The 70,014-nt window shown below is 47.5% G+C and overlaps 2 protein-coding genes and 4 long non-coding RNA genes across 18 annotated transcripts; 1 reads left to right on the top strand and 5 right to left on the bottom strand.

The window, feature by feature from the left end:
• Positions 1 to 1,113: 1,113 nt before the first annotated feature.
• LOC138103096 (uncharacterized) lies at positions 1,114 to 9,520 on the bottom strand. The gene is made up of 3 exons (XR_011147658.1): positions 9,453 to 9,520; positions 2,795 to 2,857; positions 1,114 to 1,148 (listed from the first exon to the last, which is right to left on the bottom strand). It is a non-coding gene; the product is annotated as an uncharacterized lncRNA (long non-coding RNA).
• A 6,699-nt stretch (positions 9,521 to 16,219) lies between these two features.
• Positions 16,220 to 26,132, bottom strand: LOC138103491 (uncharacterized). Its single transcript, XM_069001802.1, has 2 exons — positions 25,643 to 26,132; positions 16,220 to 18,708 (listed from the first exon to the last, which is right to left on the bottom strand). Exon 2 carries the CDS (start codon positions 18,703 to 18,705, stop codon positions 16,372 to 16,374), a length of 2,334 nt encoding a protein of 777 aa, XP_068857903.1. The 5' UTR covers positions 18,706 to 18,708; positions 25,643 to 26,132; the 3' UTR covers positions 16,220 to 16,371.
• A 7,270-nt stretch (positions 26,133 to 33,402) lies between these two features.
• On the bottom strand, positions 33,403 to 41,507 carry LOC138103532 (uncharacterized). Its single transcript, XR_011147747.1, has 2 exons — positions 39,785 to 41,507; positions 33,403 to 36,754 (listed from the first exon to the last, which is right to left on the bottom strand). It is a non-coding gene; the product is annotated as an uncharacterized lncRNA (long non-coding RNA).
• A 642-nt stretch (positions 41,508 to 42,149) lies between these two features.
• LOC138103300 (uncharacterized) lies at positions 42,150 to 43,477 on the bottom strand. The gene is made up of 3 exons (XR_011147696.1): positions 43,409 to 43,477; positions 42,295 to 43,328; positions 42,150 to 42,194 (listed from the first exon to the last, which is right to left on the bottom strand). It is a non-coding gene; the product is annotated as an uncharacterized lncRNA (long non-coding RNA).
• A 38-nt stretch (positions 43,478 to 43,515) lies between these two features.
• On the bottom strand, positions 43,516 to 44,133 carry LOC138103299 (uncharacterized). Its single transcript, XR_011147695.1, has 3 exons — positions 44,016 to 44,133; positions 43,851 to 43,892; positions 43,516 to 43,750 (listed from the first exon to the last, which is right to left on the bottom strand). It is a non-coding gene; the product is annotated as an uncharacterized lncRNA (long non-coding RNA).
• A 1,976-nt stretch (positions 44,134 to 46,109) lies between these two features.
• Positions 46,110 to 62,634, top strand: LOC138103500 (thyroid hormone receptor alpha-like). Of its 13 annotated transcripts, none has more exons than XM_069001817.1 (7): positions 46,110 to 46,213; positions 48,037 to 48,216; positions 49,555 to 49,616; positions 51,326 to 51,625; positions 52,006 to 52,182; positions 53,798 to 53,925; positions 54,186 to 55,227. In XM_069001817.1, exons 2-7 carry the CDS (start codon positions 48,164 to 48,166, stop codon positions 54,675 to 54,677), a joined length of 1,212 nt encoding a protein of 403 aa, XP_068857918.1. In that variant the 5' UTR covers positions 46,110 to 46,213; positions 48,037 to 48,163; the 3' UTR covers positions 54,678 to 55,227. The 13 variants fall into 13 exon arrangements, 12 of the variants coding, with proteins under 12 accessions (XP_068857918.1, XP_068857922.1, XP_068857917.1 ...); XM_069001821.1 differs by lacking the exons at positions 46,110 to 46,213; positions 54,186 to 55,227 and adding exons at positions 55,407 to 55,509; positions 56,389 to 59,010 and having other exon boundaries at positions 47,673 to 48,216; XM_069001816.1 differs by lacking the exon at positions 46,110 to 46,213 and adding an exon at positions 47,673 to 47,850.
• The last annotated feature ends 7,380 nt before the right edge of the window (positions 62,635 to 70,014 follow it).

Here is a 70,014-nt window from a genome sequence, read left to right as displayed (position 1 = left end):
GGCTTTGAGTAACCTGGTCTAGTGGAAGGCATCCCTGTCCATGGTAGGGAGGTTGAAACGAGATAATTTTTAAGGGCCCTTTCAACCCAAACCATTCTATAATTCTATTATTCTGTTTCAGGTTATTGCATTTATTAACTTTAAACCTCATTTCCTATATTCCTATAGAATTTCACCAAGCCCTGAAGAAAAGAGAAAGCTATTTCTATAGCAGCATAGGAAGCCTGCACCACAGGCAAGCAGAGGGACAGGTCACACACATCTCAACACTGTCTGAGAACAGTATCAGTGGGATAAATACAGCCAAGGTGTGATACATATAGGAGTTAAAAAGAGACTTGTGTACTAAGTGGCTGCTTGACACAACACTAAAATTCTTCTGTTGTGGGGGTTAGGTCTCAAACATTTACCACTTAGGATAGTGATTTCTTTGTCACCAGTAAATGAAGACCAGTCAGCTGCTAACTTCAGCTCAGGAATATGCCACTAGTGATGGAGGACATCCAAGACCTGCTTGGTGACCAGACTGCAACACACTGCAAAGTCCTGAGATGCTGTCTCTGGACTCAGGCTTAGAGAACCTTTTCAAAGTGTTTATTACTCTCACGCACAAGGCACAGGAAACCCTCTGCGGTATATGTACATTAAAGACAGAACCACAAGTTTCATCTTGAACTCTGAATGTGTGTGCGCAAGGAAAGTATGTGCAGAAATGACTTACTAGAAAGGAAGACATCTGGGTCAGATGTTCTCTTCACTTAGTTAATCACATGGAAGTGTCATTCTGAAGAACTTTGTGTATTAAGCCTGAGGAAAAGTGCTTTGTTCAAAAGCGATATGCACATAGCAAATGTGAGAACAAGAGTTCCCGTCTGACCCACAGAATCCACCACTTACCCTGTTATTTATGCAAGCTGCTGTCAGGTCATTTTTTACACACTCACATAGTATTTTCCAATCTATGATGAATGCTACACAAGATGAGGGCTATTCCTTGACATGTCAGACTAGTGAGAAAGTTAAATTACCTCTTTGTGAGTTCCAAGCTCAATGTATCCACAGAGAGGGTGAAACGCTCCTGTGCCACAGACATAAACATGGGTCCAGTTGTATGGCTGAAGAACTCGGATAAAATTGGCACACTCTGTCTGTTGGGAAAAGAAAGATAAAGGTTACTTTTCATGTTTATTCTTCTCTTTCACATTATACATAGAATATAAGTTACAGCCATATAAGCTTATATAAGTTACAGCCATAGCATTGGTGTATTTAAACTCAGAACTACTGTAGCAGAAACTGTTTACAAGTAGTTCAAACCTGTTAGGACTATAACTTGACAGTGGCTATCTACCAGGCAGTTCATCAATCAGACTTGCAAACCTAATTCTGCTGTATGCTTACAGCCACGAGAAACTGTCTGCTCACACCACGGTTTGGAGGGAATCTGTTCAGCCAGTGTTGTAGCAAACACCACCCGTCAACAATTGGGCAGAGGTCGCAGAGCCACTGGGTTTGTCTGGCTACCAGTCTTCCTGCCTTTGCTCCCAGCTCAGGGTACTGCACATGCTTTAATACCAAAGATCACATGATTAAAGCGACTGCGGTGGGCTGAAAGGCTTCAACACACTTCCAAGGGCATGCTTTGTCTCTGCACCAACCACATCTTACTGGTGACTTTTATTTGGTCATTTCTGAGTCCAGTGGGACATCCTGGCTCTAGCTGGGCTTGCTCCATGTTGTTGTTGTTGGTAAGTAGCACAGGCATGCTTGCAAGGATGATACATGGGGCTGGGGGAAAAGCCTTGATTTAGCCTTGCCCAGAACGAAATGAACACAAAAACACATAACAGATACTTCAGAGGGAACACACAGGATTTGTTCATATGTTCAAGCCATCACCCTGCATCTAAGTGAGAGTCCGAAACAACTATTTCCCTCTCAGGACCTTCTCCTTTTTCTCTTAGTGTAGAAATAGACCAGCACAAATCTTCCACATGCACCAGTATCAGAATATTTCCAATGCTCAGCATTGTTTAGGTTCTGACTGCTGTAAAGGTAAGGGTAGTAACAAGTTAGAATAAAAAGCTAAACTCTTCAGGCAGAGAGCTGAGAGCATTTTGAGCTGGAAGATACCTTGGTAACCGACATGCTGGAGATTTTTTTTGGAGAGAAAAGGAAGAAATTTTATTTTACAGCCAGGAAATGTTTACATTTAGAGTGGGCTCTAGACACATGACGTAATCTGTGCTGCACAAAACATATAAAAGTTGTATTGTGTACACGTATGTACCTTAAATATACTTCCTAAAGAAGATTTGTGGTTTCTGGCAAAAGCCATTGAGTCTGAGATTTTTTTTTAAACCCCAACTGCAGCTGTCTGCAAATTAAGTTGATTTGTACACTGCTCTACTACTGTTTCTTTAATGAATTATAATGAAGTTACATTCAGGATACACCCAAGAAAAAAAGAAGCATTTTAATGTGAGAAAAGAGGATTCCAGGGAAATACTGCCTGGTATACATTTTTGAGGAAACGCCATTCATCTCTCAGCTGCATTTATTACACAAAAGAACAACATATCATGATTGATGCCTGCAAGATTGAATTTTTTTAAGTATTAATATTTAAAAACCAACAGAAATGTAACTTTGTTTTTCAATTAAGAAAAAACACTTAGGACATTAGTTCAGAAGAAGTGTAACAAGAGCTTACTAAAGCATTTTTTGCATTTAATAAAAAATACATAGATATGCATAATCCTCAGCCATAATAAAAAACATACATCATACTTACATGGGCATCTTTCCCAGCTAATTTGCATAATTCTACCTTTTCTTTTGCTGCAGGCCAGTAAATCTGTAATAGAGTTAAAACAAGACAAAGATGATGAAGATTATACACTGTCCTGTGACTGTAGATTATTCCAGGAATAAACAGTTAAAACAGATTTATGCATGTTGAAGGACCTTGCATGTAAATTGAAATGAACATGACTTCAAGTACAAGATCCCATTACAAAAAGTTAAGAGGCTTTAAATCAACCCCCCTGATTCTTGTTTATTTCTTCATTGGCTACATGTACTTTTAAAAAGCATTCAGTTAATCTGGCCGGGGCACCTTGTCACCATTATGTGTTTCTCTCAAAGTTATGATGAGCCAAATCATCTGGAAACTAAACTGATTGCAAAGCCAGGCAAATTACATTTGTAAGAATTTGGTCCAGTGGACTTGGCAGAACTGTTATAAAAAAAACACTTAGCTCTTTCTGCCAATTTTCAAATGAAAATAATTAGGTTCAAAAAACTAAGGACAGCTGGAGGGAAATTTGTAGAACAAAAAGTACATTTGGCAGGAATCAACAGTGCATGGTTTAAAAACATCAACATTAACTGAGTTTACTGAGAAAATGACACAGAAGTTTAGAGAAGAACTGTGGACCTTAGATAATTGCCAGTATATATTGATACTGTTTCTCTTTCTTTTTTAATCTGCCCTGCAGAATTCTACAAAATAGGTTTTGATGTAGATAAATCCAGATGACAACATACTATCAGTTACTGTAATCCAAATTGTGATGGTGAAGAAATGTCAGTGAACAACAGTGCAGGTTCTGCCTCACTGATTTCAATTAAGCAGTCAAAACTGGATATGATTGAGTACATCTGATTCTATTAAATTTAAAATAGAAGCTAAATACAGATTCTTCTCGAATCACTGTGTTAAATATGGATATTTTGTACTTCTAATTTTGACAAGAAAAAGCAATTGTTATTTCTCATGACTAGTAATAAAAACACCACAAATCACACTACTTTTTAAGCAAATATTGATTAGTAAATTGCCTGAAGTCCCAGGCACCAGTCAGCAGGTCATTAGTAGTCACAAATGCTTTATAGTAGTCTCCAGTCATGCTTTACAAAATCTTAAATAGCAAATGTATAGGAATGAAGAATTATTATAATATGCACTAGAAATAAAAACAACATCAAGGAAGGACGCACAACTCAGTGGCATGCAAGAGGAGTTGACTGCTGTCATATTCCCCTTCACCCAGCTGTTGGCACCTTACTGGAAGTGGCTTGACATACCCAGGCTCAGTCCCACACAGGTAAGGAAAGCAAAAAGCAAGTGGCCTCCCTCAAGTACCTTTATCACTTTCCAAAACCTACAGTCACTGTTTCTCTCAATCTGGAAACAGTCTGGATTTTACTTCTTTCTCTTTCCTTCCCAGTGAAAATGGATGTATTGGATTTCTGCAAGGAAATTAATTTCCTCTCAAGTGAACTCCGTTACCTTCCTGATAAAAAACCTCTTAGCAGAGACAATGTAGTTTAAGTTACTTAAACCTTAACCCTCTGCAACAATATTTACATGGAGTCAGAGATAAGACAGTGTAACAGCATTGCAGCACTGGAGCACAAATTTGCTTTCCCAGAGCATTTTCTCGGAAAGATCTGGTCAAAGCACCCAGGTATGGAAATGCAATCAGCCATCCCAGGGATGTGTGGATGGCACAGAGCACAGTGCCAGGAAGCACAGAGGAAAGTACTGGAAACATCATGAAGGGCTGAAGGTAGGTCCAGTCTGGTCTCCACTGCAACACAGAGAAGTTTAAGAAGAAAAGCTGATGAAAAGCGACCCGTGAAGAAAAGCTGATGAAAAGGAACAGATAGAGGAACGTAAGATCATGGATCTCCAAATACATTTGGCCACGGAGATTTGTCTGAGATCTGATCCTCAGTTTTCTTGTACATAAACTTTATGCCCAAGATCCCTGAATCACTTACAGGAAAGCCTCGAGGTCTTCAAGGGGTTTGGGAGATTTTTGGCCAAAGTTTAGTTATCCAATGAGGTAGACAAGATGCCCCTTTGTAGGCTTTTGAAAATGCCTACCTGTCCTTGCCAACTACACAGAAGAACTGCAGGAGTTAAAAACAAGAGACATCTGCTTCAAGGCTTCAGAAGTGTTAATGGACTTGAGTTACCCTCAAATCTTCTACAGATTCGTTCATGGGAATCAGTGTTTGTCCTACAAGGCTGAAATACACACATCCCCCCTTCTATGATAATTGACCACAGACAATTATTATTTAAAAAATCAATTGTTTTACTCTCTAGTTACTCAACAGCCTCAGTATTTAGCATTATATAAGGCCACATTAGACAATGAAAAGTGAAGCTAAGTGATCTAACTTGAAAATCAATTTGCAATTATATATGCGGGAGTAAAAGTGATATTTATTAGCTTACCATATGAGAAATGAGAGATTCCCAGAAACTGTCAGTTCTAAATCGTAATAGATCAAGAAAATTGCATCATTTGATGAGTTGCATCATAAAAATTGCATAAAATAATGAGCTGATGTGCTGAGCAAAAAAGCATGAACTTCATTTTTTATTACAGGACATGCTGTGTAACAGTGCCACAAGCCTGGTTCCCTCAAACACTGGCACAAGCAACATTATACATGTGTACTGACTTTTCTGTAGGGGGTGAAATTAAATTGTACCATTATATTTTATTCCAATGTGTTACTTAGTTTCACAATATGCCAAAAAAGTAAGACTGGAGGCTCCTGTAGTTTCTTTCAGATTTAAAATCATTTAGCTTGTAAATGGTTTGAAGCTTTGAAGTTGGTCTTTTTTTTTTTTTTTTTTTCTATTTATATGCTTTATTCACAATGGTAACATCTTATTAACAAATTCTCTTTTATTCCCAAATTTCTCAATAAGTAAAAACCTCAAGGAATGGAAAAAAACCCCCAGATAGCCAGGCCTTATATATTAAAGGTGACAACAACATTGACTTGTAAAGTTACAATAATTTTGTGTTACAATCAGTACAAATTATATACTTAATATACTTTATAGTTGTATGTATCTGAAATGTCTGGAGAAATCTTAGAATAGCTAAGTGGAGTTACTGAATTTAAGGCAAGAATGCAACTAGTTGGAATATGTGAACTGTATACTTAAACAGGATTCTTTTCTTTTCTTAATCTTCGGTTTATTTTCCTTTTAAAATAACCATATCAAAATTCCAAAGGTCAGCTACTGTCATGATTTCTAGATTTTATCTTCTATTGCCCAATTAAAAGAAAAAAAACAACCTCACCATTACTTTTAAATCATTCTTCAAATATTTTCTTAAATTTAGGAATGGGAAAGAAATTAAATTCTCCTAATAAATGGAAGTTAATAAACTCTTTTCTATCAGAGAGAAAGAAAACCTCCCAGGAGTACAAAATTAAGCAGTACATAAGTGTAGGACAGATAAGGTATCACTTTAAAGGGTAGCTGGAAATTGATTTCTGATTAAAACAAAACATTTAAAACCACAGAGGTCTTTTCCAGATCAGGAGCAGTGAATTTCTAAAAGTAACATTTTCCCTTCCTCCAAATATGCATTTTACTATAAGAAAGGAATGAAAAAGGAAGTAATTTTTTTTAATACATTATTTATATATAAATAAATTGGTATGTGAATGCTATATATATATATATATATATATATATATATATATATGTATGTATGTATGTATATATAAAAATAATATCTGGATCCACCACTAAGAGCCAAATTTCAGCTGCCATCTGTCATGAATTAATAATACTGGTATTTTACTCATTTTCATGTATGCATCTTTCTCTATCAGATTTTGTTCCTAGCCTAACACTTAAGATTATAAATCTTCAGGAGAAGGGGTGCTCAAAGATAAAACAGTGAAATCTGATTACAAAAAAATGTGTGAAAGTACAGCTTTTTCAAGAATCACTTCTAATTAGGCTACTAAATCTAGGATGGTGCAGAACTTTACAAAATGAGTGGAAAATGCTATCTATTGTCACAATACAAAAGAGGAAGATCACAAGCTATCTAAACAATTTAGAAGCCCACTGGGTCTTTTTTCATCTGTTTTTAAGGTTTCAGAACAAGTTTTTAGTTAGGGAAGAAATAATACAAGTTTCCAATGAAAACGGAGTGTGGCAGAGAAGACAACAGAACTTGGTAAACAGCCACTATCCCACTCTAATATTGTACTTTTCTTAAATAACCTAGCTGAATTACATTAAGGTGGTAGAGCTGCTCTTCATCAGGGCTCCATTTAAGTATTCACTACATTGTCACACGGAAACTGATTAGCTCAGCTGCCAAAAACAGGCATTAGTACAAGAAAAAAAAATGGTCTGATAAGTAAAGAACTTGAGGTACAAAGTTACTCATGCAGTTCCCCAAGAAACAGTGTCAGAACTCATCCTATTTCATGCACCCTTCAGTAGCTTTGGTAAAAACCCAGAACTCTCCAACAACCCCTGCAGATGACACAAGGTTGGGAAGCATCACTAAAACAAAAGAAGTTAAATTATGCAGGAATAATCAAAGGGCTCTGAAGACCAGAATTATCAACAGCCAGAGGAAATGGGTATAAACTGCTAATAAATAAATATAAATAATAGATTGTAGATTTGAACAAAAATCAAATCTGAAACATCGGCGTAACAAGGATCTGTTCCACAGCAACAACATTCCTAAAGAAGTTGCATGAAGTATCCCAAAGGGCCGCTTACAACAGATGATGATTTGGGACCCTGAGCCAGTGCACGCTGGGACAGATGAAAACAACTTGTTCCAAAGCTGCTGCTGGGGATCTGACATGTTTATCTATTTGGCCCACATGGGGCTGTGTCTTCTAGCACCCACAGCTCCTGCAGGTTGGCAGCTTTTCAAAAGCTTGTCAGGCCTTGACAGCATTCCTATTCCTGCGGAGCTGGGCGGGTCGCGCTGCAGATCACACCGTGATGATCGCGCTGACGTGTAACCCCGCGGGCACTGTTAGCACAGCCACAGAAAGGGGCACCATTGCTTTGCAGCTATTTACCCACTGTTTACCCAGCTGACAACATTTTGTATTTCGTATTTATTTAGCGCAAGGAGTAAAATAGAAAAGGCTTTTGCAAACTCACAAGAAACTTCGATGTACTGACGTCATGTTTCCAGCAGGATCCCAGAGGTTGGTGCTCCTATAGAATTTCTTTGCCAGCTTTCCAGCCTCTCATGCTATTAAACATCTCTCCGTTTTACACTGCACTTCTGGTGGTAATGGCACAGAGGCCTTCAGTAGAACTACTTTCCTTTGCTGACCATCTTTATTTTACTCACAGGAAGAAATCACAATTTTTCCAGTTTGCAAATAGCTTGCAGAATTTGTCAGGGACACTTCATAATGCCATTCCTGCAACAGGAGCTAATGGCTTCTGTACAGGAAAACTTCAGAGAAAATACATCCCTGTTACAGAAAGAAGATTATCCATTGCTATATTTTATATATTTATTGACTATAATCACTTTCGCTTTCTGCATTCATCTGTCATTCTGGAGGACTTGCTCATTACACTGTGGTACTTGCTGTTGTTTTATAATGAGGTTTACAAGCACTGGAAACCAGACAGATTTTTTTTCAAGCTGCCAGCTAAGGAAATTTTCAACCTATTACACAATACATTTCATAAAAACTACAATGATTTAAGAAATTCTGACTCCAGCAGAACTACTGATTTATTTCATCAGGAAAAATACACCAGGAAATAAAGCTATAACTTAATATATGGAAGTCAAATTAACTAATTTAGGTAAATTAATAGGTTTTAAAAAGGAAGTTATTAAATTATATATATGTATACATTAGAGAAGGGAGCAGGATACAATGCTTTGGATCCTTCTTTGCCAGAAATGTCTTAATATAGAGCATTAGACTCTAAAATATAATCTTGCCAAGTAATTATATCTACACATGAGAATAAATTGTTGGGGATCCTGACTTAGCTTTTGGAGGTATCAGTAGCTCCTAACAAAACAAATATCTGAAATTGAGAGCTTTATCAAAGTAAGAAGTTCATGTTCAGCTTTGTTTTAAAGAACGGAAACCCCAAACTACGCACAATCTTGCACTGCAGTCTCAAAGCTGTTATACCTCTCTCGCCCCATCAGCGTGCTTTTAACACTCCTTCCACAAAGTCCACAAATGAACACATCATTTATCGGCAGAAACTTAATATTCTAATCAATTTCTACTCGTTTTAGTAGCTGTATGTAAGCAGATCATTTTTTCCAGATGACTCGTACTCCAGAGGAGTACAAAGGACACACTTCAGACCCTTGTAGTCCCAACATGTGTGGTTTCCCCACACTGGGAAGGCCTGGAAGTGAGCCGCCTGGCCCAGTGCCAACCCAGACCACGCTCAGTCTAAACACAGCACCGGCAAGTGCTACTTTCTGACACTTCACTGCTACTGTAGAGTATCCTTTAGCTTCCTCCTCAGGGGCTGAGATTTTATACACAGCTCCTCACGCAACTTCCTTCATCTCATCCCTTCCCTCCACTGCAAGATTCAACCAGCCAAGCACAGTGGAATTAAAGAGAAACACTCATGTGACATTGCCTTGTGTTACCTGGGCATTTAAGCAAGAAGATACATTTATAAAGTTGTTGAATGCCCATGGAGACCTGGGAAATCAGCACACCAGGACGTTCTGCAAGGCTTCTCAGTCAGTTCTACCCATTTAAATGTATTTTGCCTCAGTGCTTTTTTGTGAAAAGTTAAATATTATCTGAATAGTTAAACTATTATTTTACTACTAAAAGAAGTATTTGAACCTGCACACATATTTAGTCCAGATACGCAAGTGGTTAGGAATTTTATTCCCTCCTTTCTGGTTACCACAGATACGTAAGCATGCATTCTCTATTCATCTTAGGAAATCCAAATTTTCTTTCCAATACAAAGTAAGTCTTTTCTCTACCACATCTATACCAAATGGCACTGTCTGACTGCACATTAGTGCTCCTGGCTCCATCTGTGTTCTGCTCTTCTTGGAAAGCACAAGGTCCGTAATGAACAGCGCTGGTTTGGCCAAAGGGAAAATGTCACCAGCTTGGACTGAGGGGTGGCTCACACAGAGTGCTGCCACCTCCAGAAAGGTCTGGGCTCAGAAAGCCCCACTGAACATAATGGGAGGTGACAGCACTCAGCATCTCTCAGGAGGCAAGCAGAAGCCCACAGAAACAGAAGTCTGCTTTTCACACAAACAAAATCTGTCTTCTACAGAAAGCCTACACCAAAAATCAATTTGTGGTCTGAAAATTTGCAGTTGTGAGTAGTGCTGTTATTAATGCAATATCCTGGGAGGGGTAGTGGATTTTGAATCAATTACTGAGATGACAGAAGCAAGGTAAGTGCTTGATAAAGCATGCCAGGAAGAAATTTCCTGAAATACCCAGAATCTGAGTTTTACAGAAACTGCCATGTGCAGCATTGCTGAAGTCCAGATAAGGAACAAGATATTCAGACTGGTACTGTATCTCTTCTATACAATGACAGCAAGCGTTGCTCTCAAACGTGAGGGCAAAATAGTCTCTTGTTCCACCTGTTCAGCTCCTGCCTGCAATCACATTAATTCAGGGTCAGTTACCTCTTCAGAGCTGGCAGCAGTACGTAGTAATTTAAAACCACCCTCTGGTGCCTAAAGAAAATACCAAACACAGCTGAGAATTCAGATTTTCTTCCTATCTGGGACAAGCAGGAAACCAGTTTTCATGTGTTCCTGTTGCAAGCATCTGGTTTCCACTCATAGCAGTCAACTGTGCTTACAAAAGCTCCAGTTCACCATGTCTGCTAGAAATATTGAAGGCTAAATTGTCATCTTATTATCTCAAGTTAACACACTGTCACCGGGCACAGGCAAGGGACTACAGCAGATCCCAGTGGAAGCTTTTCCTAAAACTAGTCATTCTAGATATTAACCAAAATGTTAAAATTGCCACTTATATTTTACTATGATTTAAACCATCCAAATTGCCTCTGCTCTGTTCAGTATTAGAGTAAAGTAATCCCAGGGATGCCAGGAAGCAATGAAAGAGCTGTCTTCAGTTATTTCCTTCCAAATGCTTTGAAATGAGGAGGGTAACCATGACCAGAGGAATTGAGAAGTGAACACTCTGAGCTGCATTTTTCCTGTCTGCTGATATTTTGATGCTATTTTCATGCACTGCAGGGCTCTTCCACACAGCTGATCTCTTGCAGGTCATCAGTCACAAAGGACATCAATCAGCACAAGAAACTCAATTGATTAAAGATAATCTGTATAACTACGGCAGGTGAGATGATCAAATCTTGGTAAATTTCATTGCACAACGAATCTGCAGTTACCCAGAGAAGAAAGAAAGAAAGAAAAACACAAAACCAACCAAACAAAAAGAATTTAACAAAATTTAACTTAGGAGATAAACTCCGTGGAAAAGGCACTGACCTTTTTTACATTTTTGTTTACATCAACCAAGTTGAGCAGGAAGATGTGGTCCTTTGCCCCGACTAGTAGCCGGCCCCTCTCCTCATCCGGCAGCAAGGTTCGAAAATCAAGCCCCTCTGCTGAGCCCAGGAATGGGATGCAGCTGTTTGAAAGCAGCAAGTCTGTGGGAAAACGAAGAAAATCTTTATAATCAAAATGTTTATATATGACTCATCAGTGTCTTTTATAAATACATGCAACCAGCATGGAGTGTACCAGGGAAATGAGTGCAGTCTTGGAGCATGTCTTTCCAGAGTCATAATACAATTCCTGTTAACTTCGGGTTCTCTGGGGTTTTTCTTACTTCCAAATTGGGCAATATTTACTTGCACAAAATATTTTTCTACATAAAATTTTCTTAACAAATTATCTGTAAGGCATAAAGGAATGAGAAATTCAACAGAAATTAGAAACCAAGAAAGACATATCTTTGCAAGATGTGTGCTATATCTTTCCTTCATCCCAAGAAAACGAATTCTGTTTATATCACCATACTCATGGATACACATGATCAAGGATCAATACCTCACCGTATTTGGTGCTCCAGATATAAAGCAGCGAAGAAGGTCAATGCCAGCCAAGAATAATTAGGAGCAGGAAACAGTGGGTAGGAACATTTGAAGATCATCCAGTTCAACTCCCTCACTATGAGGAGGAACATCTTTCACTGGACCAGCTCGCTCAAAGTCCCACCTAACACAGCCTTGAACGCTTCCAGGGATGGGGCATCTGCAACTTCTCCGGGCAACCTGTACCAGTTTCTCACCATTCTCATCATAAAAAATGTCTTTCTTCTATCCAGTTTCTATCCACTCTCTTTTAGTTCAAAACTATTGCCCCTTGTCCTGTCCCTAAAGGCTTTGGTTAAAAAGTCCTTTTTTCCTTTTTTACATCTTTTTCACAAGCCCCTTTTATATATTGAAAAGTTGCAATAAGGTCTCCTCAGAGCTTTCTTTTCTCCAGGCTGAACAACCCCAAACCTCTCAGCCTGTCTTCATACGGAAGGTGTTACAGCCCTCTGATCATTTTCAGGGCTCTTCCTTCCAAGGTCCATGTCTTTCTTGAACTGGGTGCCCCAGAACTGCATGTAGGACTGTAGGTAATTAAGAAAAAAAAAAAAAGCTCTATGAAACTAATGAAAGAACCTATACTGTTGCAAAAAAGCTAAAAAAGCTGTAAAATAAAAATTCTGTAGCATTTTGCCTAATGAATACTCTGTGGACGTAATTCTGGACGAGGACACAAACAACATATAGAAAAGAGCACAAGAATATTTAAGTCTTGTTGGGTAGTCATTACTTTGGGGAAAAGAAAATAAACATGTGAATCAGTTCTTCCACAAGCAAACTCTCCAAGCTAAACTATTTGGAAATCTTCAGACAGAAAGGCAAATCCTGTATTTAACGGGAAGATAAAATTAAGGGTATTTCCACCTTCCTGGCACTGGATGGACAATGTAACATTCCTGCTAGAAAACCCAGACTTACCGCACAAGTTATTGGCATATCCTGATCATGATGAAAATTTGGGCCAGTGTTTTGGAGAAAAAAGTCCTGAATTAAATAAAGGGAAAAAAACCCCACCCAAACATTTTTCTCCAAGGTCTTACACAAACCAAGTGACAGGCAAGAAAAGATTAAGTTCTAGTCCTGGCTAATGAACAGAACCATGGGAGAAAAATATTTTATCATTATTAATCTGACTACCTGGTATATAATTATGACAATTATTTTTTGGCTCAGTCACTTCTACTTAAGTTTGTGTACTTTTGTCTGGCTCAGTGCAGGATGTTGTTATGGTACAATCTGAAAACAAATTGTCATGCATTGCAGCTCCTATTCCCCTAGGTGAGATTTATTTGGCAGTACTTTGGGAAAAAATCTTGCTTCACACTGAAAAATTTTATCTGATGCTGAGCATTACATTACTATACACCAGCACTGTCCTTTCCCACATACCTTTCGTGAAGGCAAAGATGTCAGGATTTGTTTTCTAAACCAGTAACACTTTAAAAGATGTTTATTAATTGCCAGCAAGACCACTTTGGAAGCAGCTTATGGTTAACATGGTACTATAAAAACCTCAGTCCTCACCTGCAGAACACAAGTAACTAGCATACAGAATATGAGGAAAAATTCCTTCTCCTCTGCAGTCACAGGAATTTGATCTAAGGATAAATTACATGCTTGTGCAAATGCTCTAAAGCACTTTCAGCACTTAAAGCCATGCAAAGCATGGGCCTCTGCAAGAGTGTCAATTGCAAAAATATGTGGATTTGATTCTTCTCCACATACATGAAGGACGATGACTGAGACTGCTGTCTACTTCCAGTTTCCTTATTTGAAAGGAATGATCTCTGAAGAGACCATCCCAAATGGACATTTGTCATCTGTTGTTTAACAGTTCTAGAATTTCTCAGTAAAAAAAAACCCACCTAGAACAGCTACAACAGTGAGGGAAAATGCTGCCTCATGACTGAAATGCCCAAGTGGGAATGAACCCTGCCTGATGCCTTGTACAATCATTTCTTTCACTGCTTCGTAAGGAAAACATCTGTAGAATATTCCAGATTGAAATGACAACACTGCACACTCCTTTCTTACTGGTGCAAATGACAACACAAGCTGCAAAGTGGTGAAGAATCACGTTTGGTACCTACTATTGAAAACAGCTTGGAAATAAGACTCTGAGCATGGCCACTGATAAGATTATAACTGTAATATGATCTAATAAAACTTTACCAGTAAATATTAACAGAGGGTTGATTAAATTTCAGCTAGATTAATAATTGTTCTCAGTCTATAAAACAACGCATTTTATTCTTACGCATTGAAATTTCCCTTCACAGCGAGACATATTTACTATCACCAAGGATATTGCACTGGAAAAATTTACTGTGAAAAGCACATTTCCCAATGATTCTCAAGCTTAGAGCAAGCTGTTGATTTGAATCACTGCATCTCTGCAGCCTGGCTAACACAGAACCAGCATTCTCACAAGGTACAGTAACAAAGTTACAGGGATGGTCTTTCATGAGTACGCGTTCAGCACTCAGTTTATGGTCTCTATTTGCTGTTTTCCTCAAAATTAAATACTTTTTTCCAGCCCGGTGATTAACTAAGTATCCAGCTAACTCCCCTTCTGGGTTAATATTTCACTGCTGACTGATAGAAGCTGGAATAGTGACTGGGTTTTATTCATTTCACACAGTATCTCGGTGGACTTGGCTCAAAACAGCATGATCATTGCTTACTTATAAAATCTCCAGCAGCAGAGCCACAGCAAAGAGACTTCAAAAGTAAAAATCTCATTCTGTTCTGATCATATGTATTTGCATTTATAAAACATATTTACACTTGTTAGCATCAAGTCACATGTGTGGTGACCATGTTGCCATTCCTCAACTCCAGCATGCTGTCACAATGCAGCAATGTAGAACCACTTGGTTCAGAATCAGAATGCCCTTTGTGACTAGGTACAGATTTTTTTTAGTGACAAGCCATGCCTAAATTAGCAGAAAGGGAACATCTCAGCCACTTTCAAAACAGTTACAGACAACTTTGAAGGACTCTGAAACTAAAGGCTGTATAACTTTCATATACAGGAAGGAACAAAGGTTGCATCACTTGCCTTTAGGGAGGAGCAAGTCCTTTCTCATGTTGGAGAATACACGTGAAGGTTTACATGGGCATTGTAGAAACTCAAGCAAATTTCTGGGATAAAGAAAAGTATTTCTCGCATGACTGCAGCAATTTATCCAATTCCTAAGGTATGCTGAGTTTAAAGTTGACCAGTTGACCCCAGATGTATTGGTAGGAAGGCAAAGAGAATAAATACTTCCGGACTACTACCAATCTCTACAATGTAGTGCAAGAAGTAAATTACATTTTGTTTAGCTGCATGTCACCATGGACAAAGCTGTGCATGTGAAGTGGCTCTCATTGATATACAATACTATTAGGCCTGGTGAAAAACGTAATATTCATAGAACAGTAGGGCCTCTCCAAAAGGATACAGACAACTGGGAATAGAGAAAACATGACTTTCTGTGTTCACAGTTTTGTGTTAAAACCTTGGTTATGAGAAGCCCAAAAAAGAGCTGTGTACTAAACCACATGTTTTGCAGTTAGGGACTTCTCTGTTCATCTTTCAGGACGGAATTGTTCCCCAGGAGGGTATTACAGTCATAAAAGTGACTGTGAAAAGAACACTTTTCCAAAGATTCCTAAAAAATTCAGGAGTACTCTGCTGTAGAATTTCAAGCATTTCAGGGCATTTTCACATCAACCTTCAAGCATCTCTATGGGTTTGCTCAAGAGAGAGCACACGCAACATATCCAACATCTCTGTTTGCAAAATGGCATTATTTCAGGCAGGTATATAGGAACGACGTTCTCTAAGATACAGAGGCTTAAATATAAAGAATGTCACGTTTCAGGCAATTTGAGACACTTCTCTCCTTTTATTAATTTTCCAAACATAGCTATCCAGATATTACTGAAAAGGAGACAATCTACTATAGTAGGGTAGCTCAATTTCCTAAACTAAGACCAACTTTGCAAAATAGTTGTACACTGATAATAATAAAGGACCTCTGGAAGCAATGCTAATAAAGAATTCCTATTATAAAAATTTGGACTACCTATTCTCCTATGGTAAAGTGAGCTACAGGTCACTGAACAACTACATCAAGTCCCTAACAGGCCAGTTTCATGTCTTTGAGGTGTGCCAAGCAACCTCTCTCAGTCCGTAGTCTTCTGTAAGGATGTGCAGGTGGAGCCAGTTTCTGCCTCGTAGACGTAGGAACATCACAACAGCACCGTGGTAAACTGGAAGGTGAAGGGCAGGGCAGTGCAGAGATGTGTGTCTGCACAGTGAATCCGTGTGCCGCAGCATCTTCCATCCACGGGAGCAGGAAAGCAGCTTCAGGATTGCCAGTGAAAAAAGGAAGAATTATGCAGTGCTCACGTGGCTGCCATCGGGTGTGAGCCCCCCCAGCACAGCTCTGTGCAGGGAATTCCTCTCAGTGGCCGGAGAGCAGCATCCAGAGGCGAAATCGCAGCTGACCGTAAGCTCGCATCGCCTCTGCGTGGGCGGCCGGATCTTGGGCCAGGTGCTCAAAGAGGTTGAGCGGCTCGACCGCTCGCATTGCCGGCGGCAAGCTGATCTCTGCAGGAAGCCTCTGGTTGCCTAGGACAAAGTGCTCCAGGCGTTTCAACTGCAGGCAGCGGCGCAGGTATGCCATGATGTCCCACAGCCGCCGTGCAAATTCCCTCCTGCGCCACTGGGACAGCGGTACGGTGGTCAGCACGTGCATGACCACAGTCTTCCAGGTCGAGCTGGAAAAACCTGTGCCCCTCAGGATGCAGGTGAAGAGCTGCAGGCATTTCAGGTGCAAGCTCTCACACGGCACCTGCCTGGCGACGTGCTGGAAGAATTTTGCCTCTGCCACAGCGTACGTCTCAGGCCACGCTGTGCTTGCGATGGAGTCGGCGGGCTGACTGCTCACAAAGATGCTGGAGCCGCCTGTCTGGGCCTCTGTGGGCTGGCTGACCGCAAAGATGTCGGAGTCCCCGTGGCGCACCCCAAACAACATCTCCACCACCAGGCTCTTCTTGCCTTTGCTCAGCCAGAATTGGCAGGACCGGCTGCGGGGCTGAAACACCAAGTGCCATGAGTACGACTGAGGCAAATGCAGCCATGAGCATCTCACCAGCTGGTAGAACCAGTGGGAGGTTTTCTCCACGTCCAGGTAGGAGCCGGTGCAGAGTGTCTCTAGGAGGCTGGGCTTCTGCTTCCGCCGCAGCTCCTCCTGCGAGTGGTGCAGGAAGCACAACAGCTTCTCGCCCAGCTGCTCCCTCTCGCACGTGCACACCAGCTCCACACGGACGCAGAAGGTCCTTGCTGCCATCTGCCCTGCACTGTTCAGCTCCAGGTGGAAGGCGTGTCCCGGTGGGGGATTCAGTGGGACCAGCACGCGGTACACCCCATCCTGCTCACGGGGACTCCAACCCTCAAAGGCACTGCCCACCCCGATGGCTTCTTGAGGCACCGGATAGAAACTATTGCTCACGCTGTCAATAAAGACACGCGTGAAGCTCTCCATCAGCTCAGCTGCCACTGAGCGACCTTTCTCCACGTCCTCGACGGGACACTGTATGCGATCCACTAATAGGATCCCTCGCTTATTCCCAGCGTCACGGGCGTCTTCTTCAATTCCACCACGGCTGCCTTTGCCCTTGCCAGCATAGCCTTCTTTTTCACTGGTAGCCACATGACCTTGTTCTCCTTCTTTTGCATCTTCATTCTTCTCTCCATTCGCATTTGCATCACCCTGTTTCTCATCTCTGTTTGCAACACTGGTCTCTTCATTTCCAAGGTGAGTGGTTTTTTCCTCAGTTGCAGCAAACCCACTGTGGTCTATTGCCTTCCCACCATCACTGGTGTCTTCCTGCCCAATCCAATCACTGCTTTGTTGTTCACTGGCATCACTGCTTTCCTGCACCTTCACATCTGCTTTTTCTTCCTTTCCATCTACCTCGTATACTCCTTTATTTACATCATCACTGTTGCCTGCCTTCATATACGCATCATCGGTTTTTTCTTCATTTCCATCTCCGTCTTCCTTTCCAGCATCCTTGTCTGGCTCCACCTTCACATCCTTGTTTTCTCCTTCATTTACTTCATCTAGGTCTTCCACACCTCCAGTAACATTGCCAGGTTCTTGTTCATTTCCTTCGGCAGTATTGTATCCTGGCATATTCCCATCACTCCAGCCTTCATCTTTCTTTGCATCATGGCCATCGTCACTTTTAACATCACTGTCTTTCTTCAACTTCACATCTTCATCTCGTTCATTGGCATCATCATCGTCTCCTTCATTTGCAGCCACAGGACTGCCTTCTCCTTCATTTCCACTGCCGCTGTCATCTGCCTCCACAGTCACATCTATGGTTTCTCCATCTCCCTTGGAATCCAAACTGTCTTCTTCCTTTTCTTTTTCCTTCTCCTCTCCCAAGGTCTTGCAGGAGCTCTGGTCCTTGCCGCTGCTGTTGGTTTCGCTGGCTTCAGGACTCCTCCTGCAGCTAAACCACAGGCCCAAGAGGAGCAGGAGTCCAGCAAGAGCCCAGAATGGCCACTGCTGCAGGGCACCAAAGAGCAGGGCTCCCCAGCCCTCGTCCTGCTGCTCCAGGGGCCCTTGCTCCAGCTCCTGCAGCAGCCGAGCCATCTCGCGGTCAAGCAGCTCCTCACGCTCCTGCATTCGCCGGTGCGTGGCCTCATCCAGCCCATCCCCAGCTGGCTGGGGGTACTGGATCAGGCTTTGCACGAGCACGAAGAGCAATGACAATAAAGCCATGGTCTGCAAGAGGACACACAGAAGGGGTTCAGTAGGGCCAGCATGGAGGCAGCCAGTGGGGGGCAGGAGCCACAGGGACGTGGCAGCAGGAAGGAGAGGGCCCCCGGCAGCTGGCAGGAGGCAAGGCCTGCACCGCTGCCCCAGCAAGCACCGAGCCTGAGCAAGGCACTCCCAACCAGGGGCTGGGCCCTGGATGCAGGGACAGAACACACGCCCCGGGTGCCGGCGCTTCTGCCCCAGCCCTCCCCCAGCCCTGCCTCCCCACCGCCTGTGTGCACTCACCGCTTGCCCAGGCTCTACTGGGGCAGCGGCAACCCATGGGGCCTTTAATAGCTGCCCCCATTGTGACACGGCCCCTGTGCTGTCACAGGCCCCAGAGCGCATCACAGGCCAGCCCCACCCACCATCCCCAGCCCGGGAACTCATCATGGCCCTGGGCACCCAAAGCCTCAAGAGACACAAAGTGCAGACCCATCAGTCGTGAACCTGGGAACCCCAGAGCTTCCCTGTACAAAGCAGGCACAAGTGCCCTCCCACACAAACCCTTGTCAAATATAAATATGGGTGACATGATCCATGGATGCTCTTGGTATATAGGTGTAAGCTTTTATTTAATCTTGGAGGGGGACATTTTTTATTAATAATATTTATATTGATTACTTTTGGGGCAGTATGTCATATAGGCTAATGTTTTGTTACAGATTTAGTGAGAAATCTTTCTGAAAGAAATCCAGGCTGCTTGAATGATGCACAGGAAGATCTAACACCCTCCTTTAAGAGGCTCAGTAAGTTAATTACAAAATTTTGGTGTCTTCAGCAACCTCTCAGCTCTTAAAACTCTATGGTTCAACACAGTGCAAAATTCTGGGATAGCCAGGATTTTGTTCAGAAAGTAGAATGTCTCCTTTTTCAAATTTGTAGCAAAGATGTACATCTGTCACTCCCACCATCTTCAAAATTGTCTGCCTTAAACAGAGTTAACCAATCTCTCTGACTTGTTTGATGTTGCGCTGGTTAAATAAAGGAAATTCTGACTCTTTCTGCTATCTCTGTGTATTTATCTCCAAAGGACTGTGAGTACGGAAGAGTCATCCCCTATATTCCTCAGCTCTTCTTTGGGGAACTCACCTAGAAATGGAACTGCAGAAATGGGGAGGGAGGAAAAAGAAACAGGATGTGAATCGAGCACCTGCATAGTGACCACAGATGTCCACTGCTAGACAGACACTGACGTCAGGCAGATCGTGCCCTCCAAATAGTGCTCAGAAAGAGAACAAGTTTGGGATTTCTGAAACTGCTCTGAATTGGATTTGCTTAAACAGATGTCATTAGTAAAAGTAATCAAAGAAAGAGTTTTGATCCCTCTTCCAAGCTGATGCCACTTATCATGTCTCTTCCCTGCATTCTTCTAGGGAAGCTGTTTTTGATGTTGTCCCGTCCTTCTTTTTATAAGAGAGCAAAAATCCTTTGTTAAGTATTACTCTTTCAGTTTTGTTTCCTCTCATCTTCTGAGATACAGTAAAGTGAACATTCAGCAGAATAGTTTTGTATTTTTTGAATACAATTCTTCTTTTATCCAATTGAGGCCCTTCTGTGATCATGAAAAAACAGCCTCCAGTCAGTGACATCAACAGTTTACACTCATAAGAGCTTGACATGGGTCAGTTCTCCAAGGTTATTCTTAGTTCAACTGCTATGTAAGCTGTTGATGTCACTGACTGGAGGCTGCTCTTCAGGACATGATATATATGATAATTATATGACAGAAAATGCAACATAGAGTTGAATCTGACCTTCAAGTTCACTAGCTTAAAAAAGGAAAAAAAATGTCTGCAAGAAATTTGCTGCTTTTCCCATTACTAAGATGTAATAAATGCCTTCAAGTTTATACTCGGTCGACGGCATATACACATGGACAGCAGCGCCCATCCATCTTCAAGCTAGGGTACATTTTAAGTCTCAATGATCACTGCCTCCAGAAAGCATTTTTGAGACAAAACAGGCAAAGTCTTTTGCATATCTAGACAATCATCCAATACTAGGATCTTCACTCTCACATAAACACTTCATGTTTTTCCATAGAGGAATCTGAGATAGATTTTTCTGACAAATAACAGACCACCAAAAATTAATTAAACGACAAACAAGGGAAAAGCACCACTTCCTCACTCAGCACATTTTCCTTGATTTTCATTAAGCATTCAGATTTACAGACGCTGATATTGCCACAAGAGCAGTTTTTTTCTGGTTTTACTTCCTCTTCTAGTAGAGCAAGCACAGCTGCAAAATGCAAGCTCATTTCTAGGCTCTCTTACACATCACCAGTTTACCACATTCCAACCAGTCATAGCTGTGCAACACCCCGTCAGGGTACTGGGATTACTGCAGTGTCACAGACAGCTTAAGTGAGCTGTACAGTTTTAACTACGTTTTATATGTATAATTAAATGATGCATGACATGGAAATAAGCCAGCTGTACTGAAACTGAACAAACTAACTGCTGTGATGCAACAGTTAAGCATCTCATCAGTTATAAAATGAAACAGGTTTAAAGCAAAAGCAATATAGAGAACAGAATGCTTGACACTGTTAAATAGCATGTTCAAAGGATAATTTTTGAACATTAAGGAAATGTACTCACCCAGTCAAATTTTCAAAAGAATTCCTGGCACCAAAATGTTCTCTGTTTGCTTTTTCACCATGTTTTAAGAATGGATCACTCTTAGGGGGAAGAAAATCCTGTGTGCAAAACACTGCGGGAAACTAAACAATCCTTAAACATGGCTAATTGCCACGTGGAGCTGATGGTTTAGCACGGTCATCCTTCAGCAGAGGAGAAAGAACTGCCTGTCTTTAGTTTACTTAGGTAAGATGAAAAAAGTGAGGAGTGTGAATTTGATCTCGCTTCAATTTACTTCAGTGGAAAAACTCTTGCCATGACTTCAGTGAGAGTGAGACTCCACCTTAATTCATTCTATATGGAGAAAAACAAACCAGCTGAGAATAATGCTTTTGTTTATTAGATTTAAATTACTACCATAGTCGTTTTGAACAGTGCTAAGTAAATCCTGCTTTAAAAGCCAAACCTTGCCTTCAGTCGTGCTTATTCCTCTGTACTGTGTCACAGTGCAGGATTCCTGGTCCTCTGACCAAGTCACGGCTGTCAAAGTAAGCATGGTTTGCTCTGGGGAATGGCCACATTCCCACACGGGAATGATACATGTTTGTGGATATCACTGGTGACAATGCCCAAATCTGGCCTGGTGCATGCCCCCCAGCCAAGAAACTAGGGTGCACGCTTTGGTAATATAAATGCATTCACTGAGAACACAGACTACACTTACTGAAATGTCCATGAAAAGCAGCCAAGTAAATCAAATCAATAGGGTTAAATTTGCAATTTCTCTCTTTCTGCAGGAAAATTTTAGGATAGCCACAAATTGAGAAAAATTTGATTTTTTTTCTTCTTTTTCTCAGAAGGCAATCAACATTCTGGGTCTGGCTATTCTTTACTTCTCCCTATGAAGTAAAATCTAAAAAGACACACACGATATTTATGGAAGGACCTCCCAATGAATTAGGAAAAATTATTACTCAGAAGATAAAACAGAAACAAGACTGTCTACACTGTATGAATTAAACATACGAGAATTAGGACACAGAGCCTTCCATTCTTTAGTAACAGAACTGATGCTGTCCTGAAAATGACATGAATGAATTAGACTGGTGTATGAAAACCTTCTGCATCTGCTCTAGAGGTTGGAATGAGGATGTTAAATGAGGCAGCAGACAACAAGGATGTGCTGCTTAGGGAAGCTGTGGTTGTGGAGTTCTGCAGTTTGGATGAAGGTCACAGGTTATCTCCATCTACATGAAAATGAGTGATAAATACACACTGTCGGTCTTAAGACTGAAAGAGTACTAGGCAAAGAGGGTTAAAATATGGAATATTACTCAAAATCATCCCCTGGTTTTCTAAAGATCCTAATCTTCTATTAGAAGACAGTTTGTTACCTTCTCCTAATATTAAAACTACAGTAATAAAAGCACCTCAATCTTGTAGAAGTATCTAAGATACACAGATTAAGTAAGGTATATGCACTGAGAGCACCCTAAAAACATCACAAGAGGAGTGACAATTTCTGGGATAGTAATGACATGAACAAGTATCTAACTTAAGTCTGAGTGAATAAGAGTATTTTTCAACTAATGGATATGGGAAAATGTGAAAAGATGAGATACGTGATTAAAGATCATAGTGGATTTGATTAACACAGGTGGAGAATATATGACTTTGATTCTGTACTACAACGTATTTTAATTGATTTGTGTGTAGTTTTAGTTTTATACATGCACAGTTTTTTAGAACACATCTTTAGACTGGGACAAACAATAAAGGAAATCCATTGTACGACTTTACATTGATCCCGACATCACTCACTGGAATATCTTAACATTTCCTGCACAGATTCCCATCCGTTAAGATGACGACCTTGAGAAGAAGGAAACCTATAGCTGCCATTCAGAGAAGGTCTAAAATTTTAATTGCTGTTTGAACACAAAGGAGCTTTGACATGCTGTGGTTTATTGAAGCACTCCTGCAGTTATAGACACATCTTTAACCACCCTACCCTCTCCCTCTTCCTCCATCCACCACTGATTGATGCAACTGGAAAATTCAGTAACTGCAAAGTCCTGCTTACTTCCAGCTCTCCTGCCCCAGCAAATGCTCAGCTCTTCTGGGAAGATGGAGCTATGCCATAAACTCATTGCACATGAAAGGAGACGAAACCTTCCCTTCAAAGACACGTGTGACCAGGTTTTTGGAACTGCCTGACGTGGCCAGTTCTCATCTGTTTTCCATAAAGAAGGAGAAGAGCCCTGTATTCTCCTCTTCATGATAGTTCAAGTATTAATTCCAAAGAACAGAGATGCCAGGACTTGTCAGTGACATGACTAACAATTTTATGACAACTGGCAAAACAGTTCATTTCTCCTACATCTTATTCTCAGAAACCTTGGAATTGTTTTGTCTGAAAGATTTGGGGGGAGGAAGGTAGACTTAATTCTCACAACTATATTAAATACTCAGTATATGTGATATCCTGTTGTCAACACACAAATATATAGTTTGATTATGATAAGCCATACTGGAATCATTTACAGTACATAAGTGTGAAAAAACAGCATTAAATTTTTTCTTGTTCCATGTGGAAAAATATACACCTTCCAACCCCCCAAGAAAGTAAGACAAAGCACAATAAATTCTGGTAATTCTCTTTCTTCCGACTTTTCAGTTCCATCACAGCTCTCAAAATTAAGATTTATGTGCTATTTTGCATCTGCATCTGTTGTTGATTTTCCCCCCCTACGGGGATATAGGTGAATAAGTTTGGACAGGAAACGGTATCCCTCAAGCCAAACTGAAAGGTTTATAAAGTTGCTAATAAAAGTTTGGGTCAGGGCCTAAATATCAATCATCTGCTCATCATCTTTTTAAACGAGCTCAGGCATTTCCCCAACTGTTCCCAGCAGGTCTCTGCCACTATTTTAAACTAAGATTTCAGCCATTTTTTTTCCCCTGTGTTGACCTCAATAATTTTTCTTTCTCCCCCTCTTTACCTGCCAAAGGCATCCATCAGGATTTTGCCAAAGGCTATCTGCTTTTGAAGTTGAGAGGAATTCACTAATCGTGAGTGTCAAATCCACAATAAATGCCGTCGCCATGTGGTACATGCTGCTTTTGGGAATTATCTCAAAAGGCCTGGCTGTGAGAAGGCCGGCTGTATGTTAGGAGGGTTTTACTGCTAACTTTCGTAACTCACGTCAGGTCTTTCAGTTTCTCTATTCATTGGCTTCAGTGAGTGCAACTGTTTCCCAAAGTAATAAAAATGTTGTCAAGATCCCTTGATCTTGCTTCCTCTGTCTCTCTCACACAAACACATCCAAACACATTTATATACACAGTGGAATAGCATGCCCAGTGGCACGCAAATCTAGCAAAAGAGAAGCTTGTAAATAAATAGCAAGTCATTCTGCTTACTCAATAAATTTCTCTGGGTGTTAAACTCATGATAAACATATCATAAGCCCCAATGAAGGCTTTACAGCCTGTCCCATCACACCATCCTGAGTGTAACTCTGCAATGCATAGGAAGACATAAGTTTGAAAAACAGAGCAGAAATAGCTCCCATAAGGGCAAGGTGCTGACACAGCTGAAACATAACTAATGGGAGAGCATTTGTTTTCACTAAAGAAGAAAGTATCAGTGACACACCTCTGTGCCTGTGCAGGTGTGCTGTACATTCAAAGCAAAAAGAAATCTACCTTCTTTAAAAACTTGTCCATTAATACATAAATATGTCTGTGTTGAAATCCCTCGGTACCATTCTTAACAAGAACTACACACAAGACTAAGAAATTCTGCAGAGAAACACGCTTTTGTGATCCAAAGAGGCAAGGAGAAAGAAAACCACCTATGAAGAGTTTAACATACCCACTTAGTGATAGAAAAAGAATTATTACAAAAATAAATGTCAGTCCCCTTGAAACACTTGAGTCAGCTCTCTCAACTTCCTCTGATGCTGTAGGAAGGTGTGAACGTCCTCCATGTCTCACATCATCCCCACCAGCCACATAGGAATGTCTCCAATGCACCTCAGAGTGTTTCAAGTACCACTCCCCTCTAATTTATGTAGAGTCTGTTAACATCCTCTTGGAGCAAACAGAAATAATACTTTTAAAAGACAGTTATACTTCAGAAACATGTGCCCCGACACAACAAAAAGCCCAGATTTTAATACTGCCCCGAGGCAGAATTCATCCATCTTTAAGGCTTCTATTATGTATTTCCTGGTTAGTAATACAAAAGAACTGCTGGCAGTATCACATCAAAACGAAAGTGGCAGAATCAGAAAAACTTCTGAAAAGTTTACCTTTATAGGAAAGCTTCAGTCTTGGGATATTTTGTTTTGACATTCCAGTGACTGGAAGGAACAGCATCACTAAAGACAGCAGGCTGCAGGCACGTGGCACTTGCAAAGCTCTCATTCTGCTCTCCTCTTCTGTATCTTCTTTTGTACTATGGTGAAGTATCTCCCCACTTTTCAAACAATCCAAGTTTTATCTGGAAGAAAAAAAGAAAACATCTGCAGATCTGCTTTACTGCATAAGTAACAATTCTGTAAGCAAGCCAGACCTATCTTTAAGGAGCACCTCAGTTAATTTCTTTGCTACAAAAGTATTTTTCCTCTAGTACAAGTAAATATGTTTTGTTTCCTTAATACTAAACTTACACATTTTGACATTGGAAAAATATGTAAACTTTTCAGACACCAGTGTCTAGCCTAGCTAAAGTTTAAGCACAAATTAAATTAATGCAGTATCCATAAAAAGAACATCTGACATTCAAAAGTGACCATGCAACTTGATAGTTAATACCAGTCCATTGGATATCTTATATGTTTTATAGCTCTTTTTGTCTCAGTACAACAGCTATTGTGTGTTTATGCTATGACTAGAATGAACTGTAATGTCTCAGATGCCATGGGGGTACAAGCTGAGTTAACAGTGAGTACATATCCATATCCATCAAAAACTTTTCATAAATAAACTAAGAAAACTGGACAGAGCAAGCAGTTGTGTTTAGTTTTAATAGAGAAAAAAGTCAAAGCGGATGATGGATTTAAAAGTGCTTTCAGTATGATATTTCCAGCAGAATAACTGCCTCAACTCATCCACCAAAATGTCCTATAAACTTTAATGAGTGTTTCAGGCTGGGGTCAATAGGCTGATATGGGATTTTGTTAGCACAGTGTGCAACTAAGCCAGCTTTGCAACACTTTTCACTTAGTAAGAATCATTCGTAGTCCATAAATCTTAAAGTGTTTTACAAACGAAAGCAATTATCACTGCCCTTATTTTCCCTATGCAAAAACGGAACCATAAAGCTGCAATGAACCTATTTCCTCAAGGTCACACAGCCAGCACAGGAGTTGAAAAGAAAACAGCAACAGCAGTCCTGCTGTCCTTTGTACCCAGCTATCAAGGATCCCTTTTGCCCAATAACTCGACTTTTGCACGTGAAATTATTTGAAACGGCATCTTGAGTTCTGAAGGCAAAACTTCACGGTTAATAAATCACAGAGATCAGAGTATGAAAATATTTGTGAGACCAGATCCTTCCCCCTGCAAGTGCCTGATGCTAGAGGTCAAGGGAGATGGCTGGTGAAATGACAAATGTCAGTGTTTGAGTAATGCTGGAAAACCAAGGAGTAAGGAAATGTTATGGTTAGTCGAGAGATTAATGGCTCATGATGTGCCATGAAAATTCTTTTCTGAAAGGTACTGGAGCTGCCTGATTAAAAGAGCAATCCTAGTGCCCACAGCAGCCAGCACTTGCACAGACACCAAAGGAGAGGTTCCTCGCAAGTCCATGAGAGATGCAGCACAGCTTGTGGCCCCTGAGCCTTTCCACTGGTCTGTTATTTGAACTCCTGCAGCACTAGGTCTTGCAATTCTGTGAGCTACAGCAGCACCCAGAACCAATTCAGCACCTCCTGATACAGGCAGTTCATCCTTCCTGGCATGAAAGGATGGAAACAGAATCCCTTCAGTTCTCTCTGACACAGGAAATCTTGCTCAGATGGGCTTTCTGAGCCTCCAGACTTTCGCTCAGTAGCAAAAGACAAGGAAGTGTGCAAGAAAAGCATGATGGTGAAAAAGAGGGAAACAATCCGTAAAATCCCCAAAGCATAATTCCTATTGCAGAACACTAAGCTTCTTTCTTCTCAGTCCCCTCTTCAACACTCATATTCAGTGTCTGAATGCACTACTCTTGGCCAAGCGTGAGTACACGTTCATGAAATGACATGGAGAGAAAACAGACAAACATGAAATGCCTGTTTCATCTTTCTCTTCCCTTTATTACAGTATCAGATCCTAAGAGAACACCCTTAACTTCTTCTGTGCCAACACATCTATTTGAGGGTGGACCACGAAGGACGGAAGTGGATTAGACCATCCCAGGGTTAAATCGCCTTTAAGAAATTTATTTAGAGGTGAAAAAGGGGAAAAGAAGGAGAGGGGAGGAGGGGGAAGAATATGTGAAAATGAGACACCAGCCCTGTTCATCTTCAGCAGGATGATAGTGACAAACCATACTTCAAAAAGAAGCAATTAAGAGGGAGCCAGTCTCACTGCAAGTATGTTGAGAAGTCATGGCCTGAAGGTCTGGGCCTCAGCCAACAGGGAACTCACCAAAGGATATGGGGCTCATTTTCTTGAGGCAAATTACTGTGAAGAATCAGGACTAAATTTGACTAAAAAACCAGTTGTGTCAATGCACTGTCATTTGCTGAATTGATTGAGAATCAGCACCAAACTCGGGCCTTCGGCCATAGCTCACAACCTCACTTTTTCATGTAGGCTTTTTTTGCTAATGGGAACCTTCCTTTGTTTTGGTTGGGTTTTTTTTTCCTTTTCCCCTTTTATTTGAATAAAGTCTGTGAAAAACCATTTGCTTTCACAAGGCAGTTAGTTTACACTCGAGGCAGCTGCTCTGTGAGCTCGAGCCAACCCTGTCCTGTCTTTAGATTCATTGCAATCTGGCCAGATTGTCACATATATTTTTAGTTTATGATGATCCTCTAATACAATTCCACACAGAGTCCTTCCAACAGTCTAGCTCAGGTTAATGAACTTCAGGCCAACTAACTTGCCATTAATCGTCAGGAAATGCCCTTCCTCTCTGTAACACATGCAATGTCAATCAGTGTCCTGTGCTGAAAAGACCCACGGTCACGCAGCTCAGTAGCAAACAGTTCCATGGGCAGAAATAAAACATAAAACCTAAACGCAAATTTGACTCCCCCATTCCTTCCTCCCCTCAAAAGTAAGAAGAATTTGGTCAGAGAAGGAAAAATTACTGGTTTGTTCAGTTCTTCGATACTTCAGCTAAGGACCAACACATTGTACAACCTCCTCACCATGAACAGATCCAAAATAACTGAGGAAAAAGAGTCTGAAATGAAAAATGCTGAGGCTAAAGCTGGTTTCCCACCTTGGCTTCAGCTAGGAAATAGCACCGCACTGTGTTCATTATCACCTGCAAGACCGACCAGGGAAGGAAGCCAGGCATACACCTCGCTGAAACAGGGGCATTTCCAATGGAATAAAGAAGCTTTTATTTGCCCCATGTAGGGGTGGGAGGCACAAGGCTGAGGAGGGGCTGAGCAGCCTGGCTCCATCCTGCTAGGACCTCCCTGCGGGGCCCATAAATTGGGAACAGGCCGTAGGTTAAATGCCAAAAGACAGAAAGCTGAACTGCTGGTGCCCGGCCATCCTGACAGAGAGAGGGGCTGGACCTGACTGGCACATGTGGGATGCCACGTCTCTGAAATGAGGTGTCACCTCCCTGCAATTGGTCAGATTTAGTGGAGCCTATAAAACAGATTGCTCTGAAGCTACTGTCTGAAACAAGAAAACCTGGGGCCAATTTACTAAACATAATTTATTCCAGGCCCTTTGTGGCAATAAACAGAGCTCTTCAGCCTTCTCAAACACACAGACAGTAAGGAGTTCTGTGCTTATGGGAGCTTTTTCAGATCGTTCAGCTCAAACCTATCTAAATGCAAAGTCTTGCATTCACAAATACTGTGTAGTTTCCGACTTCTCCTGGCATCATGAAGTCCAGAGCTGAAAGGACTGTGACCCATCTGCAAACACACGCTTTATAAACTGTATTCGTGTAACTCTTGGTTAGTTCTGTAAAATAAAAACCTTTATGGAATTGGAGGATAATTTAAAACCTGTTTCCAACACTAGGTTTCCGAGGTCATTTTGAAATTCAGAATTTTACATTCAAATAAAGAGTTACGGCTCAGTTTTAGTGAACCTAACAGCAATGCTGCAAATTGTGACAGCTGAAAATCTAGAGCAACCCAGTCATCATAAGCTTATAAATTCATTATAAACTTAATGAGTAAGTTGCCTAGGCCACGTAGCCTCAATATCTAATTTACTATCACTGATGCTAGAGTTTTTCTTTCTTTTCCTCATCTATCCTTGTTTGAGATGATCTCGAGGTTTTATTTTGTCTATGGAGTCAGAAGCCAGCAAAAGATGTCCCTTCTAGACATCAATAAAATAGCATGAGTGGCCTGTCAGACAAACATACTGCTTTAAAAGATTTAAAACTAATCACCTACAAGAAGAAACAAAAATTACCCCGCCTACAATTCAAATTGATTGAAAGGTACCTTATCTCTTTATGATCTCTTCCTTAAGTATATGTACTTTATATACATGCACACAAATTTAAAGCATGTTACTTTAACTGCAAATATACAAATACGTGTCCAATGCATTATGTAGATGTCTCACCTTGAAATTATCACACATATTCCAAAAGAAAAATTACTATTGAGTGGTTCAAAACTATACTATAATCATGAACTGGATATTGAATTGTCTTTGTTAATAAGAGAGAAAACTATAAGCATACATGACTCAGATTAGTAACTTATAAAATCAAATAGACTAAAAATAAAATTGCATCATTAGACTTAATATTCTTAACTTAGTTCTGCAATAACAAAGATGACATTCATCCAGAGCACAATGAAACTATGTTCTTGTACCACTTAGATAGATGGTCTGTTGATATATTATTTGGCAGAAGATGCTTTTCACTTTACCGTGTTCTATTTTATTTCATTGGCACCTCGCGCGTTGCGCCGGGCGGCTCATTCGGGGACATGCGCCGGCTCCCACAGCGCCCCGCCCGCCGCCGCTCCCCGCTGCTCTCGGGAGATCGCACACCGCAGGCGGCCCAAGCCCCGTCTCGCCGACGGCCCTCGCCACCCGCCGCCCGCCGCCGCGTTCTCCCGCTCCCTACCGGCACGAAGCGGCGCCGGAATCCCTCCTGTCCTGGAAAAGGTGCGCTAAAGAAAAAAGAAATGAACTCCGAACTTTCCACGAACGTCCCAACAAACGAAGCCGCTGTGAGGGGCTTCGAGCTGGGCCTGGTCCCTCAGGGAACGGCGCTTTCCATTGGCTGCCGGAGTAGCCAGGGCTCCTATTGGCTGCCGCACGCTGCGACGCTTCCGATTGGCTGCTGCCCGACCCGCCGCCCCCGGGCCGCTGCTGCTGGGGGTCTCGCCAGGCGGGCTGCAGCCAGAGCAGGACACAGCGCAGCGCCAGCAGGCGTCCGGCGGTGCTCCGTGTCTGTCGGCGTCTGCACTTCAGACAGACAAATTGCATCCAAATTGCCGGCGATTTCCACCACCTGCTATTTCTCCTCTCTTTTCCTGGATGGATTTGACAGCGCTTTCTTTCCCCCCACAGAGTGGGAAAGCAAAATGCTCAGCTGCCCCTTGGCCATCTCCGCTTCCTTCCCAGCTCCAGCCTTGTCCCTCTTTCTCTCCCCTTTCCTTTGCACTAGGTTCTCCCTCCTCCTTTCCCAGGCAGCTCGCAGCAGAGACATTTCACCCACCGGCAGCACCTGCTTCCTCTCACTCCGTCCCAATTTGCCCACTTTGAACTACTGGAGCCGCCTGCCCGCGGAGCCGGACCCGCCGTGCGCCTGGGTAATGGTGGCGTGAATGATCGCAGGGATTATTGGGGTGGGCTGGGCCTGGCCAGGTGCCTGGTGCCAGCAAAACCACTCTGTCCCTCTCCTCCTCACCCTGGGCAGGGAACAGAACACATCAGGAAAGGCCCGAGGATCGGGAGAAGGGCACAGAGAGATCACTCACCGGTCACTGGAATAAGAGACACGACTGGGGGGAATAAATTGAATTTATTGTCAAACAAATCAGAGCAAGAGAATGAGAGGTAAACCTGCAGGGCTTTAAGCCTAGGAACGAGGACTTTTTCCTCGGCAGCTCGCAGCTGTACGAGGGGGATAAAGGATCCCCCGAGCAGCGGCTCTGCCCCCCCTCAATGGGGATGTGTCCAGACCCGCCGGTCCATGCCGGGCTTCTTTTTCAATTTCTTAATGAATTAAGGGAAAACTCCCTTTAGTCACCATTTCAAAGCCTTGAATCAAGAGGAAAACGGAGCTTCCCTCTCAATTTAGACCCGTAATTGATGCATAAGGAGGGTCTCCCCTAAATATAAACCCAAAGAAAAAGTGAATCAAGGGGGACTTTTGCTCAAATTAGCCTCCTAAAATGAGGGAAAATGCAGCGTCCTCTTCACTTTCCCTCAAGAAACACCATTTTGGGGGCTTTTGGACACGTTTTTCCTCTATGAAGGTCCCTTCAAATGAGGGTCCCCCTCGATGGAACTCTTATAATGGCACATAAAGGGCTTCCCTTTAAAACCAGGGACGGTGGTGTTTTGCCCTCAGTTTTAACCTTAAGATTATGAAAATGGGGCGGTTTCCCTCAATTCAAATCCATCAAACAGCACCATAAAGGCTTTCTTCTTCCAATTAGACAGGAAAATTAATGCAAAACAGTGATTCCCAGCCAACTGAGATACAAAATCATGAAAACATTGTGTCAATTGAGACCCTCCAAACAGTAGATGAAGTGGGATCCTCCTAAGTTCAAGCACAATTAAAGAAATGGAGTGTTTTCCCCTCAATTAAAATCCTTTTTCTTCTCGTAACCCCCCCCGCCCCCCTTTTTTTTTGGGGGGGGGGGGGCGAGGCACTGGGAGCACTTCCTCCTCCTCACTGGTCGCACTTGGGGCTGCTGCACGTTGGAGAGTGGTGGGAAGTTTCCTCCCAGTTCCCTCCCAGCGTTCCCAGTATCTCTTCCAGTGCTCCCACTGGCAAAACACTGGGGGGCACTGCATGGTCTGATGATGGAGGGGTGCATTGTCGAGGATCACAGAGGGGCCCGGGGGGTCCCAGGCATCCCTGGGGGGGTTCCAGATTCAGCAGTAGGATTTTTCAGACTATGAGTGAGCTATGTGGCCTTTGGAGGTGTCCCTTCCTCTCCTGCTCACAAGAGAGCAGCTCAGAGGTGATTTGGCTCCTGAGCGTTTCAATTTAGGCCCCCAAAGAGAGGAGGAGCTGCTGCCCACATTACACCTTACAGCTCTGCCAAGGGGCATCTAACCCCATGTGTGCTCAGGAGGTGGGGATGCAAACCCCAAATCCCATCTCTGCCTCGCGCTGCAGTCCTTCAAGGGGTTCCTCTAGTCTGGAAAACCAGTTCCATAGCTATAGTAAACCCAGAGTCTCCTGAGTGAGAAACCACGTACTTGTAATTCCTCTGCAATAGCCTCATCCCACCTCCAGCAGCCCCTGGGAAGTTGCAGGCAAGAACACCTAACCTGGTAAGCAACTCCAATTCTTGGCAGATTTCCAGGACAATGCAAAAACATTTCAAAGTATTTTTTCAAAACATCTGCTTATTGTCCTTTAATGCAAAATAGTGATTCCATACCAGTCCTAAGAAGAGCAGGCCCAGAGAAGACCTTGCTCTCTACAACTCCCTGACAGGAGGGTGTAGCCAGGTGAGGACTGGCTGCTTCTCCCAGGCAACCAGTAACAGGACAAGAGGAAAGGGCCTCAAGCCGCACCAGGGTTGGGCATCAAGAGGACTTTCTTCCTGGAAAGGGTGGTCAGGCCTTGGCAGGGGCTGCCTAGGGAGGTTTGGAGTCCCCCCGTTCCTGGAGGTGTCCGAGGAACACCTGGACATGGCACTCAGTGCTCTGGGCTGGGTGACAAGGTAGGGATTGGGCACACGTTGGACTCGATGACCTTAGAGGGCTTTTCCAACCTCAGTGGTTCTGTGATTCTCATGATTCCAAATTCATTTGCAAAAGTTCTCACACCTCTAGTCACACCTTAGCAGGTGTGTAGGCCCAAGCTCATACATTTGAGAGATTTACTGCCTCCAGTGGGATCTACACCGCAATTTCAGGAAGAGGCAGGACTTGAGCCGTTACGAGAGAAAACTTTGCAAAAGCATTCCCTGGAGAGACATCCTGAAGGAAGGTGTCTCCCCCTCTTCTGACCATAGAGGGAGCTGAGTCTCCAGCGTTAATTCTAAAACTTTCGAGCTCCAAGTCTGACTCCCAGAAATTTTATTGGCCCCGCTTCCCAGCACAATACTCAGGCCTCACATGTCGAGGAAAAAAGCAGTGCAGATTAAATAATTAATGCTTCTGGGTACTGTTCTCCCTCTAAACTACACACAATCCCAAAGGAACAAAACCCTTAAAGAAGATGGATTGCTCTCACTAGCACAAGAAGGAGAAATCTGACAGGGATCTACTTCATCATTCTGCCAAGGCTTTGTCAAACACCTCAGCTCCTGCACTTCAGGGAATAAGAAGTGGCTTATAAGAAGTGACTTTTATGTCAGTGAGCATGTTATTATGGATTAATCTCGCACTGGAGAACAGTCTTCATACCCTACTGCATCACCCAAAGAGTCTGGAGGCTGCTGCCTAGTGAGCTCCTGAGTTGTATCTTCCTTGTCAATCTTATCAGCCCCTTGTTTGATTGTAAAAACGTAAACAAAATGCAGCAAGCATTGGCCCAACGGCTCAGGACTTGCATATCTCTTCCAAAGAGAGGGAGAAAAAAGAGTGTTTCTCCCAAATCACAGAGTTTAAAAGTTCATGTTATCTACATATATTTTTAAAAGAAAAAGAGGAACAGTAAAATATCAGGTAATATGCCAGTGGTGCTCCACTCTATTTCTGTTCTCTTCTTCCACTTGTAGCATCTCTAAGAATACTTTAAAACCAGCCAACCAACCAAAACAACAAAAAAACGACGTTGAAATGAAGCTGAACAAGAAGCAACCGGGCTGCTGGCTTGTGGGCACTCCACTGCCTGAGTTCCAGTAAGGGAGTTTATCCTCTCCGCAGTTTTGAGCCAGATCCCAAAGTACTGAGCATCAGCTTCTAGCTTTTTTAAGAATTTAACTGTAAGAAAAGCTGCTGGGGAGGGCCATGCTCCAGGCATATTCATGGGATTTCACCCGTGCAGCTCTCTAAGCTGAACTTGTGTCTGTCTTTTCCTCTACCTTGCTGGGCTTGGCTCATGCGTTTCTTGAGGGGAAGGCCCTGCACTGATCAAAGCATGTACTGACCTCAGATAAACAGCTTCTGTCAGTGTAGATCTATCCTAAATGGACCATTTCCCAAAGTAATTCAAGTACCTGAATTTCACTTACTCAAAACTGCTTTTAAAGAAACCTGGTTTAACACATTCCGTTTCTAAGCAACTACTGGGCAGCGCTCCTTCACTCCCTGTCAGTGTTATTCTCTGACCCTTGGAGAAAGGCTTTAAAGCAACAAAGGGCTTCTTAAGCACCAATAACTTACTCAGTCAAGAATTCAAATCAATAGCAAGGGCAGAGCCTGACTTCAAAACCTATTTTAAAACAGAATTTAAAAGCAGTTGCATTGCCAATTGACAAGATTAGAAAGGTTTCCTTAGCAGTTGTGATTACAAAGGAATGAACTGTGAAGGGAGAGGACCGAGCATGGAGCAGGTGGGGGGTAGGGGGGAAGAAGGGGGAAACCTTCCTTTGCACTGTGGGTTTTTAACCATCATGGTCATATCTCAACCAGTCTAATCTCAAAAAAGGAAAAGCTTCCTGGACATTTTTCATTTCAGCAAGAGCCTAAGGAAGCCCTCAGCAGCAGGAGATTGGAATAACTGCAATCCCTTGAACAAAGGGAGCAGGGCGTGCTCCTCAAAGCCAGACCTTCATCCACAGCACCCAGAAGGTAGCAAAACAAGGCTACAACAAAGCCTTAAGTGGGGAATGGGTTATCAAGGGTTTTATAAGGAAAGGTCTGAAAAACAGGACCTGGACGGTGAGAGAGGAAAGAAATAGCAAGATAGCTGAGGCCTCTTGGAAAAAAAAAAGGGGGGAAAGGTCGGGATTAAATTCTAACTCAGCTGGAGCTGATCTTAAATGTAATAGGGGGAAATTGCAGCAAGAGGAGACTTCTTTATAGCAGCCAAGTACTGGGATAAATTCACTATAGAAACAGAGAAATCTACATCAGCAGCAGCTCTCTGCAAAGAGGTCAGGCATCCATTCCTCATGGCAAAGCAGGGCATAGGGAATTGTGCCAGACAACCTCCTCCCCAGGTTGATCCCAGCCCTAATTTCAAAAAATTGCACAAAAATGCAATTGTGCATTAACACAGCAAAGTCTTCTTTCCAGCTTATCAGGCTTTGAGATGCCTTAGATTGAGATGCAAACCCAGCTCCTACCACTGTGCTGTGCTCGGACTCTCCCCCCCTTTCCCCAACCCCATCTCCTGAGCAACCAACAGCTCGCAAGGAGCCGGCACTCCTGGAATTTCACACTCGGCATCTCTTCCAAGCTCAACAGGTGAACAAACAGGTACTCCAACACCTCCTTCCTTTGTACTTCGGGCAGCACAGACCCACTGGGAGAAACTGGAATCCAAGGGCAGATGTAAACATGGGACTCCTGCTTGCCACTGTCTCCACCCGTTCTCCAGCTCAGCCCTGGGCTGGGAAACAAAAGACAAGAAACATTTAAAAAACATCCTTGAGGTGTCTTGAGAATGCCCAGGCCTGGAAGAAAGACCTTCCCATCGCTCTCTTGGCCTTTTCCCACTCTGAGGAACTGTGCAAATGCACAGCCACACCCAAGCTGAACAGCCTGGGATGTTTTCTGCACACCAAACGCCACGTCCCAAGCACCAGGAGCCTGAAGATGCCCTGGATTGCAATTCACAGCATCAGTGAACCCTGCACAGGACAGCCAAGTCTGACAGGAAAAACCTCACTGCTCCAGGCTACTTGGCTCCTCCCAAATCCAGGCCAGCACTCCAACAGGCTCTAAGAACAAAACAAGAAAGAAGGGAAATGATGCTTTTTGTTTCAGTTGAGCTGCACATTTATCTTTTCCCTTTTTGCATTTCCAGGATGCAGGAAGTGAGAAGGAACTTGAGGAGATGTGCTCGGTCCGAGAAAAATAATTTTGAAAAAACTGTGCCTGCCTGGGCAGCTGCAGTTATTGCACAGGCATTCAGGGCTGACAGTTCCCTGCGGGGAGAGCTCAGCACATGTCCACAGAGGCAATCCCAGCATCTGAAAGAAAGAAAGAAGCAGCAAAAGGTGATTGCTTCTCTTTCCAAGTTATTTCAAGTGCTCACACCCAAACCAACCTTTGCTCTTGATGTGAATTATGCTTTCTGGGGGAAATCAGCTGATTTCCAAAGTTCCCTTCCTGCCCCGTGCCTGATGTGCACAGGAGAAAACCCCTTCCCTGAAGGGACTGTGCTCCCTCTAATCCCATTTGCCCAGTCTGTTCCATGGGGATATTGCCAGCCTGGGGCAGCAGAGGCACCCGCAGCTCTCAGCACTCTCTGCTCCAAGCACAGCTCTGGGCTCCTTTGCAGACTGCCTCTGCCATGGGGTTTTCTCCAGGAGAAGCCAAGGAATTGCTCATGGAAGGGTGGAGATTAAGTTAGCCCAAAGGGAAGTAGAGAATAAATATCTCATTTTTCCATCAAAATGCTCATGCTCTGCCCTACAGATTATTTCAAGTTTTTCCCACAAGCTTTGCCCTACCCATCACCTCATTTTTACCCCAAAAAGTAATTTTCTATATCCTCAAGAATGTCTCAGTGTCTATCCCCAAAATTTTCACTGTGTCTCTGCAAATGACTGCCTCAGTTTACCTCATTATGTTCATTCTCTTCCCTGGGGATTGCTTCAGATTTTCCTTCCGAGCTGTCCCTGTCTGTCCACTTCTGATTTCTTCTTTTTTACAAGAAAGTATTCATTCACTACCTCTGGAGATTATCTCCAGTTTTACCCCCCAAACTTTCCCTAACATTCACTCTTCATTGCCTGATTTTTACCTCAGTATGTTCATTCTCTCCCCTAGAGATAACCTCCGATTTTACCCCCAGTATTTTCCCTACCTGCCCGCTAACTATTTACTCTTTTTGACCTATAAATATTCTCTTTCTGCCCTGGAGATTTCATCAAGTTTTACTATGAAATATTTCACTATCTTTCCAGTACTGTCTCACTTTACCTCACGATGGACACTCTCCCTGCCACACATCCCCCCAGATTTCACCTCCAAAATTATTGCTACTTGTCCACTACTTATTACCTGATTTTCACCTCCGTATGTCTATTCTCTGCCCAACAGGTCATTTTAATTTCTACGCCCAAAACTTTTCCAACCTGTCACCTAGTGACTGCCTCAGTTTAGCTCAAAAATGTTGTCTCCCCTAGACATTAACCTCAGACTTTACCCCCAAATTTTTTCCCTGTCTACAAGTTACTACCTCCCTTTAACTTCAGTATGTTCATTCTCTGCACTACAGACTCAAATTTACTCTCAAAATCTCCCTGCCTCTCCAACACTGATGACTTCCTTTTTACCTCAAAACACTTATTTATTTTCTACCATGGAGGTTACATCAAGTTTCACCCCCAGAATTTACTAATACTCCCACAACTGATTCACTCAGTTTACCTCAAAAAGTGTTCATTCCCTCACCTAGAGATGACCTTGTATTTTACCCCCAGAAGTTTCCCTACCTGTGCACAACTGATTGCTATAGTTTACTTCAAAATCTTCATGCTCTCCACTACAGGTCACCTCAAGTTTACTTCAAACATTTTCCATACCTATCCATTACTGATTATCTCAATTTTTACCTCAAATAAGTCATTCTCTACCTACAGACACTGGATAGTAAATCATACAAAGATCTAAAAGTCTGCACAAGAAACAGCAGAAGGTTTTCCATGAATAACACAAGTTCCTTTTTTCCTCTCCTCCACCTAGGACTGCTACCAAGAGACAAGAGAGTTGTTATCAACACTCGAACCTCCCAAGCGTTGTTACTGCTCAGAGAGCTGCGCCGGCACTGAGCTACTCCCATGCGCCTGCAGGGCTTTGGGGAGGGGCAAGACCGTCCCACTCCTGCCTGGAGAAATTTCAACGCCCTAAAAAGTCATTTCCCTTCTCTCTCTCTGACCCAGGGCCAAAGCAGCTGTGTAGAACAACATGGACTATTCATGGAAAGGATGAGTCAGTTGTGGGAAAAACACTAGAGAAAGACTATCACCCCAAATTTCAGGGTGAAAACACACTGCTTGTTAACAGGAGCACACAAACTCAGTTAAACCAGAGAGGAAACTGCACACCAGGAAAAGAGCTGAAAGATATGCTCTGCCTTGGTTGATAATTCCAAAGGAAATTCCCCACCGATCATAGGCAATTACCTATAATTTTACCTCCATTATCACTGGATTTCTGACTTGGGTTTCTGTGGAAGTGTTTCACAGATGCCTTGAGGGGTCAGGGGCTTGGTTGGATTCTTTGTGGTTAGTCCTGACAGGTCCAAGCCAAACCCACCCACCTACATCAACGCTCCACCCCAAATTTGCATGAAATACTGATAACAATTTATAAATACTCCCCTTCCCTGTCCTTCCTTACACATCCATAGAGCAAATGTACTCTATCCATTGTTCCCAAGAGCACCTCTCCAGCCCAAATCCCAGTTTTCACAAACACAAACCAAAGAGACCTAAGACAATTATTCCATCAGTGCCTGCAATTCTGAGCTCCCTGTTCCCTGCCACTCACACAGCAATCTCACCTCAGCCCAGAGACTCCCTGTCCCCAAAGGGAAACACAACCTGATGGGGCACAGCTCTGGCACCACATTTCCCCTTGTTCCTGGAAAGCCCCAGGTAAATCCAGTCCCTCAGACCTTGCATCCCTGAACACCAGGAGAGCTGGAGTTCTACCCAGATCCCAGTGCCCTGCACAGCTGCACTGACACGAGCACAGGCTGATCGCTCTGCCCAGCACCATCCCTCATTTTCCTCCCATTGCTCCCCAAGCGTCCCCAAACCACCCCGTGTCTGTGCCGGGGCCAGTGCCTGCCCCGAGCCCAACCAGAGGCTGTCACCCAGCCCTGCACCAGCTCCCACCCCTGGGAGAGCTGGGAATGCACTGAGAGCTCAGCTCCCTGGGCTCCCCAACACCCAAACCAGTCCTCAGACACACAAATAATGCCCAACCTGCCCCTCCGGGCACAGCCAAACACCACAACTCCATCATCCCCAAGGAACTCTGGCAGTTACCTCTTCACCTCTGCCCTTTTCCAAAAGACACAAGTAGGACTGGGCTGTCAGAAATGGTATTCCCTAGGCAGTTCATCCCAGCAGAGAGGAGAAGAGGAACCCTGTGTCCCTCTGACTAACCCCACAGCATGGGCAGGACCGGCTGGGCTTTTTGTATTCAAAATTTTAAAATGAACTGAAGAACCTGAAAGGCAAAAAACACCACACACATAAGGTTAGAGCCAGTCAACACACACACAGACAGACACACTCTCAGACACCCCTTCTTCAGCTTACACTCTGACTGCAGCCCTTACTAGAAACACCCCTCCCAAAGAAGATGTTAAAGCATCTTCCGTCTGCTTCTCCTTGATGTGGAACAGTAGACCCTGGGAAAATTGGTAACATCAGTGACCATAGGGATCAAAATCTGCCTCGGGGACCTGCAAGACAGCATGAGGCAGTCTACAAGTAGCTGACAGCTAGGAGTTATCCCCACACCAGGCCCATAAGCTTTCTACCCAAAAGCCCACAGACAAGTGAGGAGAGTTTTAAAACTGTTCAAATGAGCCACGACTGAATGTGCCAGGGCAGGGCAGCTCCAAGCATAAGTGGCACATGGACACACAGTGCATCAAATATAAGCAAAGATGACACGAAGACTTGAGAGAACGCTTCAGAAGATAAATTCTTGAGACCAGGATGCTTTGAGACGACGGAAGCTATGGAACTACTGCAGTGAGGAGGGTCTAGTACACTGCATATAGAAGTCCAAGGGAATGGCACATGAAAAAAGATACTACCAAAACTGAGAAGGAAGACGGATAGGAACATCTTGTGTACTTCTGGTCTCAAAAAGCAAAACCATAAAGATGCCAGAATAAGCCCAATCCAGAAAAGTATGCAAGTACTCCCGCTGCCGATATGGCCCAGAACGATGCCTGTAAAGAACTGAGACATCACAAAGCCCTGTGACACTGAAGACAACGGACACAAACCACATCACACAGACACAAATTGAAACTGCCCAGCAGTTTCACCTGATGGGCCCAAGATTCCTAGTGCAAGATGAGCCAGAGGCCCACGATGCCGAAGGAAAGAAGGCTCTACGGCAGTAGTATGTGACAGTGAAATGTAAACTCCCTATGAGAAGTTAGTGCCAAAGCTGGTAAGAGGATGCTCAAGAAGTGCAGCAGGCCTAGAGAAGGAGGCAACGACTGCCAGGTGATACAAAGGGTTCCCTAGAGAAGGATTCTGCCGCCAAAGGCTGAAGTGACATCACAAAACATGACCGACCGACAAATGGCCAAGATGCAAGATGCCCACGTGTTATGCTCAAGAGTGTGGCTACACTGAAGAGTAGGCAAAATTTAGACCATGGCAATCATGCCAGACCCGAAGGCAGGCTCCTCGGGTGAAAAGACGGACAATGACATCAAGACTCAAAATCCAGTGATGCGAAGCTCACGAGAACATGGAGATGGGTTGGAACTGCCCGGCCCGGCAAAGGCTCGAGTGATGCTGAAGAAAAACTCCCTTAACCTCCAAGGGGCCCGGCCCAATACAGCCCTCTCCTCTCAGCTAACTTCAAATTGCCTCCTGTGATTCCAAAGGTGTTTGCCTTCTCCCAACCAACAGTCCCCACACTTAGCTCTCTGAAGACCAGCAGACGAAATCCATCCTCGACAGAAAACATTGCTTCAGCACCGTGGACGTCAATACATGGCCCACAGTCCACTTCGGCGGCTGCAAAAGACAGAACAATGACAAAATTCAGACTGTGATGACACGTCCCAGAAGTGACCCCTTGCACAATGCCCCTCTCCCTCATAACTGCCGAGGCTCATCGCTTACCGGCCGTTTCCAAACTTAGGCTCTGCACCTACTTGTGGTACCTAAGACAACAAAACAAACTGTGACTATCGCCCTCCAGAAGAATAATGCGCGGGCTCCCTCTGCACCGCTGGCCCAGGCTCACCTCAAATCTCAATCCGACTCCGGAGGTGGCCCGGACGATGCCTGCAAAGCAAAAAGGGACACGCTTCGCATGCTGCCACATACCTCTCACCTATCAGTCGCCCCACCTAAATGCCAACTCACCTGCTCGCCTCTGTCCCTTGGCATGCCTAGGGCAGCAGCAGCAGCACCTGCAGAGAAGCAAAGCAGAAAAACATGCTGAGAGACTGAAACCACAGCCTCCCCGCTCCAACTGAAGTACACCACACCCATACCTTAAGCTTGCACGCACCTGGCCTCCAGCATCCCCAGGGCCAGGACACCTTCCCAGTGGACCACCTAAAATGCACAAACAAAAACGGATGCTTAGAGCTGCACCAGAAACTGATACCCAAGCAGTAACAACTCATTCTGTCCACCAGTCACCGCTCACCTCGCTCCATCAACCTTGACCACTGCTATTCAGCATTACTTCCTACAAATAAAGATGAAGAACAAAGCTGTAACACGGTCACCATTTACACTTGCCCTGCAAAGACAAACGGTGACTGACCTTCCTGTGGGAACCACCTCACCTGGTATGGGGCACTCTGTCACAGGTTCAATCCCTCTGCAGCTGAAAGAAAGTTACGACAAAAGTCAAAGTACTGCATGAGAACTTACCAGCTCCAGACATCTTGTGTCAATCTAGAAATACCATCTTGAGTCCAACTAATCCCTACATTACAAATGTCAAGTCCCTAGGACTTATCCTATTACACCTACACCCAGACCATGTAGCAGGGCAAAGCAGCCCCGGCCCAAACACACAGACACCTGTGACACAGGAGATGACAAACAAGGGGATGCAACAAGGAGAGGAAACTCTCAGCAAGAAGAATTACCAATGAGATGACCTAGATGAGGCCGATGAGGCTCAAAGAACTCCGGCAGAAAAAGACCCTAACAGAAGGACTTATGCCAAGAACCGCAAAGATGGATGCCCGAGAACCATACGGTTGGAATCCTCCACCTATCCTCGCATTCTCACAAGTCCTAATCTGTTATAATGGATCGTTGTGGTGCACAGCTGTCAATACAGCTCAGAACAAGACTGTAAAAGGTGTCTGACTCAATATTGCTAAAGAGAGATGCGATTCCGATGCATGTCCAAGCTTGCAAGTCAAAGGTTCAAGAGTACCAGCGTCGGGCCAAGGAATGCAAAGGAGACGCTAAGGATGATGCCCAGCATTTCTGATAAGCCCCTCAAAGGGGTAAGGCAGAAGACATGTGACACGATGCCCAAAAGACACAGAACACACAATAGACAAGTGACACAACACGCACCGGGACTGCTCTGCCCTGTACACCTCAGCATTGTGATCAAAAGTGAGACTTTCCCTTTACACGGCCTAAGGGGCCCTCTCGTGGACATCCCCATCTCCAAAGCTAATTCAAAAATCCCTCCCACCAAGTCCTGACCCAGCACACCACTCTCATCCCCCTCCCTGAGGTGTAGCCCTCGACTTAGCTCTCGGATATCCAGGGATGCAAATCCTCATCAGGTGCAAAAGAAGGCCGCCTCGTCCTCTGGGGAGTTCCTGCCCTCAGTGAGCTGTTCTCTCTTAGTCTACTACAAGAAAGAAAACCAAACATCAGTGCCTGAACTCAGCAGCACATCAGCCAAAACCCAACAATTCCACTACTCACCGTCTCCTGAGAACGCCCCGGTCCTCGGCTCATACACCGTGGCCGCACTCCAAGGCTGCCGGCACAGGGTATACCTGGGTTAAAAGGAGACAAGGTGATGGGGCATTGCTGAAACTTGAGTGGACCCTCGCTCCTCCCTCCCTCCCCGAGTCGCTGCAACTCCTCAACCATTGCCAAAGGCTGCCCAGATGGCACCTTCAAACAGAAAAGGTACAGGCTTCATCGCAGAGTCCTGTAATAGTTCTGGAAGGCTCACAGGGGCAGCTCAAGGGTGATAAACTGGCTCCATCAGCTGGTCCATGAGGGGGTTCAGCCCCTGTAGGCATAATACGAGTGGGCCACCTAAAACACACAAATGGATGCTTAGACAATGCATGCTTTGAGCTGCCCCAGAATTTGGCACCCAAGCAATAACTGGTTGTGTCCACTGGTCACTGCTTACCTCACTCACTTGACCTTGACTGCTGATATCCAGGTTTACTTCCTAAAAATAAGGACAAAGAACAGCCCTGCAACATAACCACCATGAAACACCACCCCTGAAAAGCTGAATGATGACCAACCTTCCCAAGGGAGAAGGGGCAAAACAAAATGGAAAGGCACATACCGATGTAGTGTCCAAAAGTGCTGCATTGCCGAGGCAGGTTCCACCTGAAAGTGCTCGACTGTGACCTCTGTCTGGAAGGGTGTCTCTCATGTTGGAGTAGCAATTTGAATGCTGCAGACCACCTGTAAAACACAAAAAATCAAAGGCTACTTATAGTTTCATCACTAATACAACAACTCCAGTAACATCCAGTTCTGTGCTGGAATCAATACTCATCCAGCTCATGGTCCCCCCGGTGCCAATACCCTGCTGCTTCAAGCACTTCACATCTTCAAAATGAAAGTCCCAACAGTGAGGTAAACGTAGAGCCCAAAGTCAGGCCATAGCTTGGACTTCAGGCACCGACCCACCTCGTTGCTGTGCTCCTCTGGCCTCCTCTGTTCATATCAGGTTTACATCCTATCCATCTGCAAAAGAATTATTTGTCAAAGTTACCCAGACAGACAGGGAAAGCTTAGCCTTTCCCAAGTTCTCATTCCTCAAAGCAAACTGCCTAGGATCCCACAACAGTGGGCCTTAGGACAAACTACTATAAAACTGCAAGACACCACTGCACCACTCCCACATCTCCACTGAACACCACACAGACTGGCCACAGTCACTCTGTCCGAGGCATGGCTCAGGTGGCTAAGCAAAGCAAAAGGTTCCCTCTAAAGTCTCCTTTCTTCTCCACCTACCCCCCCTCAGGACTACTCTACAGGGCAGAGCAATTCCAGGCGAGACACAAACTCAACACATTATACTACAAACAGTAGGACACAAGGATGATAAAAAAAGCTCTCGGCAAGAAGAACGATGGCAAGAAGAAGAGACGACGCCAAAAGAGACAACCGAGGGTGTGGCAATGGTGGATGAAGGAGGCTCTAAGGAGCAGAAGAAAAGACTGTAACAGTGACCTCTTCTAAGAACTGTCAGTCACAGTGATCAAGATGGCTGTGAGAGACAATGCCACATTTAGAATGCTCCCATCTCCTGACAATCTTACAAGCCCCAGGACATTACAGCTCACGGCTGGAAAGGATGGATGGCAGTACAGCCGGGAACAAGGCCTCAAAAGACATCTGACTCAATGCTTCCAAGATGTGATTCCAAGATGCGGCCAAGCCCACTGGTAAAAGAACAAGTGACATTGGCATCCTACCAAGAAGTATGAAAGTTCAAGAACCTAGAGATGATGGCCAATGCTTATGATAAGCCCCTTAAGGATAAAAGGCACAGAGATCTGATCCGAGGGATGCCAGAAACACAAAACACACACGGGACGAGACAACACACACTGGAACTGCTCTGCGCTGCACACCCTACAGTTGCAATCAAAAGTAGGGCTACTCCCTTTAGCTTACCTAACAAGCCCCTTGGAGAGCATCCCTTTCCCCTACACTAATTTTTACATCTCTCCCAGGAATTTCCAACCCACTACCCTGCTATCATCCCATCTCTAGGTCCTGGCCCCCAACTTAGCTTTTAGGTGACCAACAATGTGAATCCACACTGGATGCAAAAGGAGTCCACCTCAGCCCTCTCCAAAGGCACTGTGATCACCAGGTTGGCATCTTAGTCAGCTATGACAAAGAAAACCAAAATCAATGCACCCGTGGAGTGGCATACAAGCCAAATCCCAACAAGTCAGCTACTAACTGGGACCCTGCTCCCACTCCCACTCATACTTACAGTCCTTAGCTTACCTATCAGAAGCCTCCATCTCCAATGTCATCTTGGACCCAGGGTAGCTTCCTCTTGCAGCAAAATGAATCTGCTGAAAAAACTGAAGTATCATACCTGACACAATCTGGAATTTCAGGAAGTTGCCATGAACCATGCACTTAATGCTATCTTCTTCACAGAGTCTTCAAAGCCTCTATTACTTCAGATACCAAAAGTACCTGCTGAAAAAAAGCTGAGAAAACCCAAAAGACCCCCTTCACAGAAAGAAGAAGACACCCTTACCCCAACTAACCCCACAGAGGAAATAGGCCTCTTTTACCCAGGACTGGGGTTAATATACCCCTGGCCAGGCCCGCCTCTCGTTCCCACAATGCCCGGGAAAAGGGAGGAGGCAATTTTACCATCAGGGATAAAAGCACTGGGAGGAGTTGTAGCTGTTTGGCTGCTCTGACTTAAATTCCAGGGGAGTAAGGGGCTCTGTAGGTGCCTTCTTTTTTTACTACAGCCACACCTGCCAAAAGAGTAGATAACAGGTAAGAGAAGAAGCTTCTTGTCTCAGCAGCATAGGCAGGTGAGTTGGGTAATTCCTTGTTAACATGTGTAATTGTTCATTAGTCATTCCTGGGTAGTATGCTGTAGGCAACTAAGTAGGCAAGAGAAGAATAGTAGTAGTAGTATAAATGGTGTAGCTCCTGCTGGGGCTTCTAGTTAGGGCCATAAGTGTCATGAATAAGAACAAGAAAAGTAATGGACTCTTGGGCAGCATTAGGTTATATATGTACTGGGCTCGCTCCCTTGTGAGAGATTTGATGCCAGGGCATGGGTAGAAGTGTGGATTTAAACCCTTAAAATGCTGAAAAAGGGGAGTTTGCTTCAACTGAACCCCTTAAAATGAGGGAATAGGAGATGTTTGCCTTTACTAATGCTATTGTAACTAATGGGTTCTCCCTTCTGAATCACCTGAAATACTGCAGCCTTTGGTACTTCTTTACCTCTCTATCCTGCCCTTCAATCCTGTTGCAAACGCGGGGAAAACCCAAAACTCTGGGTTTTTTCCCCCCCTTTCCTTTTCATTTTGCCTCCTCTTTTCCTGCAGGTTTTGGACTATCCAGGCTTGCATGTGGATTAGACACCTTGGAAGCTCAGCTCCAGGTGGGGTTGCAGCAGTGTTGGAAGCACCAGGGATTCCCCCGAGGTTTGGTGTGAGGAGCTGCAGCTTGGGAGGGGCTGGGATTTTGTGCAGTCTCTCACAGACTTAGAAAATAGCAAGAAAATCCTTCCTAGCAGCATTTCTCTATCTACAGAGTCCTGAGAGCAGGTTGGTACGGCCAGTGCTGGGACTCCGAAACAGTGACTAAATCCTGTTTTCAGGGCTTGAGGAAGAGAGCCAGTCCTGTGTGTTTGGGCTCACAAAGAGAAACTGAAGTGCTGCATTTTGCTGGACCTGAATTAAAGCACAAGGGCTGTGTTTTGATGCTCAAAGCGGGCTTTTCGGGCTAGGGCGAGTCTGTGTCTCTGAGCTCCGAGTCCTGCCTTAGGCACAGCCCGAAGCCGGGCTCCCCGGCCTCACGCAGAGCTCGGGAGCAGCGACTCAGCGCCGCGTCCGGGGCTGGCGGCAGAGCCCGGGGCCGCGTCGTGGGGCCCAAGGCGGGCTCCGGGAGGGGCTCAGGGCTGAGCGGAGCCCGGCCCGGCGCGTCGGGCCCGGCTCGGGATCCCGGGGCTGCCCGGGCGCTGGCACAGCCCCGGCTCCCCGCGGAGAGCCGGCCGGAGCAGGAGCGGCAGCGCCGGGCTCGGCCCCAGCGCCCGTCCCGGAGCGGCTCCTCCCGGTCCCGATGCCAGCCCCAATCCCGCCGGGGAAGAGGCGGCGCCGCCCGGGACCCGCAGCGGCCGCCAGCAGGACCCGGAGCCCCGGTCCCGGGAGCGGCCCCGGTGCGCGGGGCGGGCCCGGCCCGGGAGAGAGGGGCGGGGCCCCGAGCGATGGAGCCGCCCCCGTGCCGGGCAGGGCGGGCCCCGGGGCCGGGCGGGGCCGGGGCTCTGGGGCGGTCCCGGGCCCGGCTCAGGTGCGTGGGGCCGAGGTGTTTGAAGCCCCGGAATTCGCCCCCTGCCGCCATTTGCTCCCTTAGAGCCTGGGGAGGTTGCGGCCGGGCCGGCCTCCCCGGGCGTGGCCCAGGTGAGGCCCCCGCTCCCCCTCTTTCTCCTGCCCTTATACTCCTCCTTCCCTCCCTTCTTGCATGCTCACACCCAGTCCTCCCCGGTGGCCACAGCTCCTGGGGGTCCCTTATGGCTTCACACCCCTCCCTGGGTGTCCCCTCTGTGTCCCCCACGGCTGGTCTGGGCTGACCCCCCTGTCCCGCAGGATCCAGCCCGGGATGCTGCGCGGTGCTGAGCACTGAGGGGCACCATGGGGTGCGCGGCGTGGCCCCCCGCGTGGCGCCGGAGCCCCCTCGGTCGGTGCTGAGCGCTCCTTGATGGAATTGCAGTGAATGGAACAGAAGCCCAGCACCCTGGACCCGCTGTTGGAGCCAGAGGACACCCGGTGAGCTCCCACCCCAGCACGGGGACATGCGGCGGACACGTGTGGCACCACGCCTGGCGTGTCCCAGCACATCCCTGTGTGGCCCATACCTGGCTGTGCCCTCTGTGTCCGAATGCCGTGTGTGTCCCCAAGTGTCTCCATGTCCCAGTGCCCACTGTGTCTCTTGCGTCGTCGTGCCCAGTGTGCCTTCATGCATCCCTGCGTGGTCACGTATGTGTCCGTGCCCTGGGTACCCCCTGTGTCCCCATGTGTCCCTGTGTGGTTGTGTATATGTCCATGCCTCGTGTGTCCCTGTGTCCTGGGTGCCCTTTTTGTTCCTGTGCCCATGTCCCCGTCCACCCCATGTGTCCCCACTCATGTTCCGAACCTGGGTGTCCCCATGTCCTGTACATCCCCGTACCCCAGGTGTCCCCCAGCCCCGCTGTACCCCACATGTCCGCAAGTGTCCCTATGTCACGTTCTGGGTATCCCCACACGTGCCCATGTCCTGCGTGTCCCCCTGCCCCCCACATGTCACCGGCTAGGTCCATCCCCTGGTGTCCCTGTGTCCCCACGCCCACATGCCCCCACTCGTGCCCCGCCATGGTGTCCCCCCACTCGTGCCTCTCCCAGCCGCCCCCTCCCCTCACCCTCCACCCCCCCCCGGGACTATTTCGGGCCCCCGGTGGGGGGTGGCGGCCCGGGGTCCCCTTGGGCTGGAGCGGCCCCGGGGGATGCGGGGTCCCCGGGGCTCCCCCCCCGCAGGTGCCGATCCCCGCGGCCCCGGGCCCCCCCCCGCGGGGACGGGCGCGCGCGGACCCCCGCCGCCCGCCATTGGCTGAGCCCCGATGACGTCACTTCTCCGCTCAGCCAAAAGGACATTTTGTCTTTGACTGGGAAGGAGCCCCTCCCCCACCCTTTTCCTTCCCCTCCCCCACCCGCCTTCCCTTCCCTTCCCTTCCCTTCCCTTCCCTTCCCTTCCCTTCCCTTCCCTTCCCTTCCCTTCCCTTCCCTTCCCTTCCCTTCCCTTCCCTTCCCTTCCCTTCCCTTCCCTTCCCTTCCCTTCCCCCGCTCGGTCCCAGCCCCCCCAGGGCGGTGTCGTGTCCCGGAGGGGGGGGGTCCCGACAGGGGTGTTCTGGGTGGGGGGGGTCCCCAGGGCCCTCTCCTACCCCCCCCATCCCGCACTCCCGGGCTGGACCCCACCTGTGACATCGCTGCACTGGGACCCCCGGGTGGGGGCTGCCCATTTCCCAGCAGAGAAGGGGGTTCGAGGGGGGTTTTGGGGGAGCTGTTGGAAGTTTGGGGGGGTGCAGCGGGAATCCGTGGGCACCCTCTCAGCCTGTCACCCCCCTCCCGTAGGTGGCTGGATGGGAAGCGCAAAAGAAAGAGCAGCCAATGTTTGGTGAAGAGCAGCATGTCAGGTACGGGGACCCACGGCACCCCCCGAACCCCCCCGGGCACCCCATGGCCCTGCTGGGCACCCCCGGGTCCCCCGAGTACCTCATGTGCTCGCCGGGTTCTGCAGGCACTCCGTGTGAGCATTGTAGGGGCCTCGAGTCCTTACCAGGGACCCCTGGATACCCTTCGTGTTCCTTGTGGACATCTTGGGGTCCCCAAGTCTCTTCAGGCAAGTCAGGGTGCCACGGACACCCCATGTCCCTGGCAGGCACCCTGGGGGCCCCAAGTCCTTGCCAGGGTCCCCTGGCCACCCCATGTATGACCTGGGTCCCCCAAAGTCAATGGACATCCCTTGTCCCCCATGGTCACCCCAAGATTCCTGTGTCCATGCAGGTACCCCAGGGTCCCACGGACGCCTCATGTCTCGACCGGGTCCCCTGGAGTCCCACGGACACCCCTTATCCCCTGTGAGCACCCCAGGAACGCCAGGGTCCCGTGGACACCCCATGTCCCTGGCAGACACCCCAAGGTCCCCATGTCCCCCAGGCACCCCAGAGTCCCATGGATACCCCACTCCCATGTCCCCCCCTGCACCCCACATCCCTGCAGGGTCTGCTGGGGTCCCAGTCCCCCACATCCCCCTCGGCGCCTCGTGGGTCGGGGTGCCGCCATTGGGGCGGCAGCGCCCTGGGGTGGGCGATAAGGGGGGCCCTGCGGGCACTGCCCCCCGCCCTGCCCCATTCCCGGCGGGGAGCAGCCGGTGCCGGCGGGACCCGATGGGGGGCCAGGGGGGAACCCAAGCGTCCGGCTCCCGCCCATCCCCTGCACCCGCCCCGCTCCCGGAGGGAGGGAGCACCCAGGGACCCCCGCATCCGGCACCTGCAGAGCGCCAGAGTGGGCTCGAGGGGTGCCCACGCCTGGGTTTGTGGGATCCCGGGTGGGTGCGGCGGTCCTGGGGTGCTGGGGACACTCCCCTGAGTTACAGGTGCTCCATGCAGGGGGGACCCAGGCATCCGGTCCCTTTCCCATCCCTCTCACCCTTCGGGGATCCCCAATTCCAGCCCCCCCAAAACACAAGGGTGGGCTCCCGGGAGGGACATGAGGGGCCCAGGGTGCTGGGGACCGCCCCATGCATCATGGGCAATCTGTGCCTCAGTTTCCCTGAGCAGTCGGTGGTGGGGAGGCTGGGGGGACTCTGGTGGGGGGCTGGTTCCTGGCCTGCCAGGCGGGGGGACCACGGACAATGACAGGGACAGTGGGTCTCTGTGTGCCAGGGGGACAGGGACCCCCCCCGCTGCCGGTTCCCGGCCAGATAATGGGATAATGGGGGCTTTATTGGCGTGGGGGGCTCAGGCACCCCCCCCCACACCCCCAGTGTTAACCCTTCCCGTGCCAGGGCAGGGGTAGTGGTGGGGCAGACAGTGGGTGCAGACAGAGGGGAAACTGAGGCACAGGGAGGGGAGGGCTTACTGGGGGTCCCTGGCATGGGGTGTGTGGGGTGTCCCTGATGTGAGGCATGCAAGGGGGTCCCTGACTCAGGATTCCTGGAGGATCCCTGATGTGGGGTGTGTGGGAAGGTCCCTGCTACAGGGTGTTCCAGGGGTCCTTGACTTGGGGTGCCCTGAGGGTCCCTGTCATGGGAATCCCTGTCATGGAGCACCCCATGAGTCCCCGCTGCGGGGGTCCCTGCTCTGGGGTGCCCTGGGGGTCCCTGACCTGGGGGTCCCCGCAGGGTACATCCCTAGTTACCTGGACAAAGATGAACAGTGCGTGGTGTGCGGGGACAAGGCCGCCAGCTACCACTACCGCTGCATCGCCTGTGAGGGCTGCAAGGTGACTTGGGGCAGGGGGCTAGGGGGGCTCAGCAGTGCTCACTGGGTCACTCCCCCATGCCCTCCCCAGGGATTTTTCCGTCGGACCATCCAGAAGAACCTGCACCCCACCTACTCCTGTGTCATCGACAAGATCACCCGCAACCAGTGCCAGCTCTGCTGCTTCAAGAAGTGCATCTCCGTGGGCATGGCCATGGACTGTGAGTTGGGGGGCGTGGGGGGGCTCGGCTGGGGGGCAGGTTGGGGTCCCGACACCCTGGGGCACATTGGGGTACCCGGAGTAGCTGCAGGACTGGGCTGGTATGTGATGCAGCAGTGGGGTAGAATGCATGAATGGGGGGTCCTAGCTGACTGGGGGGCATCCCAGATGATAGTGGGGGGCTTTTGGGAGGTGGGTTGGGGTCCTGGTGCTATGGGGCAATTTGGGATGCCCAGAGCAGCCACAGGAGGAGGCTGGGGGGGGTCACCATGGGGTGCTATGCTGCAGCTGTGGGATGCATGGATGGGGGGTCCTGGCTGATGTGGGGGGATCCTGGCTGATGCTGGGGGTCCGGCAGTGGTGCTGGATGACTCGAAGCAGGTAGCCAAGCGGAAGCTGATCGAGGAGAACCGGGAGTGGCAGCAGAAGGAGGAGATGATCAAGTCCCTGCAGCATCGCCCCAGCGCCGAGGAGTGGGAGCTGATCCGCCTTGTGACAGAAGCCCACCGCAGCACCAATGCCCAGGGCAGCCACTGGAAGCAGAAGCGGAAATTCCTGGTGAGGGGATGCAGTGGAGGGACTCTGTCACCATCTCGGTCCCCCACCCTGGCCCCCAGCCCTAGCCAGGATCTGCTGAGCACTCACACACTCAGCACACACATGGTGGCAGTGCCAGGGTTTGGGATGTCACCGGTGTCCTTGGGCAGTCGAGGGGGGTTGGGACATTGCCCAGTGTCCTTGAGCTGGTCACCCCTAAAGGGTTCAGGGGTGAGCAGTGACCAAAGGGGACAGCTGTGCCCGCGGGTGGCCCTGGCCCTGCCATTGGCCCTGTCACTGGCCCTGTCACGCAGCTTCCTCTTCTGGCTGCTGCACTGGCCCTGCCACGAGTGTTCCCCGGTGACATGGAGGCCCCAGAGGGGGGGCAGGGTCACATCACACCCCCCGGGGTGTCTCAGGGAGGGGGGACAGGGTCACACTGCACCCCCTGCCACTGTCCACCGTGGGGGTCCCAGAGTGGGACACGGTCACACTGCACCCCCAAACCCCACTGTCCATTACGGGGGACACAGTCACACCACACCCCCCCAATGACCCATCTGCTGTGGGGGTCCCAGGGGTGACACGGCCACACCACGTTCCCCAATGCCACCGTGGCAAGTCCCTCTCTGCCTTCAACCTGGATGACACCGAGGTGGCCCTGCTCCAGGCTGTGCTGCTCATGTCCTCAGGTGTGCGTGCACACCAGTAGTGGGGGAATGGGGTGGGTACCCCATGCCAGAGGAATCAGGGTTGGGTGTTGGGTGGGCACCCCAATGCCCAGAGTTCTCACTGTCCTGGGGAGGTGTTGGGTGGGCGCCCTGATGCCAGAGATCCCCAGCAGCTTCAGGGGGAATTGGGAGGGCACCCCATGCCCAGAGGCTGTGCACGGGGATTGTTGTGTTGGCACCCCCTTGCCCACAACCCCCAGCACGTGGAAGTGCACTGGGTGTGCACCCTAATGCCCAGAGTCCTGACTGTCTTGGGGGTGTGTTGGGTGGGCACCCTGATGCCAGAGCCTCACAACATCTTCAGGGTGTGTTGGGTGGGAAACCGTGCCCCCCCTGGATTTTGGGGGGGTTTGGAGTGGGCACCCCAATTCCCAGAGCTTCAGGCAGCTGTGCCAGGCTGGGAGGGGTCCCAGGAGCATGAGGTGGGCACCCCAATCCCTGGTACCCAGGAGCACAGGTCCCCTTGGTGCCCTGGGGCCCCCTGCCAGGCTGACGTGGGTCTGTGGGGTGGGCACCCCAACACCCAGGGGGTGCATGGGACACTCAGCCCTGTGGGAGGGAGAATCCCTGCAGGTATGGGATTGGGAGAGGGACTCTTCCATGGGCAATGAGTGCCAGGACAAGGAGAGGTTTAAACTGAAAAGGGGAGATTGTGATGGGGTATTGGGAAGAAATTCCTCCCTGTGAGGGTGCTGAGGCCCTGGCACAGGCTGCCCAGAGAAGCTGTGGCTGCTCCATCCCTGGAAGTGTCCAAGGCCAGGTTGGACAGGGCTTGGAGCACCCTGGAATAGTGGAAGGTGTCCCCGCCATGGCAGGGGGGTGGAACTGAGTGAGCTTTAAGGTCCCTTCCCACCCAAACCATTCCATGATTCCACAATCCCCTGATGATTCCCTGATTCCCGCAGACCTGACGGGGCTGATCTGTGTCGAGAAGATTGAGAAGTGCCAGGAGATGTATCTGCTGGCCTTTGAGCACTATATCAACTACCGCAAACACAACATTCCCCGCTTCTGGCCCAAGCTGCTGATGAAGGTGATGGATCTGCGGGGGGGTAGGAAAGCAGAGACCCCCCCAGTTTCTTTCTCTCTCCCCCACACTCTCCCTTTCTCTCCCAGCCTCCCTCCTACCCTCTCCCCAGTGCCTCCCACCCTCTCTCCCAGCTCCCCTGTGCATCCCCGATCCCCCCAGCCCTCCTTTCTCCCTGCTCCCCAACCCGACTCCCCTCTCTTCCCCTTCTCCCCCTCATCTGTCCATCATCCTTTCCCCCCCTCGTTCTCCCCTGTTATCCATAGGAAGGAAAGCCCGGTGCCCCAGTGTGTCAGGTGCAGAGGATGAGCTGTCCAGGTGCCGGGGGCGGGCGGGGCTCTCCCGGCGCGGGGCCGCCCCCGGGCACCGAGTGCCGCCGGTGCCGTGGGTCGCGTGGCTTCTCCGGTCCCCTCGCACCGTGGAACGGCGCCAGCCCGGAGCGAGTCCCGGTAATGGGCGCTGGGGAACACGTGTGGCTTGAATGGAAAAAAACCCAACCCCGACCTCCCAGGCTTTTTGCCTCGGGGCTTTGTTGCTATTGCCTGAGCCACGCCTTTAAATACCGACGAGGGCGCCTGCTGGAAGCGGTGTTCCGTGGTTTTTGTACTCTCTATTTGTGGTGTTCATTTTTATCTGGATGCACAGTTGGGCTTTTTGGGCAGAAGGTGCCCCTCAAACCACAAGGCTCGTTTCAACCTTGTATTCTATTGTTTGGACGATCCAGGGTGGGTGAGGACTTTGTCTTGTTACCGTACTAGGGAATGGAATGCAGGAGGTTCTTACAATTTTGGTATTGAAGTTGGAGTGTTGAAGGATATCGGTCTGATGGTAGTCTTAACCTATGAGCTACAGGCATTTGTAAAAAAACTTCAGCCTTTCCTGCCAGCAGCCCTATACATCTAAAAGCACGTGCATTTCTTAACAAGTCTCTGTGTCATAGTGACTTTAAAAATTAAAACACGTGTGTTCTGCCTTACCTAGGACTGGGGCTTTTTTCTACAAGTTCAGTTTGAGCAGATGTTCTTGTCTGTGCTTTTAACGTGAATGGCCTTGATTTTGCAGCAAAGTCAGTGAGATGGCACCTGAATGCAAGGGTTTGGGTTTGTGAAGCTTTGCAGAATGATGGCCTATATTTATATTTCTTTCAGAAACTCTCCGTATGCTGCACACAAACCTAATTTAGAGAGTTTTACTGAGACAGCAGATTCAAGCCCTCATTGTTAGGGGACGTCTGTAATGCCATTGTCTGCTTGACATTAATTCTTCCAGCTGTGCATCTATGTATTGTAATTGCCCTGACTTTTTTGGTCACAGTTTGTTTTCTGCAGTGCCCTCGTGCCTGCGCAGCACTCGCGATGCTGCCGTTGAACCTGGGCTGTGTGACAGATGGGGCTGTCCTGTATCAGAAAGTTACGGGAATGTATGTAGACGTCAGATGGAATGCTGGTCTCTCTGCTCACCCTTGGCTCTGTAATTTCGTCATCCAGCCATGGAGGACCTGTGCAGCCATAACTGGCCAAGGTAGTGGGGGAGCACAAGCTGCAGCTCTGCAGGAGATAAGGGACCTCTTGCCCACAGCAGAAACAGCAAGTAAGTGCAATTCTCAGAACTCTTTACTGCGCCCTTAACTGCAGTATTTCCCTGCTCTATAATCTGGCCAAAGTTAGGTAGGTTTTAATAGGGATAGACACATTTCTACCACAAAGGTCACCTCTCTGCCAGATTTCAAAATTTCCCTTCTGAAGCTAGAGATCCTCATGTAAAAGGTTGCCTGAATTTATGTAACATGTGCCAAGCAGTCTATTTTTCCTTTAATAATATTCCTGGAAATAGTGGAACTGTTTTGGCTAAAGCAGATGCTGAACTGTTCAGAATGAAATTCTCAGAGCTAAAATCTGGCCAAGTAGAGTAACGTGCCATTTTGTTAACACTGGGGAAGGCTGAGCTCCATGGCAGCAGGGAGGGGAGGTGGCACTGCTGGTCGGCAAACCAAGGAAAGCAACAAGCACTGCTTTTAGGAAACTGCCAGCTTGAAGCCAGTGAGGAACATCCTTGGGCTCCTGCACTCTGTGTTTTTATGTTCACCTTAAATAACGAACAGAGAAACCCAGAGGCACCAGCGCTACTTCCAGTTACCTTGAACTGCTTAAACACGTAGTTTAAATCACCCAGGCTCCGTTCTCCCCACCTGTATTGCTTCTGGGCTTAAGGCTGGATGTATCTATGGAATCTATAGTTATGTATTGGAGTTTGGCCTGAAGTAATTTGTGTTGCCGACTTGGTACTCTTTCCCCGCCCTGGAAGTCCATCTGCAGAACCCCTCTGTGCCAGACAAGAGAGTCCCCCATAGATGTTTCACTATACAGTTATATCTTTTGGTCAAAGCCTTACAGGGCTATGATGTGAATGAGGACAAAGCTCTGTTTTTCTTCTTTGCTCTCTGCCCTGTCTTCTTTCTCTGTATTTTAGGACCCAAGTAACAGGGCCATAAAGCTCCTGTTCTGCTTCCTGGTTGTGTCACCGAAACTGCAGGAAAAACAAAAAAGCCTCCAGCAACATTTTTAATGTTAGAGAGTCAAGGCACTACTTTATTCTCTGGCCAGGATGTAGCACAGAAATCATCTCATCCACACATAGCCCGGGTGTGCCGAGAGAATCATTCCATGACACATGACCTTTACTAGAATTTTCAGATCTTTTTTACAGTCAAAACTCATAGAAACGAATTGGATCAGTGTTCATTGGTCTCAAGTTGTGTAGTTCCTAGTATCTGGTCTCCTATTAGATCTGTGTTTCTTCGCTTCTGATGTTAATTAGATCTTCAGGGGTAGATGTTCTTAGATGGCCGCTGACATCTGTTCTGGTGATGTTCCCTCAATGGCTTTATCTTATTGGGGCTACTCCTAGTCTTTTGAAATGCTAAACCCATCAGGCCTCACCTAGAGAAACAATGCCCTGGAAAGAAGCTTCAGTTCCCTTTCCCTGAGGCAAAGATGAGCAAACCTGGCCAAAGTCATATATAAAAAATTTTTAAACTGGTATGTTTTCCAACAGTTGTATATAATGCTTTATTACATAAATGGGCTGGGAAAAGCTCTGGTACCCCTTACCAAGTTGGCTTTGTCTCAGACAATGCTGTTATTTTGGGGCTAGACATGAAGCTCCTGTCTCTGGAATTGAAAATGAATATAGGAATGACTGAACAAACAAACCTGGTACACTCTTAAAAAATTGTGTGCCCATTGACCTCAGCACCCCAAGCTGGATTCCCATGCTCTTTCCAAATTCTTGCCGTTCAAGTCCTTTCCATGCGCTCACTTGCTACTCAAACTTTTTTTTTGTTTTGTTTTAAATGATACTGGTACCAGAGCACGGGCACAGCACTTCTATGAGCTGCACAGCACTTCTATGAGCACTTCTATGAGCTGTGAATATCTCTTTTTATGGATACAGTGTGTGCATGCTGTGGCTTTGGGCACAGGGTATGTCAGTGCTAGTGCAAGGCTAATAACAGCCTCTAAAGATAATTTGAGAAGTTGCTTACCTTTCCCCAGGGAACAGGACATGTCTTTGTATTTCCACCTTCAGATACACAACTCACTTGTGGGCTTGACTGCATAGCAAATAGAGTGTGAGAGTCATCCTTGTTTATATGGATTTTTTTTTCCCCCTCTCTCCTTTATGTTTTGCTTTGCCCTCTCGTTTGCTTTCTGCCTGTTTTCTCTGAGGCTAGTGATTTCTTGGCAAGTTATTGTTCATAATCAAAGAAAGGTAGTGGGCAAGCAGCAACTGCTGTCTTAGGTAGCCCAAGCTGATCCTGCCGCTGCTTCGGCAGGAGAAAGCAGCTGTTTGAGAAGAGCACAGCTGTCCTGGGCTTTGTGCACACACGGGCTGCTCAGAGCAGCCCCTTGACCCCATGCTGGCTCTGTGACCTCTGCCACTCTGACTGGTAACAGTGATGGCAGTTTGTGTTGAGGCTTTGTTCTCTGCTCCACAGAGAGAAACATTAAAGTGCAGAGTAACTAAGTGGCTTTTCAAAGGCTACAGAATGAATCAGTGAATGAATAACAACCCCCAGCGGCTCCAGGCCCCCTTCTCTCTGCAGAACAATGCCTTTCTCCCTGTGTGAAGATGTGCACGTAGGATAGGTTGCATACAGAATTATGTATTTCAAAAGAAATTTGAATATTAATATTTATATTGTAGTGATGCCACTGTCCTCTAGGCTCTGTAAATAGCAGCACCACAACAATGTGAATTATTCCTTTTATGCAAAACCCTGGCCAGTGAAATAGCTTGCCAATACAAAATAAAATTGCTGCACAAAAGTTTGACAGCTACATTCATTATATATGTCAATCAAAGGATCCTAAAAGCTTTATTGTCCCTGTACAGAGTCTGAACAATCTGCTAGCCCAATATGCCGCAAAGCTATTTTCTCTCTACTCCTTTCATTTAAAAAATAGCCACCAATAACTTTTGACAAACAGTCTGAGAAAACTGCATGAGCAGCAAGGAAATCTTAGATTTTCTTGGCTATCTGTGGGCTGGAGCCTTCCACTCACTGGGCTCTTTCAGATGTCACAGTAGATGAGATCTGGTCAGAAACACGGAGCCCTAAAATTACTCTACAAAACCCAGGCTGGCTGGGGTCGTGGGGAGGGCATGGGGAGGTAGGGAGGAGAACTTAATGCTGAATATAAATGAATTAAATAATTTTTGGTTAAGGCTTTTTGTTGCTTTCCCAGGTATGGGACATTCAAGCTCCTCTGTCCCAGGTCTCCCCCAGGTTAGGCTGGACCTGTCTTGATGAGCTCTTGCTCTCATCAGACCACCCTACAGCTTGGGAGTGTGAGGCCATGTGTATTTCAGCTGGATTCCCTTTTTCCATCGCGCTCGGTCCTGCGAAGCCCAGCTGTCACTTATGGCTCTAGGTGTTGTAAGCGGGGCAGGGGTCGGGCGGGAGCGGGGCTGTGTCCCGGGAGGCGGGTCTGGCGGCCGGTGCTCCCGCACGGGCGGTGGGGCCCAGGCCGGGCCCTGCCGGGAGCGAGGGCCCGGCAGCCGCAGCGCTGCGAGCCCAGCGCGGCCCCGCGAGGGAGCAGCCGGCGCGCCCCGCTCCTGCCCGGCCCTCACGCAGGCCGCCAGAGCTTCCCCGGGAGGGACGGACCCCACACCTTCGCTCGGCCCTGGGGAGGCCACATCTGGAGTGCTGTGTGCAGTTCTGGGCTCCTCAGGACAGGCGAGACATGGAGCCTCTGGAGAGGGTCCAGCTTAGAGTAACAAAGATGATTAAGGTGAATCTCATGTATGAGGAAAGGCTGAGGGTGCTGTCCCTGGTCAGCCTCAAGAAGAGACGCCAGAGAGGGGAACCTCATCAAAGTCTATCAGTATCTGAAGGGAGAGTGCCAAGAGGATGGAGCCAGGCTCTGGTTGGGTTTTGCCCAACAATAGTACAAAAGGCAGCGGGCAGAAACTGATGTACATGAGCAAGAACTTTACTGTGTGGATGACCAAGCACTGGAACAGATTGCCTAGAGAAGTTGTGGAGTCTCCCTCTTTGGAGGTTTTCAGAAGGTATCTGGACACAATCCTCAACAACCTGCTTTGGGGGACCCTTGCATGTCTGGGAGCTAGGTGACCTCCAGTGGTCCCTTTCCAATCTTTAACCATTCTGTGAAAGTGTGACATTGTAATCTTGTGCCATGACAGACCAGACTAAATCTGATTTAGGAGGGTGTCATAACTTTGATGTCTTTGTTCTGGGCTGTAGCTTAAATTGTTTCACAATTCAAAATATCTTGGAGGTTGGTTGTTTCCTGTAAGCCCTCAGCTTGCTTCTTAGCATGTGCTGGTGCATGGCTTTGCTCTCAGACCCTGGTCATGGGCAGTGCAGCAGCAGTACCTCAGGAGGTTACTTCCTGCATGCATATCTGCCTCTGCCTTTCTGACAGCTGCTTTTGGGAGGAGATGCTGCTCCTGGCCGGTGCTAAAGGGCTGACCTAAAAGTGTAAAGAATAGCCTTGCTCTTGTGTTTGGGAGCGAAGCATGGGGGTGCTCTGTGAGGATGCGTGCAGAGGAGATACTGCAGCAGGACTGCTGATCGTGACAACTAGTGCTTCTACTGAAAAAGCCTGGTGAAGAAACTGGTAAAATGGAAACTTTTAAAGAATTGAGGTGTTAATTCATGTGCTGAGAAAGCTGTGCTGCCCACTTACCATCCCAAAAACTGTGTAACATTTCCCTGAGGTGCACTGCTTGCTGCTGCATCATTGCTATGTCTTTGATCACAGGCAAAATTACCATGCTTTTGTAATCAGTAGACTCCACAAGTAGTTTCAAGATACATGGGAGTATATGGGAGTAAAAAGACATAGACTGACACTTCTCACAGTGTTGAAGTTTACATGGTGTGGTGTGTTCTCTCCCCATGCAGCATTGCCCTCCTGTACAGAGCCCTTTTATTCATGTTTTAAATAATTACCACTGTTGTGGCAATGGCATAGAAGTTGTTTCAGTGCAATTTGTGGCGAGCACCAAATATTGTGCAACAGAATGTCTGTTACCTGTGACAACAGCTACCTTTCATAACTACCTTTGATTTCAGGTTTGCAAGACTGGACTAAGCTGAATGTAGGTGGTGCTGACAGGATGCAAAAAGGCTTTCTGTAAGCAGAGTGGGCTGTGCTTTTCTCGCTAGTCCACCTCTGGCCAAGGACGTACTTTGTAGTGTGTGGGTGCAATGGTAAGGACACTGCAAATACTTTTGCTCCTGTGGTAAGGCTAGGAGCTTGGTGTTGTACGTGGAAAAAAAGCCTTCACAAGTCTGAAGCTTCTGCTGTGAGCATCACTGCTTCATCTTGTTATTCTGGCCCTAAAGGAAACCCTCCTGAAGGAATGCTGTAGCCAGCCCCTCTGTTTCTGTGAACAGGAGGTAGCGGTGGCTTCCCAGGGGGGATAAACCAGTCTTTGGTGCTTGCCTGTCTCACTTCTCTGCCTTGTGGGAAAGCGTTATGAATCCCTCTGTTTGGGTGATTGCTCACGCTTCTGCACCCTCAGACTTCATCTGTAAACTTTTAGCAGAAATTATGCACTGATGCTGGGATGGTTCTTGCCAGCTAGGAACTGTTTTCCAGTGTCACTCACTTGTAGTTGGCATGGGGAACTGCTGTGGCATTTTCTCGATGTTTAATGTGACCTAATTGTGTACTTCCACTGTCTGGGAGGATCAGCTCTTCTGGTGTGACAGCTGCCATAAAATCAGCGGTGCGTCTCCGGCATTTGCAGCTGGTTGCAAGGCACAAGTTCCTTGATTTTGCTGCATCAGCCCGGTGAAACCTTGCGGGGCTGTGTGTGCAGCCAACTGCCTTTTGTTACGCCTGGTAACAGCTTGGCAATATTAAAAAAATGTAACCTCCAGCTGTTTAATTGGCTCTAGGGAAATAAAAAGGCTTCCTAATAATCTTCATATTTACTTGGCACGTTTGGTTTGAAAGCAGATGGGTTGATTTACGAGATAAATGACAAAGCAAGAGGAGAAAAAGTGTGTCAGTGGCTTTACCATTAGAGAGGAAGGCATTTCTGATATGTGGTTAATCACGATTAACCTTTCTAGGTTTTGGTTTTTTTTACAAGTCAGCTTCTTGGACCTTCTGCCCGCCAGCTTGCTCAGCCAACTGATTCCCTCAGTGCCCATTGTCACCTCTCCCTATGACCTACAGGTAGGGGAAGGTGCAGAGCTGTAATGAAGGAGAGGGGCTGAGGTGGCCATTCCTTCTCAGTTGTGCCTTCTTTGCCCACTCCAGACTTGTGCAAGAGCCTCCCCCTTGCAGCACTCACCCCCTCCCCGTGGCCAGACCAGTAAATCCCTATGTCCTTTTGGATGGGCTGGGAATGCTCCTTCCTGAGGCACTGCTGCTTGAGGCACTGGCACTGAGCAGAGGAGGTTCTCCAAGCAGGCTGGTGCTGAGGCTGTGCCCTCCCTGCCAGAACCATGCACCCCTCTGCCCTGGCAGGCAGCTGGCAAGTTGTGAAATATGGTTCAGCACTTTTTTTTTAATATTAACTTGTGCAGCTGTCTTGGAAAGGATTAGAAATCAGTTCTGGAAAAGACTATGGTAGATTTTAGTGAAGAATTCTGCTGTGTCTTTAATTATTTATAAGCATCAGGATATAAGGACACCGTGTTAACCCTTCAGCAGTGAGAAAGATTACAAATAATCTAATCAATGGCATACGCAAATTTACAGATTGAGTAGGTTTAGTTGCAAGTTCTGAGACTTAGAAGTGAGGAAATACCAGAAATAAGGTTTCTGCTTATTATTTTGTATGTCAGCGTGTTTGGTGAGGCAACTGGATTAGATGAACACTGTATGACCCTTTCGACTGAAAGACACCATTCTACATTTCTGATGGCACAGGCCTCTCCTAAGGGCTCACAGATTTGCTTACCACCCCTGCTGGTTGCTCTCACCACCTTTCACTAGTGGGTTTTGCTCAGGGGATGCATCAAGGGCAGGTTCATGCCCACAAGGCTCCTGCTCTATGGCCCCAGGGCCAGGCAAGGCTGCAGCAGCACTGTGGAGGGGTTACTGGTTTTGGCAGCTGAATGGTGGCAGGAAAAGCAGCTTCCCTCCCTGCCACGTGTTTCTAAAAGGCTGCTGAATAAGTCAGGGAAGCCAAAGTAAGGCTCCTTTTTGGGCTCAGAAACCTCTGTGCTAGAAGAACCTGTCCCTGCCAGCTAGGGCCCCCCTTGTCCTGCCCATGGTGTGGGTAAGTCACAGGCTCCTCTTCTCTGTGTTGGGATGAACTGCCTAGGGAATGCTGTTTCCAGCAGCCTGGTGTGCTGGAAAAAGGGAGAAGGGAAGAGGGAATGTGGTGCCAGAGCTGCGTGCCATCGGGTTGTGTTTCCCTCTGCGGACAGAGAGTCTCTGGGCCGAGGTGAGATTGCTGGGAGTGCTTGGATGAGCTGTGCAGGAGACAGGGAGTTGGGGCTTGCAGCTGCTGCTGGAACCATTGCCTTAGGTCTGTGTCTGTGTGAAGTGGGATTTGCGCTGGAGAGGTGCTGTCGGGAACAAAGAGCAGAGTAAATCCTCTCCGGGGATGCGCAGGGAGGGAGTGAGTTGCAGGGAAGGAGAGTATTTCTAAGCCGTGTCAATATTTCCCTGAAAGCGGGGCTGGAGCAGTGAGGGGGGTGCTTGGGTTTGGCCTGGGCCTGTCAGGAAGAGCCATAAACGAGCCAGCCCAGGCCCTGACGCCTGCATGGATGTTTGACACACTTCTACAGAAAGCCAAGGCAGTCATGAATGCAGAGGACAAATTGTAGGTGACTGCTTACGATCTGTGGGGAATTTCCTTTGGAATTACCAGTCAGAGAGTGCATGCAAGCAGAGCACATCTTTTGGCTTTTTCTGGTTTGTCGTCTCCTGTCTGGCTATAGAGAGTTTTGTGCGCTGCTGTTCAGGAAGCAGCGTGTTTTCAGCTGGAAATTTGGGGTGGGTTTGTTTCCTCAGGGTCTGGGGTCTTTCCTGAGAGAGTCACCCTCCCATAAATCCCCCGGGTTGTTCTACACAGCTGCTTTGGCCCTGGGTCAGAGAGAGAGAAGGGAAATGACTTTTTAGGGCGTTGAAATTTCTCCAGGCAGGAGTGGGACGTGGTCTTGCCCCTCCCCAAAGCCGTGCAGGCGCATGGGAGTAGCTCAGTGCCGGCGCAGCTCTCTGAGCAATAACAACGCTTTGGAGGTTCGAGTGTTGATAACACCTCTCCTGTCTCCTGGGGCCCAAGGTTCGGTCTCACGGCCCCGGACCGGTGAGGGAGAAAAGGAACTTGGGCTATTCCTGGGAAAGCTTCTGTTATTCCTTGTGCAGCCTTTTAATTCCGTGTTCTGATGGACTGTCCGCTGTCTTTCCAACAGGACTTGTCAGAGATTGAGATTTGGGAATTGAATTTGGGTCCGTTCACTACAGAATCTTGCCAAGCCTGAAGGCCTGGGGCGATGACTGCTCTCAGCGAGGGCTCTTTATGAATCCTCTGTCAGATTTCCCTCAGTGCTGGGCAGGGCTTGGAGGTGGGAAAAGAAGATGGGGAGAGGAGTGGGGGCTGCTCCTCGTTGTCGGGGCGCCGCGGGCGCTGCGCAGCCTTCCTTCCCCTTTAACTTCCCAATTGCTCCTTTTGTGCCTCCTTTTCCCCTGGGGATGCGCCCGGGCCGCCGTGTAGCGGCCGCCGTGGGAGCGGTGCCTGCGGGCGGCGGGGTTTCCCGCGTGATTGACGGGGCCAGCGGCCAATAGGAAGGCGGGGCGGGCCGAGGGCTGGCCAATGGGGAGGCGTGGCGCGGCCGCGCGCGGCCAGTTTGAGTGGGCAGGCGCGGTCGGCGGGGGACAGGCGGGCATGGACGGGCCCGGGCGGTGAGCGAGGAGCGGGGGAACGGGATGGGGAGCGGGGGAACGGCATAACGGGACGGGGAGCGGCATCGGGGCGGGCCCCGTCCCCCGGAGCTGTGCGGATGCCGCGGCCGTGGGGGTGGCAGAGCCTCCGCCCACCCCGGGCGCTTCCCACCCTCTGCGATCCCGGCCTGAGCCGGCCTCTTCCCTGCAGGGATTACGAGGCTCAGATCCGGAATTACCGAGGGCCCGAGCCGCTGGAGCCGTGGGACGGGGTGTTGCCCCGTCCCTGGCTCGGAGCTGACTCCGGAATGGTTTGCAGGTCCCTGCCGTGGGCAGGGGAATGCCTCCTGCTCCAAGAGAAGCAGAGCCGCTGGCCCGGGCTCCTGGAGGAGTGGGTGAAGGTGTTCGTGGGTGACAAGAGGTACAATGAATTGCTGCCAGGCAGTCCAGGATTGTTCCCAAACGTCATCCCCTGGCTCTGTAAGTTGGTAAGGTCTTGTTCTCCCCAAGCCCATATCCAGAGCCTCGCTCTGGGAATAAAGTAATTCCTGGCTTTCCAATACTAAAAACGCAGCACCAGAGCAGGGTTCTGTTAACCTGATCATTTGGGGGATAGTTGGCAAAAATTTATGGTGGGCCAGGTTGGACTTAAGCTTTGAACACTCCCTGGATTCACGGGATAGGGGATTCCAGCATGCACCACACAGGTTTTTTTCAGGGAAATCCCTTGATCCCCTAATCCGTATGAGTTCAAAGCAAAAACCCCAGGGAGTTGAAGGCAACAGGATGTTTCTTGGGAATGTTGAAGTCTTCAGTGTGTCCTAATTGTTAGGTTTGAATTAATGCAGATGGTCCAGGATTGTGTGTTCAGACTTGCTGGTTTAGGCATGGCCAGGTCTGGATTTGCATTTGTGGGCACCGAGTGTTCCTTGTGTCAGCTTTAGGTCTGGATTGGTGGGAATTGTCGGAGAAAAGCGAAGGGAATTGAAATGCAGAGCTCTGTTCTTGGTGAAAGGATCAGGATGGGAGAAAAGAGGGTGTGGAACTGCTGGGAGCTCCTGGAGTGAGGGAAAGGATGCAAGAGTTGGAGACAAGAGCTGTGGAACAAAGCCTGATAAGGGGGCAGGGCAGGGTGGTCACTGCGGGGGGGGGGGGGGGGGGGGGGAAGAGGGAAAGGATCCCTGCTCCAGGAATCCAGCAGGGGCCAGGAGAGGATCATTTTGCATCCACCGTTCTCAGTGGAATTCTAATAAGGAAGGTCCAAGGGAATGATTTGTTTGTACTTAGGTTTGGAATGCAAGGTGCTCTTCCAGAGGGGAATATTCACCTGTTAAAATTCTGTTGGATCCAGGAAAAGAGGGAGGCAGCAGCTGGGGAATGAATGGGTGGATTTTTGGCGGATACAGGCAAAGGCATGGGCAGGGGCACTTAGGTAAAATACACTTCATGGGCAGCACCAGGAAAAGCCTCAACTGCCCTTTTTTTCCAAGCTCTGACATTCCAGAGGAGTAAGCAGCGGTCAGCACATCGCTCTCTAGAATTCCTTGGATGGCCAGTGCTTTGTTGGGAAGAGGTGACATTTGGAAAGGAACAAATCCGGGGATATAATTCCTGATAGTGAGGCCCAGGTTTTGATATCCTTCCAGCACCCGAACGCAACAGAGGGAATCCTGGAGGAGGAGGTGGAAAACGCTGTCGCTCCGTTGGTGGAATTCCTGGGAAATGGAAAGCAGCAGAAGCAGCAAGAACAGAGTTGGAAGCAGGCTCCAGCCGGGTAAGGCAGACACCAAATCCTTTGGAATTAGAACTGGGCAGGGGTGGGAAGAATTAATTCTTCAGTTTGTAGCCCATGGATTCCTGAGCAGGATCCTGGCAGGGAAGACTGCAGGGATCGGCCTGGGGACTGTTCCCAGCTGGGGGCAGCGAGGCTTGGAATTGGCTGGAGGGAAGAAAGAGGGATCCTTTGAGCAGAAGGATCAGCTGTGAAATGTGGAGATGGCATCAGACAATTCCTCGGGAGGGTTCAGTTCCTGGGCCAAATGGATCTCCTGCCTTGTGAAGGAGCTCAGAGATCTGGGAAGAGCCCAACCAGCACAGGGAATGCACTGGCAGATAAAACTGCTGGGGAACGGTGGGGAAAAGCATCCGAACAGGGGGCCTCGTTTTGTACAGGAATGGTACAAAAAATTGTCCGAAAGAGCAGGAATCCAATGGGATTTACATATTCCTTGGAGACCACATTCCAGTGGGAAGTCTGAGAGACGGTAACAAAACCTAAAAACGCAATTGAGCCCAATCTGCCCAAAGCCTCCAATGGCCACATTCCCTGGGATTGCTGAGGAATTCAGCCGAGCTCCAAGCAGAAGGTGAGCCCCTATGGAATCCTTTCTGGGAGACCCTATCCAGCTGGGACTCTTCCTGGAGAAGGCCATGGGATATGGGTTATCCCAGGTCCAGAGAATATGTCATTTCCTTGTGAAAAACACTTGGATCACTGCATCACTTATTGTTTTAGGCTCACCAGTCACCCGGGCTATCCAAGTCCGTCCTCCCCAGCAGGGAGAGCGGGAGCGCGTCCGGACATGGAGAATTTCTGGGAGAGCCCGGGAGAAGGAAGAAGGCTCCAGCTTCACAGCTCTGTGTCATAACCCATCCTGTCGGCCGCTCCTGTTTAAACCTGGTGGATTGGGCCTCTTGGATTGAGCAGCGCTAATTGCTGGGAATGAAGCAGCCTTTGGTACTTCTTTTCCACGAAACCTCTCCATCCTGCCCTTCAATCCTGTTGGAAACAGGGGAAAAACCTAAAACTCCGTTTTTCCCCCTCACTCCTTTTCACTTTGCCTCCTCTTTTCTTGCAGGCTTTGGGCTATCCAGGCTTGGATGTGGATTAGGCAGAGCACCCTGTAAGCTCAGCTCCAGGTGGGATTGCAGCGGTGTTGGAAGCACCAGGGATTCTCCCAAGGTTTGGTGTGAGGAGCTGCATCTTGGGAGGGGCTGGGATTTTGTGCACTTTTGGGGTTTTTTTTTCCTGTTTGCCTTTTGGGCCGGCTCAGAGAAAAAGCTGAAAACCGAAGAAGCTGAGGGGGGTTCCCAAATTCCTTTCCAGCCCTTCAGAGGAGGCACAAAGCCACGTGCAGCTGAGGAAAGGGATGTGAGGAGAATGGCAATAATGGAGCCTCGGGACTCTGCACTTCCTTCTTTTCACGTGTTTGGAGGTGCAGGAAATGCCAAACCCCGCAGGAATTCTGTGTCTGTAACATTGGGTGCAACCTCTTGAAACCCAAGTGCTCAGAGTGGGGTTTTCCCAAGGGTAAATCCCGATGTGACATGGCAAAGCTTCAGTGAGGATTTCCAGGCTTGACTGCACAGCTTTTGGGAAAGCTCAGGAGCCAAACAATATCAGATTTCTATGGGATTTGGATCAAACGTGGCGTTTAAATGTGGGACAGCTCAGCTCCCCGGGTGAGAAAGTGCTTGGAGTAGCCAGGCGGAGCCATTTTTGAGAATTCCAAGCATTGTGTCCTTACGCTCCTTAATACAGCATTTAAATAATTGATACAGAATGGGGACAGTATCAGGGGGATTTGTTAGCCTGGCAGGGATGTTTTTTCACCTGGCAGTGTGTTGGAATAGTCAAGACTCCTTATGTCAGAATTAATTGGTCTTCCTTCTTTTCCTTTCTTTCCTTTCTAGATTGTGGCTGAGTGGGAAGAATGTTTGGGGTAAAGAAACGAAATGCCCGAGGGAAGCTTCGTGTTGCCGTGGGGCTGCTTTAGGTACGTGCAGGTTCTGAGCTGCACCGCGACTTGAGGCTCCCACAGAAGCCTTCCGAAGCTGGAAGGGCTGGGAAAGAGAATTCCAGGAGAGGTGTGGGAAGCGCTTTCTGCCAGGTCTGGGCAGCGTTTAGCCAGCTTTAGTTAAGTTCCTTTTGCACAGGTTTCGTGTTGCTTTGATGGTGAAGTCACCAAACCCTGAAGTTTGCTAAATTACCCCTGAAAAGCTTTAATGAACCAATGCTGAGGGAACTGGGGATTGGATATCTGGGATCTTATGGCCCTTTGAGGCCATGTTGGGTTTACCCCCTGATTTTGGTGCCAAGGGAAACTCCCAAGTTAAGAATAATCCAAATATGAAGCACTTCTCACAAAACTCAGCTTTGCAAACCTTTATTTGGGCTAAAAAATAAGAGATGGGAATGCCCTTGGCAGAAAAGCAGCTGTGAGGCCCAGCAGGCTTCAAATGCCTGTCAGCAGGAGCTCCAGGAGAAATGGCTGCTGGCTCCGGGCATCCTGGGCTTCCCAGGCAGGTTTTGTACTGGATTGCAAGGCAGTTTTCCTGCCTCTGGGGGGTGGCACCTGCATCCCACTGGAAAGGGAAAAATGTGGAGAGAGCGCCAAGCGGGAAGGCGGTTGCTGATGTGTGTCCTTGGATTGCAGTTCCTCCCGGTGGGTCTGTGCTGCTGGAAGTACAAAGGAGATCAGTCCTGGAGTACGTGTGGGTTCGCCGGTGGGGCTTGGGAGAGACGCTGGACGTGAAATTCCAGGGATGTTCCCCTTGCTGGAGTGAGAAGCAGTGGAAGCAGTTTGCTGTCTGCTTCTTCATCCCCTTCACCTCGGTCCCCTGGGGCTCCAGGTAATCCCCTCTCACCTTTGCTTTTCCAAGGGTCTCTAAATGAGGGCTTGAGCTTTGGTGTTGCTCCCTTTTACAGGGAAGATCTGTTCCAGGAAAGGTCTCCTGGTCTGGACTGATGGCGTTGCAGGAAGAGCAGGAAACCCCACAGCTCCTGTGGCTCCCTCATCTGATTTGGCTGCAGGCCGCAAGGCTCATTCCCAAGTGTCATCCCCTGGCTCCGTGACTCGGTGAGGTTGTGTTCCCCCAAAGGCCAGGGGCCGCTTTGTGTTGCAGTTCACGAAAGTCCAGCTCGGTGGTGCTGGGTTTGGTTTTTGTGTGCCATGAAGGCACTAAAACTTCCCCTCCTTCACTGGCACAGCCCTGGAGTGGGAGCAGATTCCCCTTATCCCGGAGTTATCCCGCTCCTGCCCTGGATCCCTGTGGTGCCGTGTGTTCTCCAAGCTCACAGCACTGCTGGCTCTAAACAAGAAAAACAATCCCTGTTCCTTCTCTTCTCCATCCTTGATGTTCCCAGGCCCTGCTATTAGCTATATAGCTTCTCCCTGGCTATTCCCTGTGTGAGTCTTCATCTGCATCCGACCTTATCCTGATCAAATAAGGGCCTGAGACGTGTTTAGCAGCAAATGCATTCTTGTAAAGAAAGCCAAGTGCAAAGAGCATCCAGATGCAGGGAGGTCTTTAGAAAAGCACTCCGGACGTGCAAATGAGGGATGTGTCTTCCTGCATCTCCTGTTGTTTTTCTCTGTCAGGTTTTGGAGGGGTTTCTCTCTGTGATTTCCTGCGATCCAGGTGCGTCCCTTCCTTTGTCCAAATCCAGTGCCAGAGGATTGAACAGCTGACGAGGGGGGTCTGGGATGAAGACGGTTCTGCTAAAATGAGGGAAACAATGCTGGAAGAGAAATGAGCATCTTTTTAATGCTTGGAATAAAAGTGCTGGAGAAGGGCACTTTTTATTTGATATGGTGTCATTCTCCTTTTTTTTCCATGGATAATACTCTGCGGTGAGCAATCAGAGCAGAAATATGAAATGCAGGAGTCTTGCATTCCACAGTGGGATTAACTTTGCTTTTCTGCTCTCTTTCAG

This window comes from Aphelocoma coerulescens (assembly GCF_041296385.1).
Source record: "Aphelocoma coerulescens isolate FSJ_1873_10779 chromosome Z unlocalized genomic scaffold, UR_Acoe_1.0 ChrZ, whole genome shotgun sequence".
NCBI classification, from domain to species: Eukaryota; Metazoa; Chordata; class Aves; order Passeriformes; family Corvidae; genus Aphelocoma; species Aphelocoma coerulescens.
The sequence above is the reverse complement of the archived record's forward strand: the minus strand, read 5'-3'. Positions and strand labels throughout refer to the sequence as shown.

What these genes read in the sequence shown, in the direction of transcription:
- LOC138103491 (XM_069001802.1), bottom strand. Translation starts at nt 18,705, where the DNA reads ATGGCTTTATTGTCATTGCTCTTCGTGCTCGTGCAAAGCCTGATCCAG.
- LOC138103500 (XM_069001817.1), top strand. Translation starts at nt 48,164, where the DNA reads ATGGAACAGAAGCCCAGCACCCTGGACCCGCTGTTGGAGCCAGAGGAC. An exon ending in CGTGGGCATGGCCATGGACT is followed by an intron (nt 51,626 to 52,005) that starts GTGAGTTGGGGG and finishes GACTCGAAGCAG; the next exon opens with GTAGCCAAGCGGAAGCTGAT. An exon ending in AGCAGAAGCGGAAATTCCTG is followed by an intron (nt 52,183 to 53,797) that starts GTGAGGGGATGC and finishes TGATTCCCGCAG; the next exon opens with ACCTGACGGGGCTGATCTGT.